General features: G+C 43.4%; 1 long non-coding RNA gene across 1 annotated transcript; it reads left to right on the forward strand.

The window, feature by feature from the left end:
- Positions 1-5,418: 5,418 nt before the first annotated feature.
- Positions 5,419-30,060, forward strand: LOC122460627. The gene is made up of 5 exons (XR_006282060.1): positions 5,419-5,681; positions 24,385-24,526; positions 24,843-25,036; positions 29,537-29,610; positions 29,872-30,060. It is a non-coding gene; the product is annotated as an uncharacterized LOC122460627 (long non-coding RNA).
- Positions 30,061-72,089: the final 42,029 nt, after the last annotated feature.

Genomic DNA, 72,089 nt, shown 5'->3' on the forward strand with positions numbered 1-72,089 from the left:
GTCAGCAGTGTGCCCTTGTTGCCAAGAAGGCCAATGGCATTTTGGGATGTATAAGTAGGGGCATAGCGAGCAGATCGAGGGACGTGATCGTTCCCCTCTATTCGACACTGGTGAGGCCTCATCTGGAGTACTGTGTCCAGTTTTGGGCCCCACACTACAGGAAGGATGTGGATAAATTGGAAAGAGTACAACGAAGGGCAACGAAAATGATTAGGGGTCTAGAGCACATGACTTATGAGGAGAGGCTGAGGGAGCTGGGATTGTTTAGTCTGCAGAAGAGAAGAATGAGGGGGGATTTGATAGCTGCTTTCAACTACCTGAAAGGGGGTTTCAAAGAGGATGGCTCTAGACTGTTCTCAATGGTAGCAGATGACAGAACGAGGAGTAATGGTCTCAAGTTGCAATGGGGGAGGTTTAGATTGGATATTAGGAAAAACTTTTTCACTAAGAGGGTGGTGAAACACTGGAATGCGTTACCTAGGGAGGTGGTAGAATCTCCTTCCTTAGAGGTTTTTAAGGTCAGGCTTGACAAAGCCCTGGCTGGGATGATTTAACTGGGACTTGGTCCTGCTTTGAGCAGGGGGTTGGACTAGATGACCTTCTGGGGTCCCTTCCAACCCTGATATTCTATGATTCTATGATTCTAATGCCCCCGAGTACCATGCGTGGAACAAGTTCTCTCGTTCACTATGGCTGAAGTTCACCAGTCGTTTAAGGGTCTATCGTAAGACTGCCCCCATGTAGAAGCTGCATGGGGGGACTGCAGGCTTGCTGGACTTGCAGGAGCTCCACCCTTCAGTGGATGATTGTGCCAGCCCCACCCTGGCTGGGACAGAAATCTGTGATAGGGTTGTGCTAATGGAGGAGAATGTTAGAGAATAAGAACGGCCAGACTGGGTCAGGCCAAAGGTCCAACCAGCCCAGTCTCCTGTCAGCCGCCAGTGCCCAGTGCCAGGTGCCCCAGCGGGCATGAGCCAAACGGACAATCACAGAGTGATCCATCTCCTGTCGCCCATTCCCAGCTTCTGGCAAGCAGGGTAGGGACACCATCCCTGCCCATCCTGGCTAATTAATGGACTTATCCTCCATGAATTGATCTAGTTCTTTTTTTGAACCCTGTTATAGTCTTGGCCTTCACAACATCCTCTCGCAAAGAGTTGCACTGGGAGTTGTGTGAAGAAATGGTTCCTTTTGTTTGTTTTTAACCTGTTGCCTATTAATTTCATTGGGTGACCCCAGTTCATGTGATATGAGAAGGAGTAAATAACACGTCCTTATTCACTTTCTCCACACCCATCATGATTTAATAGACCTTGATCAGATCCCCCCGTAGTCGTCTCTTTTCCAAGGTGAAAAGTCCCAATCTTATTAATCTCTCCTCACATGGAAGATGTTCCAGACCCCTCATCATTTTTGTTGCCCTTTTACAGGCTGCAACACCCTGCATAAATGGCCTGGAGAATATGCAGGAAGCCAAGGACCTGAGCTTGTTTTTTTAACTCATTCCCCTTAGTATCTGAAGTGCCAAATTTGCTGAACAATTGTATCCAGCCAAGTAGGAAAAGCTTGGCTCACATGTCTAATCAGTTCTCCATCTGTCCGTCTGTAACTTGCACTGTTATAGCAGCCTAAGAGCTTTCTAGCAGCATATGAACATTTTATGCATTTGGCTAAGTCTGCTTCCTTTTGGTCAATCCACACCAACTGGAGATCTGCCATCAGAAATTAGTAGTCCTGGCAGATATGTTGACATGCCCTTCGGGAGAAGGGCAGAAGATAGGCCCATAAGCAGTTTTGGGCTGGCATCCCTTCTGCTACATACTTATTCTGGTGTCTAGCGCTTCCAGAGCTCCTAAGGGGAGGATAAAGCCAGAGAACGTTTTGAAAAAGAAAGAATCTTTAAAACTAATCTGTTTAAGACTGAATATTGGACACAGTCCCCATTCTTCCCTCCAGTAGCCCAGATCTGACAAAAGTTGAAAAGGACAAGTTAACAATAGCCCCTTTTCCTGGGTTTTGCAGCTAATAGATATGAAAATCATCACAAGCTGACACTGAAATTCATATTCTTTTGTGTCAGACAAAATATAGAACTGTGCCTTCAAATGATGATATATTGGTACATAGCATCCAAATCAGTTCTTCCTTGTCTGAAGCATACCTTATCACACAGATTCAGTCCAATCTGCTGTTATGAATTTGACGTACGCTTTGATCCTGGCTATCTGTATTGTTTTTATGCATGATATTGTCCTGCGTATTTGTTTGCTATTTCAAAGCAATGGCGCGGCATAGATTCAGAACTTTTATAATGAAACAAACAAACAAACAAACAGAACCTGGGTAGCCATAAATATGAATCAAGGAAACAATCTGAGATGTAAAATTCTTTGCAATAGTCTTCAAGTTAAGACTTTAAGTTCATCAATTGCACCTTCATTTTTCTGCTTTTCTCTCCTGCGCAGATTTACTGTTCAGAATTCATCAACAACAGCATCACTTGAAAAAAAAAATTGCTTCAGCTATAGTTAGCACTTCCAGGATTTAGTTAAGTCATACCATGTGGTAAAACACAATGGAATTGGGATATGCTCAGTATTAAAGCAATCTTTTTTTATGCTTGTATATAATTAAATATTGAAACAAGGCTGCAAATGAGTATAAACAAACACTGCTACTGCCAGCAACAATGTTCAGTTCAGAGAGGACATTGAGCACAGACCCTCAGCTGATGGATTTCAAAACTGCTTCTGCAAAAACTCTACAAAAATCAACAGACCACTTGGAAGTATTCCACCCCACTACCTGCTGCAGGGGCATGTTGGCAAAGACTTGCTGGAGCCTTCAAATGGGTAGCTACTGAGAACAGGTCAGAGACTTAGCACTGCGCAAAAAAAAAGAAAAGAAAAGAAAAAGGCCAATTTGTTGAAACCCAAACTTTCCGCAGGAAAAGGTTGTTTTCAATGAATTTCTGAAACCAACTTTTTTGAAAATGTTTTTTTCTGGTTTCCCATTTCCCAGTTATGCTGCTGGTGTACGGACACCACTGCTGATCTTGCTGACCAATATTGGCTCATTCTTTTTGTTTGCTGTCCTGTGTTTACATTCTTCTGTTGTCTTCTTGTCTGTTGAGATTGGAAGCTCTTTGGGGCAGAGCTTTGCCTTGCTGGTCTGTTTGTACAGTGCCTAGCACAATGGGGCCCAGTCTATGACTGGAGTTCCTAAGCAGTACGGCAAGATATATAATAAAAATTTAAGCTAAATATAGTGAAAACAAAACAAAAATGGGTTAAAATTGAAATGAAATATTTTAAATTATGACAACAAAATGTTTCAATTGACCTGAACCATTTTAATTTTATTTTTGATTTGGGGGAAAAAATTGGTTTCTCTTCCTGATTCATGATGAGGAAAGATTTTTATGTCTCCAAATTTCCCCCTTGGACAGGAAAGCCATTCCCTCCCCCTTGGAGCGCCTCACTAGGTTCTGGGCTAGATTTTGAGCAACGGGAACAAGTTATACAAGTCAACCCTCGGACAACAGATGAATTCTAAAGAATTAATTGGTGGTGTGAAAAGAAGCAGAACTGTCATGCCTAGCAAAACAAGGAAGAAGAAATAACTTTGGTGAATGTGCTGTGTAATACATATTGAGAATTGTGTTGAAGCATTGTAGGATATTTAGCTCCTATTGATGGAAGGAGTGTGGCGACAACCTCTGCATTGCTGTGAAGATTACAACTCACATGGTTTTGACCAGTTTATTTTCAGGTGGAAACATTTTCAAGAGTAAAACTTTTATTTTCGTGTGAAAATGGCATATTCTGATTAAAGCAATTTACTTCTAGTCAGAATATTGCTGAAATGCAGAATTGTGATTTTTTTCTGTTAAAAAATAAAACAGGCTTTTTTGTGAGCTCAGTCCCACTTTTCCTCTCAATGGGCAGGCACACTGCTGCAGATACTGGACTCTCCCAACTATCCCCCTTTGCACATGAATGATAGCAGACCATCCATTGCTTGACACAGCTGGAGAGCGTATGCTGATCATGTAAATGGAAATGCACTAAGGATTTTCACTAACCCTCCATGGGCTTTAGGGTTCACAGGGACAGATCCCTTTCCAGGAACAGGATCATAGAGTACTTCCTGCTACTCTCGGCTGGGCATACAGACCATATTAACATAGTATATTTGCATGTTTGTGTTTAAAATCAGAGACATACACAGGTCAGTGATGCTGTGCCTTGGAAATGCACATAAATGAACATGTCAGCTCTTCCCTCTTGCACAGTTGTTTGGGGGCTAGAATTGGCTTCTTTCCTCTATCAGAAGAGAAATAAAAGGCAGTCATTTCCTCCAGAAAATCCTCACAGCTTCCCTCTTCTGCCTGGCCTTTGTGCTCGCAAAAAAAAAAAAAAAAAATGCTATCAGGTTGAGAAGCCTGGGTGCCAAGCCTGTAATTATGGTTCCTGCCTCTGGCTGAATCTCAATACCCAGGGAGATTGGGTGGCTTGGACAATCTGGCTGAAAGTCAATGTGACACTTTTCCCTTAAGATCCTACAGGTTTTAAACAACTTTTCCTCCTTTTTCTCTTAAGTTCACAGAATCTTTTAAGCCAACCCTTGCTGGTACAGTGACATTTTTGTAGTCTTGGTGGGCCGGTAAAGGTGAGAGGGGTATAGCGAAGCATAGGGCACCCCAAACTTTTCAAACTCCCAAGTCTGGCAGCTCAGCTGATGTAAAGCCCTCCTCAGAGCCCAGAAAAAACATACTGAAAGACTCCACAGCCAGGAAACCAGGGCTCAAAGGTAGCCAGCCTGCCCGCTGAATGCTTTTCACCAGGAAAGCCTGACTGTAAACCATCAAGGATTGAATCTCATACTAAAGCTAAAAGCAGCCTTTCCCTAATCCTTTCCACCTTCCTTGCAGAAAGTGACATACCCTAATAGCAACCAGCCCTGCAGTTTCCCAGCTTACCCCTTTTACTGTGGCTGGGCATTACCTAACCCACTGCAGCTGGGCCCCTGGGAACCATTCCTGCACTGACAGCCTGCAACTGGATTGGTCCTGTTAACTCGCTCTCTGGGCTGGAACCTGCTCCCAGTTAATCCAAGGGGACATTTGCATCAACTCCAACAGATGCAGCAACCAGTCCCTGGGGCTCACAGCCCATTTCAGTAAAACCAGGGAGGAAAGGGGCAAATGCAGAAGCCAGCTGCCAGCCTAGGGAGTGGGGCCAGGTGCTGTGCGTTTGAGAAACGATCTGTGGAGCTGCTCTGACAAGCTAAGGAAGCATAAGGCTGAAGTAGCTCCTGCAGGCTCTCCCACACTACTGTCTCTCTCAGCCTACCTCTGCTCTGCCCGCTCCCCTGTCTCCACCTGGCCACACAGGGAGCTCTGGGCTGCACAGGCCTGCAGCAGCAACCGGCCCCTTTGGCTGTGCAGTGGAGCCGCACCAGGATTGCTTCTTTCTGAATAGTTGGCAAATGGCTAGAGACTGGTTTGCTCTTTGCATTACAGCATCGAGGGCTTGTAGGTCACAATCACACTGGTTATTTCTTCAAGCTTTATCAAACCCAGTAACCAATTCCCTCTGGCGGCTGCAGCCCCCTGGTCTATCCCTGCATCTTGGAGTCCCACCTAGGGCTCTAGAGGTGATCCTGGCAATTACAGACAGGTAAGTCTAACGTCAGTATTGGGCAAATTAGATGAAACAATAGTAAAGAATAAAATTGTCAGACACATAGAAGAACATAAATTGTTGTGCAAAAGTGAACATGGTTTCTGTAAAGGGAGATTGTGTCTCAACAATCTACTAGAGTTCTTTGAGGGGATCAACAAACATGGGGACAAGGGGGATACAGTGGACATAGTGTACTTAGATTTCCAGAAAGCCTTTGACAGGTCCCTCACCAAAGGATTTTCTGTAAATTAAGTTGTCATGGGATAAAAGGGAAGATTCTTTCATGGATTGAGAACTGCTTAAAAGACAGGGAACAAAGGGTAGGAATAAATGGTAAATTCTCAGAATGGAGAGGGGGTAACTAGTAGTGTTCCCCAAGGGTCAGTCCTAGGACCGGACCTATTCAACTTATTCATAAGTGATCTGGAGAACGGGGTAAACAGTGAAGTAGCAAAGTTTGCAGATGATACTTGTCAAGGTTCCTTCCCCACTCTGAACCCTACGGTACAGATGTGGGGACCTGCATGAAAACCTCCTAAGCTTACTTTTACCAGCTTAGGTTAAAACTTCCCCAAGGTACAAACTATTTTACCCTTTGCCCTTGGACTTCCACTGCCACCACCAAACGTCCGGGTTTATTTTTTGAGAAAGAGTTGTTTGGAAACATCTTTTCCCCCCCAAAATCCTCACCAAAACCTTGCACCCCCCCGCCTGGGGAAGGCTTGATTAAAAATCCTCACCAATTTGCATAGGTGACCACAGACCCAAACCCTTGTATCTTAAGAACAATGAAAAAAGCATTCAAATTTATTACAAGAAGAATTTTAATAGAAGAAAAGGAAAAAAAGATTCACCTCTGTAAAATCAGGATGGTAAATACCTTACAGGGTAATTAGATTCAAAACATAGAGAATCCCTCTAGGCAAAACCTTAAGTGACAAGAATATTCATTCTATTCAGCACAGTCTAATTTCTCGGCCATTTAAAGAAATCATAATCTAACGCATCTCTAGCTAGATACTTACTGAGTTCTAAGACTCCATTCCTGTTCTGTCCCTGGCAAAAGCATCACCCAGACAGACAGACCCTTTGTTTCTCCCTCCCTCCAGCTTTGAAAGTATCCTGTCTCCTCATTGGTCATTGTGGTCAGGTGCCAGCGAGGTTATCCTAGCTTCTTAACCCATTACAGATGAAAGGATTTTTTCTCTGGCCAGGAGGGATTTTAAAGGTGTTTACCCTTCCCGTTATATTTATGTCAATACTAAACTGCTCAAGATAGTTAAGACCAAAGCAGACTGTGAAGAACTTCAAAAAGATCTCACAAAACTAAGCGATGGGGCAACAAAATGGCACATGAAATTTAATGTGGATAAATGTAAAGTAATGCACATTGGAAAGAAATAACCCCAACATGCAATACATACAATATGATGGGGGCTAATTTAGCTACAATTAATCAGGAGAAAGATCTTGGAGTCATCGTGGATAGTTCTCTGACGATGTCCACACAGTGTGTAGCAGCAGTTAAAAAAGCAAACGGGATGTTAGGAATCATTTAAAAAGGGATAGAGAATAAGATGGAGAATATCTTATTGCCCTTGTATAAATCCATGGTATGCCCACATCTTGAATACTGCATATGGATGTGGCCCCCTCATCTCAAAAAAGATATACTGGCATTAGAAAAGGTTCAGAGAAGGGCAACTATAATGATTAGGGGTTTGGAACAGGTCCCATATGAGGAGAGATTAAAGAGGCTAGGACTTTTCAGCTTGGAAAAGAGGCGATTAAGGGGGGATATAGAAGTATATAAAATCATGAGTGGTGTGGAGAAAGTGAATAAGGAAAAGTTATTTACGTGTTCCCATAATATAAGAACTAGGGCCACCAAATGAAATTAATGGGCAGCAGGTTTAAAACAAATAAAAGGAAGTTCTTCTTCACGCAGCACACAGTCAACCTGTGGAACTCCTTGCCTGAGGAGGTTGTGAAGGCTAGGATTATAACAGGTGTGGTAAACCCAGGACAAACAGCTACAAAATGGGGGTAATAATTAGTCCCAGGGGATTAAAAGGCCCTTCCCTATCCACTGAGGAGAGAGAACCACAGGGAAAAAAGGTTCAGCTGGAAAAGGGGTTGCTAGGGAACCAATTAGGTTCAGCTGACTCCAACTACTTGGGACCTTTTTAAACCCTCCCCTGGGTGGTAGGAGGGGGACAGCGAAGGAGCAGGAAAGCTGCCAGTAGGCTGTTTGCAGCTAGATGCCAGAGCTTCCCAGTAGGGAGGCTGCACTCACTCTCCAGAAGGGAAGGAAAACAAGCCCAAGGGACTGACTGAGGAGAGGAGTAGCAGGACCCTGGGCCACCTATAAGGATTCGCCTTGCCCCAAACCCGGGTCTCCAAGGCTAAAAAGAACTGAACCTACTGAGGTGAACAAGGTATTTTGCCACACATGGTTTAAAAGAGAACTGAATAAATTTGTGGAGGTTAAGTCCATTAATGGCTATTAGCCAGGATGGGTAAGGAATGGTGTCCCTAGCCTCTGTTTGCCAGAGGGTGGAGATGGATGGCAGGAGAGAGATCACTTGATTGTTCCCTGTTAAGTTCACTCCCTCTGGGGCACCTGGCATTGGCCGCTGTCAGTAGACAGGAGACTGGGCTGGATGGACCTTTGGTCTGACCCCATCTGGCCATTCTTATGTTCTTCTAGAAGAGAGAATGAGCTCTGGTCTCCGCAGCTGCACGTTTCCCCCTTACATAACAGTAGCACTCCCCTGCACACAGCGCTCTCTTCCCTTCCCTTCCCTTCCCTGCTTCCAACATGAGTCTCCTCTCCTCTGCTGCATTCTCTCTCAGACACATGGGAATCGATTCCAGGTTCTCCATTTTAAATTTATTCCTAAGGTTATTTTCTACTCCACTTTGTAGCAATTATTCCATAAGATGCACTCAGTAGCACAGGGTAAGAATTATACAAATGGTTATTTTAGGATACGCAGAGATATGATTATTCATCCACAAAACCAGAGACGTGTAGAAGAGAAAACAAAACAAAAAACAAAACAGTGAGAATAGAGAGAATGGGACAGAAGAAAAGGAAAACAGACAATTTTTTAATGCTTGTGGCGTTCCTTTCCTTGCACTTGTTCTTATCTGTGTGGAAGGGCTTAGCAAGAGATCATGTTTTAAGGGGATATATCAGAATTATATAACTTCATTAAGGAGACTGTAGATAGATTTCACATACAGAAGGAAACAAATGTCCTATACAGTTCTTTGTAGGGCTCTTTTGCTTTAAGGCTACCCATAATTAATTATGGGAGAACCTCAAGACAGTCACTTTGGAGAAGATTCCCAAACTCCCACTGCTTATTTGAAATTGAATTGAGCCTTTTTGGTCAAAAAATCCTGCTGGAAACTCTGAGAAGTGTCTTTGTGACCCATTGTTCCATTCATCCTGACTTTGGTCAAATTGGGAATGCGGAGACTGGTTTTTCCCTGGTGTTTAGTTGTGCCTGATCCAGCCACTGGCAGGCTTGTGTGAATGCACATAAAAGGATAATGTTGCATGTTGTTTCTATTATAATATTTTAAAACTACTTTTCATTATTCATATCTATTAAATCCTGTTCAGCTATGCAAGTATTCTATAGTGCTTTCACTACACCGCCAGAAAACTCCGTCCCAGGTTTCATGGCAATCAAAGATAACTTTGGATTAGACTCAGGGTATAAACTATTCAAGATTTGAATGCCAATTAATTGGGCTGGGTGCATTCTTTCTTCTTTTGAAAGGGAGAATCACAAGAGAAAATGAGGTACTTAGGAATATGGATTGCCAGGGAGTTAATGGATATGTGTAAATATAACTTGGTACCTATTTTGGCCAATGCTATGGAATATCTCATTGTATGGAAATCCCTCTCACTGTTGCTACTGGGAAATGAATCTCCTACCAAGGCTATCATGTGCCCTTTAATTTAAAGCATCACATTTTTCTCAGCCTACAAATTGTGCAATCTCATAGAGGGTGAAAAAAATCATGTATTGCTTGATGTTCGGTAGAGGAGAGAGGTATGGATTACTTGACTTAACAAAGGACATGGGGGTTACTTGGCTATAACACACTGTAGGCAGGACCAAGCAGCCAGTGTGCCTGGGAACCCAATATGATGTACCTGACCCTGGTTACTTAATAAATCCCATATCTGATTATTGAGTTGATCCATAAAAACATGCTTATACCAACCCAGATTTTTACAATATACAGGAAGATGCTGGATCATTTGACAGAATATGCAAAAAGACCACAGAATTTGCAATGTACATTTTTATGTAATATAGATTTGTAGATTTCAAGGTCAGAAGGGACCATTGTGATCATCTAGTCTGACCTCCTTTATAACACAGGTCAGAGGACTGCCCCAAAACAGTTGTGAAAGCAGATCTTTCAGAAAAAACATCCAATCTTGATTTTAAAATTGTCAGTGGTGGAGAATCTGCCATGATCCCTGGTAAATTGTTCAAGTGGTTAGTTACGCTCACTGTTAAAAATTAATGCTTTAATTACCTTCTGAATTTGCCTAGCTTCATCTTCCAGCCAGTGGATCATGTTTTACCTTTCTCTGCTAGACCGAAGAATCTTTTATTAAATATTTGTTCCCCAACTATGCATAGGCACTGCCTCTGAGGGTACTCTGGGGCTGGAGTATCCACGGGGGAAAAATCAGTGGGTGTTCTGCACCCACCGGCAGCCAAGCTCCCTGCCCTGCCCCACCTCACCTCCTCCTCCACCTACCTCCCAGTGCTTGCCACTGCCAGACAGCTGTAGCAAGCACTGGGAGGGAGGGGGGAGAAGCGGGATCGTGGCGTGCTCAGGGAGGAGGTGTGGAAGAGGCATGGCCTAGGTGGGAATTTGGGGAAGGAGTAGGAATAGGGGCATGGAGGGGGTGGAGTTTGGGCAGGGACTTTGGGGAAGTGGTTGGAATGGGGACAAGAGGAGGATGGGCAGGGATGGAGTCTGGCTGGGGCCAAGGGCATACAGCGGTTGTACACCCACCAGTGCCAGTAGAAGTCTGTGCCGATGCAACTACATTCTTAAAGACTGTAATCAAGTTATCCCTTAACCTTCTTCTTGTTAAAAAATATTGAGCTTTCAGTCTGTCACAATAATGCAGGTTTTCTAATCCTTTAGTCATTCTTGTGGCTCTTCTCTGAATCCTCTCCAATTTGTCAACATCCCTCTTGAATTATGGGCACCAGCACTGGTCACAGCCATGGTTGCACCAGTGCCAAATATTGAGTTGAAGTAACCTGTCTACTCCTACTTGAGATTCCCCTCTTTATACGTCTCATGATCTTATACAACCCTTTTTGGGCAGATACCATATACATGTGTCAGAGATTATTGTTCCTAAAATACCACTTATGTGCACCCTTGGCATTAATGACATGTTCAAACATCATGACATGGATATAAAGCACCGTGGCTATTGTTACCAGGTCAATCCTGATGAACAGCATGGATGGATCCAGCAGGAACACATCATCAGTTATGGCTCCATCTGTTCAGAGTAAACATCATCATGCCCCAAATCTCAGCAAGAGTAAGCCAGGATTCAGACTAATTCAAAAGGAAATGGGAAACAATACTCGGCTGTTTCAAAATAAATAATATGGACTAACCCCTGCAGCATGTCTGTGTGTCCATTTGGTGCAGGAATGATACTATCTTTGCATGAGGTACCTTGTTGGGGAAAATGCTATATTGCCATATTTTAAAGGCCTGAGTGGGGCGGCGGGGGAGGGGGAGATTCTTGTATTCATGGCAGCTGAAAGTTTTCAGAAACTGCTCTTTGCCTTCTCCTGGTGGTACACACAGGAAAAAAAAAACAAACAAAACAAAACAAAAAAAACCCAACAACACACACATAAAAACCCTCACTGAAAAAGAAAGAAATGGCTTGTTGGTTTTGGTGAGACATTAGCAGATGGGTTTTGCATCTGCAGAGCTGAATAATCCCATGTGTCTTTAAATCCTATCAATAAAATATAAGTAGAATTTCTTACAGTTCCTCTATACGTTGTTCCCTCTCAGTTTACACAGATGACATTGTAACAGCGAGGGGATTGTTCTGTCTTTGAGCTGATTGGATCCATAGCTTCCCATTATTTGCAGTCTAGGTAGATTAAGGGGGGGAAGCAAGCATATATAGATATCTACAGAAATATAAAACCATCCAATTGATTATTTGACTTGCCAATCGCTCTTTTAAACATTTCTGTGTAAATAGACTCCAGTCATTCACTTCAAAAAGGGCCAATTGGCATCTCAGTAACCCTGGGATAAGCTGCCCATGATGCTATCACCACCACCATCAATGGAGTTGTGCCACATTTATACAGATATAACTGAGATCAGGATCTGGCCCGCAGAAAGCAGAAGAGAGAGAGTGACATCCTTATGTCACTGTTTTCCTAATAAAATCCTAGTGTGAGACCCTATTTGTAGGGCGTAAGTAGTAAAAGTAATGTTCCCTCTGCTGTGTGCAGGCTTTCTGAGCAGAGGTGAATATCACCACAAAGAGAGATCCATCAGCCTCATTTTCACTGTTTGTTTTCTAATTCCTCCCCATGTCAGCTTGCCATGAGCCAGGGAAAAGCTCTGTTTTCATTTTGCGAAGAAACATAAATGCCATTTGGCAGTCCAGATATTATTTCTAAGACAATGAATCCAAAGAGGAACTAAAGTGCAAAATGTGTTTACATTATTCATGCTTTTTCAAAGCATTCATGAATACTTTTGTTAAGAAATGAGTCACCGGCTTTGCTCAGTCGTGTGGGGCAAATGCTAGAAAACCTTGTAATATCAAGTTTTAGCCGTTTGGGCTATGTCTACACTACCACGGTAAGTCAACCTACTCTACGCAACTCCAGCTACGTGAATAAACTCCAGATGTGTGAATAATGTAGCTGGAGTTGACGTACCTTAGTTCGAGTTACCACGGGGTCGACTTCCCTTACTCTTCTTGTTGGGGGTAGAGTACAGGGATCGACTGGCAAGCAACCTGCCATCGATTTGGTGGGTCTTTACTAGACCCCCTAAATTGACTCCTGATGGATCGATCTCAGAGCATCGATCCCAGCTGTAGCGTAGACCTGCCCTTGGATTCCAGTTTTAGAGAAAGTAAAGTTTCACATGCATGTCCTATATGTAGAATGGGGAATATTGCTAGAGTTCGTAACATTTCTAGAACTGGAATGAACCTAGTGTTTCCATACCAGTGAGAATCTCTGCGGAGCCCATCCCAGCTTGCTTTACACAAATAGTGCCATTAGGAAAGGCTGTGAGAAAGGGGACGTGCTATAAATCATTTCAATGTGGCTGTCACACACTAAGTAAAATTCTGTCCTGTGCTATCTAGGTTCTTTCGTTGCCCTCCTCACGCTAGTGTTTGAGCACCTTCCATTTGTGCCTAAGTGATTTAACTAGCACCTGTCACATGCAGTGCATTCTCTCTCTCCTCCTCTCCCCAGGGTGAGCTGTGCTAATCACTCATGGACACATACATGTGCCCTTTGTTTGTTATTTGGCTGAATGTGTAATAACAATCATCCAGGCTGAAAGTACATGCTTTATAGTGAATGGAAAAGCAGTGGAGGAGCAGAACCAAGAGCTGCATTAAAGAAGGGATCTCTACAGTTCTCGCTATGTGAAAATTAACATGCAAGGCAGTGTAGTGTTCTTCATGATGTTCACTAAGGAAAAGCAACATTTAAGAGCATGAAGAAGCTGAGCATCAGAAGCCTGTGGGCCATGATACAACAGACAACTAGGATGATAATTATCATTTCACTTAATTCATTCCTTTTAATGGTAACATTAAAAGCTCAATGTCTTTATGACTGAGGAAATATTCAACAAAGGAAACTGAGCAACTGGAGGCCTGAACAAGAGTAGTAAAGTGGGTAAAAATCAAAATCCTTGTCCCTTGGAAAAATATGGTATTTGAAAATTTATTTTGTCAACATATGCAAACTTTTTGTGGAACAGAAAGAGCTGAAAAACGTCAGTTCCAAATGGCGCAACATTTCATTTCTCTTTGTCTAACTGAAGAGAAACATTTTGTTTTGATTTGGTTCGACATCAACCTATGTCCCCCCAGAGCTGGCACAGTGCCTACAGCTTCCATTCTCCTCTTTGAGCCAGAATCCATCCTCCATGATGGACTGTGGTCATGTGACCCACATGATGCACCACATTGGTTCAGCCTGAGGGGACGCTGCCGTGCATCACGGAAGATGTAATCCAGATGGCTGTCCAGCTCGTAGGGGAGAATGGGGGCATCAGGAAGCCAAATCACAACTCCCATAAGGTATTGCAGCAGCTAAAGTAGGCACAAAATTATGTCAAACTGACCTTGGACAAAACATTTCTATTTTCTTTGACACAACAAAACATTTAAATTCATGTCAACCTGAGACGTCATCACAATTTCACTTTTGTCAAAAATGAGTTGACCAGCTCTCAGGATTAGGATATCCAGATGTAATGGGGGGAGACAGTAAATTATGTACAAGTATTATTATACTATCTTCTGCTGCACCTCACACAGAGACAGGGAGAGTGAACATAATAACGGCCACATTGGGTGAGACCAAAGGTCCACCTAGCCCAGTATTCTCTTCCGACAGTGCCCCAGAGGGAACGAACAGAACAGGGAATCATCAAGTGACCCATCCCCTGTTGCCCATTCCCAACTTCTAGCAAACAAAGGCTCAGGACACCATCCCTGCCCTGTGGAGAAACAGAGCAGGTCATAGAGCAGAATATCTGTCACCCCCAAACCTGCAGTCACAGGCACAGTGAGTGATCCACTCTTCTTGGAGCTCTCTTTTGCTCTGACAACATGTCAAGCAGTAGATAGGGCATGGTCTGTTGTGAGTCAGGTGACTGTTGGGAATTGGTGACAGAATTGCAGAGAAGGCTTGGTGTGGCTGGACATCCATTGTCTCCAGTCGGAGAGTATTCCAAGCAAGCTCAGCTGGCTGTAGCTTGGGTCAACGGATAACCTTTGCTCTGTACTTTCCTCCATTTATTGCTCCAGATACACAAATATATGCCAGCTGAGGGGACTGCCAGTAGCCTTTCCATTTATTATTGGTAAGAACCTGTTTGACGCACATTGGCAGCAATAGCTTTGAAAATCACTTGGCAAAAACACTTGTAGCCCCAGGCGAACATTTCTTACCCTTGCAAATCCAGGTGGTGGCCCTGCTGACTAGCTATTGTACCATAAACTGGAGAGCTGGCAATTAGATTGACGTGGCTTTTTTTCTCTGCATGCAGCATGAATATAATAGAATAGACAGGAAGATTAAACATCTTCCAGCCACACGGAAAAGGGAATTGAGGCTTCTCAAGAAGAAAAAATGAACAGGATATTGAGAAGACATTTTTCAGAGTAGCAGCCATGTTAGTCTGTATTCGCAAAAAGAAAAGGAGGACTTGTGGCACCTTAGAGACTAACAAATTTATCTGAGCGTAAGCTTTCGTGAGCTACAGGTCACTTCATCGAATGCATTCAGTGGAAAATATACATCCGATAAAGTGAGCTGTAGCTCACGAAAGCTTATGCTCAAATAAATTTGTTAGTCTCTAAGGTGCCACAAGTACTCCTTTTCTTTTTGAGAAGACATTACAGCTCTTGGTTTACAAGACATATTTGAAAAAGATTTCTCTCCTATTGTGCTTGTCCTTTTATATTTGAAACATTGACAATCTTATTCTCCTATGTTTTAAAGAAAGCCAAAATGAGAGTGACTGTTTTACTTAACAGTCTAAGTTATATAGCACCTTGTCGTGCTGAAACATATTTGTTTGTCTCTCCTCATAACTGATTAATGTCAAAACAGCTCTGGGAATAAGCGTGCTCGTTGAATGCTGCCACGAGGCCAGCAGAGGAGCACAAACCAGTGTGTGTGTGTGTGTGTGTGTGAGGTATGTGCACGAGTATGCTTTGTATCTACCAAAGTAGCAATTGCTTTTCCTTTTATTCCCACAACACAACAATGTTTTTAAAAAAAAAAAACCACAAAACCAACACCACAAATTGTAATTACCTATCAGACTGTCCAAGTGACTGACCTAAATCTGATTTACTGACCTAAATCACATTTTGTATTTAAAAACCTTCCCAGCATCAACCCTTTGTATCTATCAGCGAGGGGTTGGCTGCTCTGGCTATGAGGCAGTCAGAATGGGACCAAGGGGTTCAGGACACTTCTTCACTCCCCAGGACTCGTGGCCTACCCAGGAGCTCATGTAAAGCCTGGTCAGCTCTACAGTTAGGTCAATGTAAGGCAGTTTACCTCAATCTCCTGATGCCAGTGTCTACACTGCAGCCTTGCTTCTGCCAATGTAAGTGTCCTGCTGCATCAACATCTTAATTCCACCTCTGTGAGAAGCGTGGGGCTTATGTCGGTGTCGTTAGGGTGATGCAGTGTCTGCTTAGGGTTACTTAAGTCAGCTGTTGGCCATCAGTCTGGTGCTGGAGCCATGCAATGGATAAGAAAGTGAGTTCACAGCTTGGCTGTCATGGGAGTAGAGGAAGGGCTGGGGGGACTCCAGCTAGAGCCTGGCTCCCCCCTGCTACTCCCAGGCTCTTGGCTCCTCCTTCCATGCCGGGCTGCTGTCAGATCTCCCTATCCCACCCTCTGAGACGGACTGCTGCCCAGCCTCTGGGCACGGAGCTCCTCGCTGAGAGCGGGGGGCAGCTGGGCTCCTGGCGGGGAGCTCAGAGCCAAAGCCCACAGAGGGGCAGCCATGCTCCTTTGAGCGAGCAGGGAGCCAAGAGCCCAGGGGGGTGACCAAGCTCCTGATATGGAGTGGGGAGCTGAGAGCCTTGGTGCAGCCGGGCTCCCTGAGGGGAGCTGGTGCCGAGCTGAGCGTCTGGTGCCGAGCTGAGCGTCAAAAAGCTGCAGATTCGTCAGTGGAAGTGCTCTTGGTGAGAACGTTCACCATTGACAGGAGGAGGATAGTGTGGCCATGAACCACTGCAGGAGTGGCTGTAAGTCAACCTAACACAGGTCGACTTAAGTTTGTAGTGTATATATGCCCTAAATTAGAGCAGCCCAAGGTTGCACTAAGATGCTGAAGTTGCCCATGGCCTCCCAGGGCAGTGAGCACCTGAGGCTATCCAAAGCAGTGTTTTCTCTGGTCCCCCCACTTCCCCAGTAACACCAGCAGTACAGATGCCGAGGATCGGCACAATTTGCTTTCTAAGCTTTGGCCTTGGAGCCTTTTCCTTCTGATCTCTGAAATATCACCCTCAGACATGGGCAACATTTTCCACCAAAACTTGTTTTCAGTTAAAAAATGCAGATTTGGGTTGACCAAAGCATTTTGTGTATTCCTGTTGATTCTGTCAAAAAAGGATTTCAGTTGGAAAAGAACCTTTAATATTTTTAAGTCAAAATGTTTCATTTTGAGATGTTTTGGCTTTTCTGTTCAAAATAATTTTGCAGTTTGAAATTAACCTTAATTTTATTTTTAAAACTTTTAAGAAAAACAACAACATTGAAACAAAATGTTTAACTTTAAACTGAACTTTTTTACATTTTTAGGTTTTTCTGCTTATTTTTCAATTCACCAAAATATTGACCCCCCCCCCCCAAATTGTCAGCAACACCAAAAATCCATTATTAAAAGAGCTCAGATGGCAGCAGGTGCTGGCTTAAGAGAATAAACCCCCTGCACATTACAAAATGTCACTTCTTTATCATTCTTCATTCACATGTCTATCAATAAGGGGTGATAATTAAATAACAGAGGGAACATGCCTAAAGCACATGGCTGTGCAATTAATGTGGCTATGTAGAAAAGGGAGAGAGCAGAGCAGCACAGAGGGAAAGTACAGTTGTTGTTGCCAGGGATTTGGGGCCAAATTCTGCTCTGAGTGACAGAGATGTAAACTCAAGGGAATCCAGATTTACAGTCTTAGCAGACACTGAACTTTTATTTCTAATGAAATTGTCCTCCCATTGCAGCATTAGAGAGTGGGAGATGAGGGAGAGAGAACAATTGAGCTGAACTTCAATAATTATTGCTCTTTCTGCTCTTCTCTGTTCCATTCATAATTTGCCTTATATTTGTAGCCCTGCAGTCTTTATTCATGACTCGCTCAATCATATAAATCTCTCATTAAACCAGTGGGAGTTTTGGCTGCGTAGGGAGGGGGTCTGATGAGGAATTGCTCTTAGCTCTCTGTTATATTAATGTTTATCCTTTCCTTGTATCACTTTACAAGACAATTCTGAACTAATATGGCAGAAAACATTGTTTGCTTTCCATGGGATTAAACAATAATGAGATTCAAAAATGCTCCTTCCTATTGAATACACCTTTTCTAGCTTCCCGGCTGTGAAAAGCCTAGATTGCATTTTCAATACAGTGTTAGTGTACAGCCCAAGAATGCCTCTTGGGTCCTAATAATGAAGGGTCTCTGCTGACATTCTGTTCTGAATGACTGTTTTTGAAGGTTAGCTATTCACATGGTCACTGGTGTAGGCGATAAAAAAGAAAAATGACTTCAGCTTTCATCTGTGAACCCAGATATGCAATTTCATACTTATTTTAAATCACTTATACACACAATTCAGATGAAAGGGCAGATCGGGATTATATATATACACACGCGCGTGCACACACACACACACACACACACACATAGTATAAATAAATGGGACTTTTTAAAAAGAAATCCTGGTATCAACTCTCTAACTCCTGTAAAAATCCTGTTTTTTCTGTAATTCAGTTTGTAGGAATTACCAGGCTGGCTCAGACCCCAGGTCTTTCTAGTCTAGTTTCATGTGGCAAGAACCAAATGCTTTAGATCAGCATTTCTCAACCTTGGGGTCATGACCCAAAGGGGAGTGAGGGTATTGCCAACCTTACTTCTGCACTGCTGCCTTCAGAGCTGGGTGGCCGGAGAGCAGCGACTGCAGGCCAGGTGCCCAGCTCTGAAGGTGACATAGAAGTAAGGTTGGCATGATGGGGGCAGATTGGCATTTTTTAGGGGGGGAAGTCATCACAGCCTGAAATATTTTCAAAGGGGGGCCCAGAAAACCAGTCTGAGAACCCCTGCTTTAGATGAGAGGAAGGTGCAAGAAGCCTCTTCATGCACAGTTATGGAATACCCTTCCCCAACGAGAAGTTTTTTCCATCAGTTAGTGGTTGGTTTATGCTGTGGCTTCATTTTTCTTCTAAAGAAACCTCAATTTCCTCTCTGTGTGTCTGTGGATGGTCTCATTATCCATGTAAAGGTTGTTTACCTTTTTGAATTCTTGCCTTTTGAGAATGTCTTATGGAAATGAGTTCCCCAGGTTAATTTTAATTATGTAAGAAGTATCTCTGTCTGTGAGTTTTAAGTTGCTGTTTTTCACTGGCATAGAATATGAAATTGATTTAACTGATTTCCCGACTGTATACCATTTGTCATTTTTATGTCCATGCCATCTTTTTAAATTACACCTTCCTAGTCTTTCATATCTCCTTATTTAGAGAAGTCATTCCATATCCATCACCCATCTCTAGGCCCCTTCTGTTTATATCCCTGCGTCTTTGAGATGGGATGACTGAACGCAGTATTAAGAACTGAACTGAACACAGTATTAATAGATAAAGAGATTAGAAAGCCAAAAGAGACCATTGTAATCATTGAGTCCGACCTCCTGTATAGCACGGGTCATAGAACTCCCCCCCAAATAATTCCTAAAGCAGATTTAAATAAAAACAAAATACATCCAAGCTTGATGTAAAAATTGTGAGTGATGGAGAACCCACCATGGCCTTTGGTAAATTGTTCCAATGGTTAATTGCTCTCACTATTAAAAATGCACGCCTTTATTTCCTGTCTGAATTTGTCTAGCTTCAGCTCCTAGCCATTGGATGATGTTAGACCTGTCTTACGTTATTAAATATGTGTTCCTGATGCAGGCATTTGTGACTATAATCAAGTCACCCCCTTAGCCTTCTCTGTGTTAAGCTAAATAGATTGAGCTCTTTGAGTCCATCACTAGATGAGGCATGTTTTTGAATCCTTTACTCCTTCTCATAGCTCTTCTCTGAGCCCTCTGCACTTTATCAATATCCTTCTGGAATTGTGGGCACCGGATCTGGACACAGGATTCCAGCAGTGGTAAGCGCCCCCCCCCCCCCCCCCCGAATTCCTGAATAACATTGTTAGAGTGAGAAGTGAATAGCATGATAATATTTTCAGGAGTATTCTTCTTTATATTCTTTCTACATCCCAACATTTTGTTTTGTTTTTGATCACTGCTGCACTTTGAGCAGAGAGCTCCATTGAACTGTGCACATGCGGATCTTTTTATCTGAGGTATTATGTTAAGTTAGAACCCAGCAATGTGTCAGAAACAGTCAAGTGATTCCTTGCAGTGTGCTTTACTTTGCATTTTTCAGCACTGATTTTTGCCTGCCATCCTGCTGCCCACTTTGTTCAATTCCTTTGAACTTCCTCAGTCTGCTCTGATTTTCGCTGACCTAAATAACTTTGTGTCATCTGCAAATGTTCACATCACGCTGCTCAGCCCCTTTTCCAGCTCGTTGTTAAATATCACACTGGATAATAATCCTGTTTCAGAGGAGCTGACCACTCAGTTCCAGAAATGCTCTTTTGCTGATGCTGAAAGGTCACACAGATGTGGCAGTACCAGAAGGTGCAGGTAGACTGTTTCATCCCCTGCACGTCTCTGCAGTAGATATGAATATATTCCTAAAACCCTGTGATATTTATATACAGCCCTCAGCAGGGAGTGGCTCTGATCTTGAAGGGACTCCTGCCAAGCTTTGAATTTCTTGCTATGAAATTTGCTTAATTCATTATTATTTCCATCATTAAATATTCAGCTTCTAACAGAACACAGTTTGCCTCAAAACTTCCTCTTTGGCAGTTAGTACTAATAAAACGGGGAGAGAGAGAGACACAGCGAGAGTCCATTGAGAGGGAGAGAGAATGCTGGAAAGGGTACAGCACATCACTTTCCTCAGCAAAGGCAGATAACCTGCAGCACAAATGAATCAGTTTTGTCTCAGGTGTTGGTGTCCCTGGGCATTTTGTTTCCAAAAAAGACGTCATAGTTTACTGCTCCTCCAGACACACCATTTCTGCTGATGTTAGGGAAATTACATTCCCTGAAAAGTTGAACTGTCAGGCATGGAACATTCTAGCCCATTAGTCTAATCAGTGCAAAACATGGTTCTTCCAGAATACTAGCCTTGCTGACTAATGAAGCTGCACTCCCCTAGACAGGCACCCCCACAGGATCCAGAGACTTGCAAGAGGCAGAGACGCAGGATAACCTTCCTGCACAAGAGCTGAAGATATGAAAATGCATCTGGCTCTTTTCTTTCAGCATCCATCACCCCTGGATTGTCCGCATTTCACATACCATAAACCAGCTCCAGCCCCCTCATGGGGGATTAATAGTGGTTTTAAACATGGGATTGCTGTCACTGAAATAACCCTCTGCTCTCTGGATACAGTTTTGAAAGGTGGGGACAGGGAACTTTCATTTAAACATGAAAGCAATGAGGAATATTCATTCAGGAACCACCTGCCCTCTTAGAAAAGTGGTGTCGGGATATCCTGTATGCAATGGAACCTTGTCCATTAAGGTAAGCTTATGATGAAACCCATGTAAGTAACTTTTCTCTATTAAGGTGAAATTTTCCAGAGATACTCTGTTTGACTTACAGCCCAGCTTCAGAATACAAAGGTCACTGTTCATTGTCTTGTACGAGAGAAGAATGACAACATTTCTCATGAAATGTCCAAATTAATTTTTAATGTTGCTGATGAGTGAATGTTGAAGGGCTGGTACTTGCTAGGATCAGTTATTTGTAGAAGGTTTGGGATTGAACATTCCTTAAACTGGTGACTCTGGGTAAATCTACACCATGGCTGGCCTGGGTCAGATGACTCAGGCTGCAGGGCTAAATATTGCAGTGTACTCATTCAGGTTTGGGCTGGAGGCTGGGCTGTGAGACCCCGAGGCTTCAGTCCAAGACCAGAAGTGTACACTACAATTTTTAACCTTGCAGCTGGAACCCTGCGAGCTGAGGTCAAGTGGCCGGTGCTCTCAGACTTGGTGCTGTGGGATTTATTGCAGTGTAGACATACCTAGCATGTCAACTCAAGATCTCTTCACAAGCCTAAGGCCATGTCAACTTCCACAGAAGTGGTCTTCTGTTTTGCATATTTTTTATATTTGGGTGTGTGGGGAAAATTGCAGTCTGACAGTCTCTGGACAGTGTAAATCATCAAATATTCTTACAATTATTGGCTTAACCCTAACTTTTCCCCACACTGATGTTAGCGAAGGATGGCCTAATTCAAAGTGGATTAGAACACGCTGCATTACACCCAAGGAGGCCTCAGACCTGATTTGTCTGAAGGTCTTGAAGGGCGGTGCTGGAAGGTGAGTAAGCAAAAATTGTGAAGCGTCAAAGTTAAAGCTGAGCAGGCTCACCTTTCATGTCAGCAGGCCACCGGAGGGGAGACTGACCAGCAACCGACCAATAACTGGGCCACTCCAGCCCTTGGCCAGTCTTTCCCTGCACCCGAAGGAGGCCTGCTAGTGACAAGCCCTCTGCCGATAGCATCGCTGTCTGGCTCGTTGACTGCAGACTCAACTCCTACTTCACAAGAGGAAACAGGACTACAAGAGCTGAAGCTTTCAAGGACCCTGTTATCTCAACTGTCTTATTTTTCCTCTTTTCTCTCTTTGTTTTGGATGTCTTCCAGCTCATTAAAACAAGCCCTTTTATATCCTTTCATTTTAGCACTTGAAAGTGTAGCTGTGTTCAAGTGGTTCGGGTGTGTTCTCGGCCCTGTGTTTGAAGTGTCATGTGTACATGTTGGAACCTAAGGCTTGTCAAACACCTGCTTATCAGGGCTCTCTTGAGGAGGAAAGGGTTAGCCACCATGCAAGACCAGAAATAGAGAAAGGAAGCTCTATTATTGTTCTGTAGGTGGTGTTCAGCCTTTAGACAATTTTATTTGATTATGAAAATATTTAACCAGCTCCAAGTTAGGAATATGATTTTCCTCTGCTACAATTCTTTAGTTGGTGTTTGTAACCAAATGGACAGCCAACGCCTACCATTCCTTTTTAGGGTTTATAGGGATTGATATTTTTGTTGTTTATATGAGTGATTTAACTAGTCTGATGATCGGATTCCAATCCAATACTGAGACTAACTTAAGAACATAAGAATGGCCACACTGGGTCAGACCAAAGGTCCATCAAGCCCAGTATCCTGTCCTCTGACAGTGGACAATGGCAGGTGCCCCAAAGGGAATGAACAGTCAGGTTATCATCAAGTGATGCATGCCCTGTCACCCAATCCCAGCTTCTGGCAAACAGAGGCTAGGGACACCATCCCTGCCCATCCTGGCTAATAGCCATTGACGGTCCTATCTTCCGTGAATCTATCTAGCTCCCTTTTGAACCCCGTTATAGTACTGGTCTTCACAACACCCTCTGGTAAGAAGTTCCAGAGGTTGACAGTGCATTGCATGAAAAAATATTTTCTTGTGTTTGTTTTAAACCCACTGCCTATTAATTTCATTTAGTGGCCCCTTGTTCTTGTATTATGAGAAGGAGTAAATAACACTCCTTATTTACTTTCTCTCTACCATTCATGATTTTATAGACCTCTATCATATCCACCCTTAGTCGCCTCTTTTCCAAGCTGAAAAGTCCCAGTCTTATTAATCTCTCCTCATAGGGAAGCTGTTCTATACCCCTCATCATTTTTGTTGCCTTTTTCTGAACCTTTTACAATCCCAATATATCATTTTTGAGATGGGGCGACCATATCTTCATGCAGTATTCAAGATGTGGGTGTAACATAGATTGATATAGAAGCAACATGATATTTTCTGTCTTATTATCTATCTCTTTCTTGATGATTCCCAACATTCAGTTTGCTTTTTTGACTGCCACTCACATTGAGTGGATGTTTTCACAGAAAAATCCACAATGACTCCAAGATCTCTTTCTTGAATGGTAACAGCTAATATAAATGCATCCGATGAAGTGAGCTGTAGCTCACGAAAGCTTATGCTCAAATAAATTTGTTAGTCTCTAAGGTGCCACAAGTACTCCTTTTCTTTTAGCTAATATAGACCCATCACTGAATATGTATAGTTAGGATTATGTTTTCCAATATGCATTACTTTGCATTGATCAACGTTAAATTTAATCTGCCATTTTGTTGCTCAGTCACCCAGTTTTGGGAGATCCTTTTGTAGCTCTTCACAAACTGCCAGATACTTAACTATCATCAGCAGTTTGTATCATCTGCAAATTTTGCCACCTCACTGTTTACCCCTTTTTCCAGATCATTTATGAATGTGTTGAATAGGACTTGGCCCAGAACAAACCCCTGGGGGACACCACTATTTACCTCTCTGCAGTCTGAAAACTGACCATTTATTCCTACCCTTTGTTTCCGATCTTTTAACCAGTTATCAACTCATCAGAGAACCTTCCCTCTTATCCCAAACTTGTTGATTTGATCTTGATTTGATAATTATATTACTTTATTTTTAGTTTATTAATAATAGCTTAACTTTAGTGATGTGTTCTTGACTTTATTTTTGTTCCGTTACCAGCATTAATAATATTTACAGAACTGATGCTGAGTCACACTTCCTTCAATTGGCAATTTGGGTTCAGAACTTTTGGGGTCCTGGGTAGATACCAGCCCATCAATCTGACCAGCTGTGGCCAATTATCCTTTGGGTGTCACAAGAGGTTAGTAAGATCTTGCAGAATGTATTGCTTATATCTGTTGTATCACATAGCTCCTAAAATAAGAATCTTTTGGTAATATGCCATTTCTATTTAACAGGATTCTGTAGATTCTATGCACCTTTACATGTTTTCAGTATCATTTTAAGTATATATCATGATTAATACAGTGTAGTCAAGTGGTCAAATGTGCATGATGAGTTATGGAACAGCAGTCTATCACACGACTCTCTAATTTATGACAGGGGATCACAATGACCGATATAGTACGTGTCTATAGTGTTTTATCATTTTGTTTTCTTCTTCTTTTTTGTTTCAGAATTCTCTATGGCATCAGGAGTTCAAGGTCACAGATTCATAGATTCCCAGGCCAAAAGGGACCATTGTGATCTTCTTGTCTGACGTCCTGTATAATACAATGCATAGAATTTCACCCAGGGATTTCTACCTTGATCCTAATAGCTGTGGTTGAACTAGATTATAGTGATGAGAACTAGATAAGTTGTTCCAATGGTTAGTTACCCTCACTGTTAAAAATTTGTGCCTTAATTTCCCATCTGAATTTGTCAAGTTTCTGCTTCCAGCCATTGGAACTTGTTCCATTCATTGCTGGATTTAAGAGCCTTTTATTAACAGAAATCTTCTCCGCATTTACGTATTATAAATCACAGTTGTGTCTCCTCTTACCCTCCTCTTGGATGACCTACAGAGACTGCTGTGTCCTTGCTCTCCACACAGCATTAAGAATATGGGGAAACCATACGGATGCAACTGGAGTCCAAGAGTATGTCTACAGAGCAGCAAAAAAAAAAAAAAAAAAAAGTTCCATGGCCACAAGTCTCAGAGCTCCAGCCAATTAGCTCAGGCTGTGGTGCTAAAAAAATAGCAGTGTTGCCATTCACGCTCAGGCTGGAGCCCTTGCTCTGAGACCCTCCTCTCTTGCTGGGTTTCAGAGCCTAGGCCCTAGCCTGAGCCCGCATGTCTACACTGCTATTTTTAGCCCCACAGCCTGCACCTCATGAGTCTTAGTCAATTGATGTGGCTCTGAGACGAGCTGCCAGGGGTCTTTTTTTTTGTTTGTTTGTTTTGCTGTGTAGCCATCCTTTCAATATCCGTGTTTATTAACTATGTACAAATCTACAAGGCTCAGCTACCTGTGAGCACTGCTGCTCTGGCTTCTACAACGGAAGACAGGGGAACAATTACAGGGCTTCCAAACGATTTAAAGCAATGCTACCCAATACACTATCCACTCCTCTCCCATTGTGTGGATGGGCATGGAAAACCTTACAAATGTACTATCAAAGCATTTCAACAGTGTACAACATAGACTGAGCTCCTTAAGCTTCGCACTGTTCTTTTCTCGAGTCACAGCACGTGCACTGAAAAGAAACCGCCTGGCCTCACAACTGTTCTGTAAAAAGAAAAGGAGTACTTGTGGCACCTTAGAGACTAACAAATTTATTAGAGCATAAGCTTTCGTGAGCTACAGCTCACTTCATCGGATGCATTTGGTGGAAAAAACAGAGGAGAGATTTATATACACACACACAGAGAACATGAAACAATGGGTTTATCATACACACTGTAAGGAGAGTGATCACTTAAGATAAGCCATCACCAACAGCGGGGGGGGGGGGGGGGGGAGGAGGAAAACCTTTCATGGTGACAAGCAGGTAGGCTAATTCCAGCAGTTAACAAGAATATCAGAGGAACAGTGGGGGGTGGGGTGGGAGGGAGAAATACCATGGGGAAATAGTTTTACTTTGTGTAATGACTCATCCATTCCCAGTCTCTATTCAAGCCTAAGTTAATTGTATCCAGTTTGCAAATTAATTCCAATTCAGCAGTCTCTCGTTGGAGTCTGTTTTTGAAGCTTTTTTGTTGAAGTATAGCCACTCTTAGGTCTGTGATCGAGTGACCAGAGAGATTGAAGTGTTCTCCAACTGGTTTTTGAATGTTATCATTCTTGACATCTGATTTGTGTCCATTCATTCTTTTACGTAAAGACTGTCCAGTTTGGCCAATGTACATGGCAGAGGGGCATTGCTGGCACATGATGGCATATATCACATTGGTAGATGCGCAGGTGAACGAGCCTCTGATAGTGTGGCTGATGTGATTAGGCCCTATGATGGTATCCCCTGAATAGATATGTGGACAGAGTTGGCAACGGGCTTTGTTGCAAGGATAGGTTCCTGGGTTAGTGGTTCTGTTGTGTGGTGTGTGGTTGCTGGTGAGTATTTGCTTCAGATTGGGGGGCTGTCTGTAAGCAAGGACTGGTCTGTCTCCCAAGATCTGAGAGAGCGATGGCTCGTCCTTCAGGATAGGTTGTAGATCCTTGATGATGCGTTGGAGAGGTTTTAGTTGGGGGCTGAAGGTGATGGCTAGTGGCGTTCTGTTGTTTTCTTTGTTGGGCCTGTCCTGTAGTAGGTGACTTCTGGGTACTCTTCTGGCTCTGTCAATCTGTTTCTTCACTTCAGCAGGTGGGTATTGTAGTTGTAGGAATGCATGATAGAGATCTTGTAGGTGTTTGTCTCTGTCTGAGGGGTTGGCTGTAAACAATGGATCGAGTGGTATGATCTGGATGAAAGCTAGAGGCATGTAGGTAGGAATAGCGGTCAGTAGATTTCCGATATAGGGTGGTGTTTATGTGACCATCGCTGAGGTTGATGGACCAGTCCAAACAAGAGATCCACTTCCTGGACACTACGGTGCTAATAAGCAATGGTCACATAAACACCACCCTATATCGGAAACCCACTGACCGCTATTCCTACCTACATGCCTCTAGCTTTCATCCAGATCATACCACTCGATCCATTGTCTACAGCCAAGCTCTACGATATAACCGCATTTGCTCCAACCCCTCAGACAGAGACAAACACCTACAAGATCTCTATCATGCATTCCTACAACTACAATACCCACCTGCTGAAGTGAAGAAACAGATTGACAGAGCCAGAAGAGTACCCAGAAGTCACCTACTACAGGACAGGCCCAACAAAGAAAACAACAGAACGCCACTAGCCATCACCTTCAGCCCCCAACTAAAACCTCTCCAACGCATCATCAAGGATCTACAACCTATCCTGAAGGACGAGCCATCGCTCTCACAGATCTTGGGAGACAGACCAGTCCTTGCTTACAGACAGCCCCCCAATCTGAAGCAAATACTCACCAGCAACCACACACCACACAACAGAACCACTAACCCAGGAACCTATCCTTGCAACAAAGCCCGTTGCCAACTCTGTCCACATATCTATTCAGGGGATACCATCATAGGGCCTAATCACATCAGCCACACTATCAGAGGCTCGTTCACCTGCGCATCTACCAATGTGATATATGCCATCATGTGCCAGCAATGCCCCTCTGCCATGTACATTGGCCAAACTGGACAGTCTCTACGTAAAAGAATGAATGGACACAAATCAGACGTCAAGAATTATAACATTCAAAAACCAGTTGGAGAACACTTCAATCTCTCTGGTCACTCGATCACAGACCTAAGAGTGGCTATCCTTCAACAAAAAAGCTTCAAAAACAGACTCCAACAAGAGACTGCTGAATTGGAATTAATTTGCAAACTGGATACAATTAATTTAGGCTTGAATAGAGACTGGGAATGGATGAGTCATTACACAAAGTAAAACTATTTCCCCATGGTATTTCTCCCCCCCACCCCACCCCCCACTGTTCCTCTGATATTCTTGTTAACTGCTGGAATTAGCCTACCTGCTTGTCACCATGAAAGGTTTTCCTCCTTTTCCCCCCCCTGCTGCTGGTGATGGCTTATCTTAAGTGATTACTCTCCTTACAGTGTGTATGATAAACCCATTGTTTCATGTTCTCTGTGTGTGTGTATATAAATCTCCCCTCTGTTTTTTCCACCAAATGCATCCGATGAAGTGAGCTGTAGCTCACGAAAGCTTATGCTCTAATAAATTTGTTAGTCTCTAAGGTGCCACAAGTACTCCTTTTCTTTTTGCGAATACAGACTAACACGGCTGCTACTCTGAAAACTGTTCTGTGTGTCTGGATTGGCTATTCAAGCTGTGACTTTCAAAGGCACCCAGGTCCCATTGACTTGGGTGCCCAACTCCCTTAGGCGCCTTTGAAAATCCCATTCTAAAGCTACCCAGTGGTGCCTCAAATTGTTCCCTGGGGATTTTGTGCCATGACCTGCATGGGTCTCCCAGTACAAAAGTTTTATGCTGTTCTTTGAGGTGAGTTGCACCCTGTGCTGAAGAAATATCCCATCTGTTGGCATCCTGTATGTGTTAAAGAGCAAACTCGACATCCCATATTACGTTTGTTCACTGTATACCAAAGCCTCAAACAATCCCTTGGCTCGAAGGCTCTGCACGACCCAAACACGCCTTAAACTTATTCTATGGAATAGCAAGTGTACTCCGTGATGAAACTCCCATCTGAATTACCCACACTCTCATGAGAAGCAAGGTCTTGCTTTCTATGTCAAACGTAAGAATCTTGGAAATGTTTGTTGACCAAAATGTTCCTGTCTGTCTTCAAGGCATCCCACTGATTCTGGACAGCGTAAAACAGTGTCAGCTTGAATCCACCACATGTCAGGTTCAGCCCTTCAGAGGACTGTGCTGAGTCTTACAATTGTGATTTTGCAACTTTAGAGACATAGGAAGGCGAGCTCACACTAAAAATTTGAATGCTGCGGTTTTATCAGTTGTAACTAATAAAATAATCCACTTCTTGTAATCCATATTAGATTGAAGCAACATTGTGGAAATATCCTTCAAGGAACCTAAGACAATAGACCTGAGTAGGTATAAGAGAAATTACTTTGCCAAGTTTAGAGTCCACTTGCTAGGGTGTCAGGAGTGCTAGACACCCCGTTATTCCCTGCCTCAGCAAGAGAGAGAGAAAGTTGTGCTTCTGCTCAACTGCTCATCAGCTCCTGGACACCATGAGTCTCTTAGCCACCCAAACCAATCTTCTCAGAGCTCTGCCATCCCTTACTTTGCCTTGAAGGTTAACAATCTTCTCTGAAAGTGTCCCCCTGTAATATCCAAGCCTTAACCGGGGGATGCTCACAGAAATTACAGGTAAATTGTCCCCAAAGAGACAGTGTACACACAGAACTTGACTTTTATAACTAAAAATCCTGTCCTTTATAACATTACAGCACAAATATTTTTATAGTGAATCAATCCTAAGGTTATTATCAAAGGTTACATTTAAAGAGATAGTAAGAAATAAAGCATTCTTTTGTGAGTGAAGACACACAAATGATTGCACATATAAAACAAAACATAAAATACAGTCTTGGTTTGCACTTTTTAATGGTTCTGTTTCTTATTTCCTAGATTTTTCTCCCACCGACAAAACTGATGGTTTTCAGTCAAAACCAGGATCCAATTTTTCATGAATAACCCAAGCCCTTCAAGGATTTTCCTCAATAAATAGAGACCAAAATGGCTTTCTGTCCCTTAGATCTACTTGAGTAAACAATAGGAATACCCTCCATTGTTTGTTCTGCAGTGTACTGACCCCATGTTGCCTTCACATCCTCATGTTGACTTGGAATGAAAATGTAGCTCCCATTGTGTTTGCCTGTCTCTGATGTAAATTAAACATTGTAAGTCAGAGATGAATAGACGTGCTTTGTCTGGCAGAAAAACTGAGTGTGAACTCTGCCTTGTTACATCGTTTAAAACACCTTTTTAGTAGTACAAATAATTATTTAAATATCATTAGTACATACATTTCACATTGATATTAATGGACCTGCATGGCCCGCTTTCATATGACATCTGACAAGACACAATGTATGGATAAATACCATGAAAGCAGTGTGTTTGTGTTTATCAGGTCTATTAGGAGTTGCTGACACCAGTGAAACGTTTGCCAGTTGGCACTGAGGGGTTGTTAGGATCATACCACTCAAGAAACTTGGGTTCTGAATTTACAATAATTTAATACCATCGATTCATCTAGTCTGACCTCATATATAACACAGGCCACAGCATTTCTCATGGAAAATTACTGCATTAAGACCAATCACTTGAAAAACCTGTAAGGTTCAAATTTGCAAAATATGAGTGATGAGTCATCATCCCCTCCCCAGATCTTTTATATTTTACTCTCTTCATAGCTGTAGAACCAGGTCAGGAATTACTTTCCTGGAACCTTTATTTCTTTGCACAGCACAGTCGCCCCCACCATTTCTGACCACCCCATTCAGAATGTTTGGTATTGAATTGCTCTTGAAAATAATGGCTCAACTTAAGAGAAAATTCATTGCATGGAATTCAGTATGGTTTACAAAGCTTTCCGTAGGCCTGAGTTACTGTGGCTCTTCCACCCCTAATCACGAATGATCTTTTAATGTAGGAACACTACTGTTCGCTCTGGCTAGGTAGAGCTCTCTCTCAAAGAATACCCAGCAGAATATTTAAAGAAAGAGATTAGAGTGTAGCTTGAACACAAGCCAGTATATTAAATGAGTCAGGGGAAAGGTTTCCCCATTCAGAAGAAAGGGGAAGATGCTAAATGGAAAACGGACATCTGAGACCGTCCCATGAAAAACCCTCTTGACAGAGGTGGGTGGGAGCAGCACTGAGCCAGCATCACTCCAGAGATCTTGCTCTTGGACGTTTGGATGTAGTGTAAGAAGGTGTGAGCCAGCCACACACACACCTGATGGTCATTGTCCTGCTTCCTCCAGCATCCCACCACAATTGCTGGGGGAAAAGATTCTAAAGTACAAGAGCCAACCCTTTATTTTTATTTGTTTAGGTTAAAAGTAGCTAGTTCTTCCTGACAGTGTCTCTTTGCTGTTAAGAGCATGGTGCCTCTTAATGAGCAAGTGATTTAGATGATTTGTTTGCAGGATCATACAGGGCTAGGAAGTTCACCATTCAGACTGGCCTAATTTGTTAGAAACATGTTCATTTTGTTTCTCAGAGATATGAGCCAGGCTCAGCTAGCCAGGAGAATGTAATATCAATGAGCAAGTTTTGTGTGTATGTCCACATGCAGAGCTATTCTCCTGCAATAGATTTCACCTCCCCTTTTTCGACACTACGGTATGTCACCTGCCTCGGAAAGGAATGCAGTAGCTCTAATATTCTTTCATAGGCTTCCATTTGGATAACTGTCAAGAATCTGATTTTCAGAGTGAGGTATCCCCTAAAAACATTCTGGGATCATAAATGTTCTGAGATACCATAAGTAGAAGAAATGACAGCTGCAAAACAGACTGCTGATTGTCTGGATAGTTATCCTCAAAGGCAGCACATTTCTATGATTGCACTGCCTCATTGCTCTGTGAATGGCCTTCCCTGCCATTGGTCATGCCCTGTGGATAACACATATCTGAGATCTGGAGGAGGCAAGTCCGAGAGAGTTGACATAGGAGCTTTCAGTCCTACTGGGTTCTGGGAAGTGGAGCTGCTAAAGGACCCTCCCCCAGCCTACGGGGAGGATATACTGATGCCGGGAACTCAAATAATTATGTGGGAGAATGAAACATATAACAAAGGCAGGTGTGAAGGTCAAAGGGTCAAAACAAGGGAACCTAAAAGGGGTTTCAGTGAGGAGCAGAAAGTGCCCACCAAGGGAAGGCACAAAAGGTTTAATACCCTCTCCTTTCTCTGACGCAAAGCTGCCAGCATGTGGCTGACACTCGGCTCTGTGTCCTGCTTGTAAATGGAACTTGCACCCTGACCAAGATGTCTGCATGCTTGGAAGAGGTAAGCAGGTGAATGAAAAGGACTTGGCTTTCACTCCACCCAGGAAAAACAACATATGGTGAGAGTGGGAAGGCCGGGGTAACCCCTCCGGGAACCCACCAATGCTCCAGCCTCTCCAGAGAGCCCAGGGTATTAGAGCACAGATTGCCAAGTGGTGTCAAGCCTCAGCATGATGTCAAGCTTCCTGTTAGGATATAGATATTCAGGCCTGTTTTTATCAAAGGTGTGTTCTTCTCACGTGGCTAGTTCCAGAGGAATAAAAGAGAGAATCAAAATCACCGTCTGCCGGTGTCAGGGCCTCGTCTCCCCGCGACAGTCGGAGGCCCTGTGCTTAGGCTCAGGCCTTTGGCTAACGGAGGCAGCCATAAGCTGGGAAGCGACCGGTCACCTCGTCCCATTGAAAGAAGGTGCTATGGGGCCGTTAGGATACAATCCTGTCCTGAGAACGCCCATCGCCTCCAGAGAAAGGGAAGTGCCTAGAAGACGGAAAAGGAAACTTAGTTTGGTAGCATCCTGCCTGGCAAGAACGCACTTCTCAATAGCTGGGACGTGAAATCCTCATTTCTGTGTTCTTCTATCACTGTCGTCCCCATTTCCCCGTTGTTTGTTTGTATAATCTCTGTCTGGTTCTGGGATTGTTTCTGTCTGCTGTATAATTAATTTTGCTGGGTGTAAACTAATTAAGGTGGTGGGATATAATTGGTTAAATAATCATGTTACAATACGTTAGGATTCGTTAGTTAAATCTCAGGAAAATGATTGGTTAAGGTATAGCTAAGCAGAACTCAAGTTTTACTATATAGTCTGCAGTCAATCAGAAAAAAGGGGGGAATGGGAACAGGGAATCAGGGTGGGGGACTTAGAATCATGTTTGGCTAAGGGGGAGAAATGGGAACAGGGACACAGGTAAGGCTCTGTGGTGTCAGAGCTGGGAAGGGGACACTAAGGAAGGAAACTGGAATCATGCTTGCTGGAAGTTCACCCCAATAAACATCGAATTGTTGCACCTTTGGACTTCGGGTATTGTTGCTCTCTGGTCATGCGAGAAGGACTAGGGAAGTAAGCACATGAAGGAATAAGCCCCCTAACGCTTCCTACCAGGCAGGCACACACTGTCTGTTTTCAGTAGAGTGAAATAGCTTCTTCCATCAAAGATTGGGCAGAGAGTGTCCCTCTGTGCCTCACGCCACGGGCCGAGATGCTCCAGTGCGCACACAGTCTCCTCCAGAGTAGACACTGCTGATCACTCTACTGACAGCTGAAAACTAGAGCGAGTTGAAATGTTTTTATCAAAGCCCTGGGAGGGACCTCCTGGGTCATCCAATCCAGTCTCCTGCTGGCCACATTATCATTATGGAATTGTTCTAACGAAACCTGTTTAGAAATGAAAATTGTCACAAAATAATGATTTTTTTAATGAAAAACTGGAAAAAGAAAACTGAACATTTTTACCAAAAGGAGAGAATTGTACTGAAAAGAATTTTCAAAAGCAGAACATTCTTCCGGTTTGGGTTTCAGTTTTTCCTTGAAAACATTTCGTTGTCTGGGTTTTTTGCATGGCATTGAGGGTAGGGTTGCAAACTTTCTATTGGCACAAAACCGAACACCCAGCCCCACCCCTGCCCTGAGGCCCCACCCCTGCCCTGCCTCTTTCCTGAGGCCCTGCCCCCCACTCATTACATTCCCCTCCCTCACTCACTTTCACTGGGCTGGGGCAGGGGGTTGGGGTGCAAGAGAGGGCTCCAAATGGGGGTGTGGGCTGTGGGGTGGGGTCAGAAATGAGGGGTTCAGGGTGCAGGAGGAGGCTCTGGGCTGGGGGAGGAAGTTGGGGTGTGGGAGGGTGAGAGCTCTGAGGTGGTGCTGGGGATGAGGGGTTTGGCATGCAGGAGGGGGCGCAGGCTAGCCTGTAGGGCTGAGGGATTTGGAATGTGGGAGGGGCTGCGGGTTAAGGCAGGGGGTTGGGGTTCAGGAGGGAGTGAGGGCTCTGGGGTTGGGCCAGGAATGAGGGGTTTAGGGTTCAGGAGGGGGCTCTGGGTTTGGGGGGGGCTCAGGGCTGGGGGTTGGGGTGCATAAGGGGATATGGGCTCTGGGGTGGGCCGGGGATGAGGGGTTTGGGGTTCAGGAGGGGGCTCCAGGTTTGGGGAGGGTCTCTGTGCTGGAGGTTGGGGGGGGTAGGAAGCTCCAGGTCTCACGCTACTCTCGCCCACAGGCATCACCCCCTAGCTCCCATTGGCAAGTTCCCAGACAATGACAGTGCAGAGCCTGTGCTTGGGGTGGGGGCAGTGCACAGAGCTCCATGGGCCCCCTGCTGAGGAGCCGGACCTGCTGGTCACTTCCAGGGCTCAACACAGTGCCAGCCAGGACAGGAACCCTTAGCTTGCAATAAGTTAATGCTCAGGCTGACATGGGGTCAGGCCAATGCAATGCAGTGAAATGTCTTGCTGTCACGCCACTGCTGTCTGTGTCCAGGGAAAGCCAGGAGAAGGGGTTTGGCTCAGAGGGTTTCATTCTAAAGGGCATTATTGTATTTAAAGTCTGTTTGGGCCATTCTGGACCAGGGCGGTTTTAGTGGCCAGAGAAGTGACCATGTGCACCTCTAAACCTGGATGATGAGGGAGTGGGACATGGCTATCAGAGCAGCCAGCAGTGTCAGACAGAGCTCTCCCAGAGAAGCTTGCTTACAAAACGCAGCTCAGGCTAAATGAATACACTCTTGCACCTACAATTCTGCTGTGAATAGCAATATGTAATTTCTAGAGAAGGAGTCTGTATTTTTACCCTCACTTAATGTTTGCATTCAGGATGTCAGCAGTGAGGAAGAAATAACAGCAAGTGCAGGTGCTGAATTGGCACAGCTGGATCAGGCCGATAAGAGCCTCTGAGAGGATAATTGCTTCACTTCAGGGGAGCGGCACATGTCGAGTGGCTTGGCACCTGGACATAGAGCCAAAGCTCCTATTGGTTATTGCCATCTCGCATTGACCCTGGCAGCTAAACTGGCAGTGCTTTCAAAATCACTAATATCAATGCACCAATTGCAGTGAGCAACATCTCCTGTCAGGAGCCATTCTGGGAGGGCAGGTAGTTATACAACGTGGACAGTAGCACATTTTGCAATTTGTGTGTTATTTTCCACAGGGCACTTAGAATTCATTTTAACATGCATTTTGGGAAAAAAAATTCTAGATGTGAACCTTGCATAAACCACTCTTTCTGTCCTCCTAATGGACAGCTTTCTGTCCTTCTAATGGACAGACACGGGCAGGGGGTGTTTGTAAAAGCCTAGAAGCTAATGCCTTCCTTTTCAGATTGTTTTTGTGATAATCTTACAGAATTTTTAGGAGGGAGGTTCTCAAAGTCCCAGATAGCCGATTAGGGGGTGTAGAGAGGGTTTGGCAGGGTTCATTTCTCTCCGGGGCAACAGGGAACCACACCGCCTCCCTTAGTCCTTGCACGGCCCCTTGGGGAATCAGTCGGGCCACAGAAGTCCTGGTTCCAGCGATCCATCAGGGGGCTGAGCACACATGGGTAACAATTAACAGATAACTAGCCCAAGCTGGGTCAGGGCAGGGCAGTAAAGAGTCCAAGGCTCAGGCCCTCAGGCAGTGGCTGAGAAAACACAGGGGAATCACACTGCCTCCCTACAAGGGGTAAAAAATTGGGTAATTGAGTCACAAGTCCACCCAAGTTTTGCCTTTATTTCAGACGTATTGCCTCTTATAGTATCTGGAGGTACATTTATGCCAGACACATAATAAAAGTGAAGACTGAATTGGTAAATAGGAGCAAGTTCCCATGTTCTGGGGCACTGGGAAGCTCTTCCACCTTCCGTGGTAGTCATCCCTTTCTCTGATCTCTTGGTCTGGTTCTTCAGTTTCTGCTCTGATCTTTCTCCAGTTTGGGCCTATGTTTACTAAAGTCTTTTAGACATTTCTACATTATAGATTACTGAATCTTTATCCCATCGCCTCTTAGCACATCGACCCTTTGGATTATAGGTAACCAGTGCATTATGTAATCTTCAGTTACCCAACTAGTGTATTTTTCCTGCTTGGTTTGCAGTTTCTGGATCATCCTGCCCTGGGTGTTCCCAGAGAACGGGAGGCAGGTTCATATATCATTACATGTTTGTATATATTTTAAGTACATCTTCCAACACAATGTTGTCTTTGTTCTGGCAGCAAGAACATTTTAAACAGATTAACAATTCTATCTAAACGAAGCATTACCAAAACCACACCAATGCCAGCAAGGAGTTGGCCTAAGTGTTACCTCATCTGCACTCATGCCCTATCCATAAATTACAAATCATTAAAAACATAGCTCTCAAAGCTTTTAAACTTGCCAGTAGCAATCCTCCATTTTATGTTTCAATTTAATAAGTCAGTCTATGTTATTCTGTGCTACCCTGAACCTATTAGAAAGAAGAGGGGGAGTTATGGAAAACATCATGTTTCTTTGAATGAAAAAAAATGTTTAAAGAAGATAAGAAATGTTGACATTAAAGTCCAATGGTGTTTTTATGAATCATACTAAGAAATGGCATTAGAAATGTCCATGTGAATGCATTTGAGAGGTGCCTTAATTTTAGGACCTTCATATTTAGCTGCCTATAATGGTACCTCACCACTCCTGTTGCCTTCCAGTGGAAGGGAGGCTCCTGACTTCCATCTGTGTCTTTTGAATATCTCCATTTAAATGCCTTGTGTCATTCGGGGGTGTGCAGGAAGGGAGGACAAACTTGAGGTTAAAAGGCTGAACTGGAGAGATTTGGGTTCTGAGAGAATGCCATAGACAATGGCTATCTGAGCTAAAAGAGCCGTGGTCAACATTCGTACAGTTAAATCCATAGGACTTGTGGCTACTCTGTGCCTTTGGGAATCAAGCCTTGCCCTAGATGTTCAACTTTAGTGCACAGAAACGACCCTCCCTGAGCGATTCTGTCCTGTCACTGCTGGAGCTCCACTTTCTGCACTCACAGCTCGAGGCTGGTGGTTTGTCCTGCCTTAGGAACTGCACAGCACAGGCTGTGGCTCCTTGTTTCACCAAGCCGTGTCAATTCCAAGTAACAGGCTGACACTGGACTTTATGAGGGTTCATGTACGTCCATACTTTCAGCTAAATTCTGCCCTAACTTGCACTCGTCTGTGGGATTCCATGGGATATAAATCAGAACAAACTTTGTCTCTTCCAGAGTAAGAATCTTAGTGACAAGGCAGCGCTGTGCTCAAACGGGAAAACACCAAGATCTAGTTTACTGTGTGAAATTCTCTTCTGCGAGCTCTATCCAAGAGCTGCAGCCCTGCATGTCTTATGGGTCTCTCCTGGGCCGTCGGCAGCTCCAAGGCTGCTGAGTGTACAGAGGAACCCATTCATGAAAAGGCTGTGATCATTACAACAAGCTCTGTAAAAGTTTAAGGAACCAGAAAAAATTGTTGTTCTGCCTTGTGGGGATGTCTATAAATAATACACCAGTGATTGCAGAGCAACACACTGTACAGCTTATTCTGTGACTAGAGTGAATGACAAACTGGAGTTTCTTTCTGCACTGGTGATTTCACTCTAATGGCTACTGGAGGAGATAGTAGTGGTTGTATTGATTGTGTTACAGCAGCACCTCAGGTCTCATCTGCGACCCAGGCCCCTTTCTGCTACACACTGCAGAGACTCGGAGGGTGTCCTGAAGACCTTACAGCCTAAAAATGACAGACAAAGAGAGGGAGGGGAAAACAGATTCACAGGCGGGTGAAGTGCCTTGAACAAGGTCATAGAACAGATCAGTGGCAGACCTGGGAGTAGAGCCGAGTGCCAGGCCTGAACCACAAGATCATCCTTCCTTTCTAAAGAAAGAAGAGAAACTCAAGTGAGCTGGATTTGGTCCTATGGCCTCACATATATATAATCTGGCATCTCAATCCAGCTTCTTAGTGACTGACCCATGCTGCCTCTACTAGACAGTATAATGAAATCATCATCATATTTAGGGTTATAAAGACCTCTTGGGGCACCCATCTCAGAGTGATCTACACCTGAAATAAGATTTTACAGAAAAGGTCACAAAAATGTTAATCACGCATACCCAATGCAAGCACTTAATAGTGAATAACTGCCGAATTGACAGGTCAGAGAAAACGACCGTGAATTTGGGTTCTGAAATAAAAGTGAACTTTGCTTGGAGAAGTCACTTGAAACATTACATTACTGTTGGAGAGTGAAAATCTCTTGTTCCAAGGGGAAAATGTGGATTTTGGAGACTTCAACAGTTCAGCCATTAATGAATGCCAAAATACCAGGTAATGTGTGTGTGATGGGGCAGCTGCCCCTTCCTGCCTGAAAAGGGGTTAAAAGCAACCTAGGGAGGCTGCGCCGAAGACAGCCAATTAGAAAGGGGCTGAGAGGAGTAGCCAATCATGGCCCAGCAGCCTCATACAAGAAGGGCTGCAGAGCAGAGGGCAGTAACTGACTGAAGCTTGAGAAGAGAGGCCCAGGCCCCTAGCAGGAGGAAGGAGTGCCAGCACTTGGGACAGAACAGTACTGCAAGCAGGGACCGGGGGAGCTGGAGAGAGCTCCTTCCTGGTTGCTAGGGCCTGAAAGCTGAGGCCTGAGGTAAGGACAGAAGAGGGTGTTGGAGCCGCATGAGAAGCGCCCTTGGGACAATGGACTGCAATTGCCACTGAGGGAGTGGCTGGACAGAGATTGCCGGTCCCCTGGAAGGAGGGAACATGGAGTGTGGCACAGCCGGAGGGCAGTGTCACTGAAGAGGATGCTGAAATCCTGGGAGTGGCATGGGTTCTGGAACAAAGGTGAAGGTGGCGAGGCATGACCAGGAGGACAGAGCTAATTCCCGTGACAACCAATAGGAGGTGCCAGAATAGTGAGTACCACCAATTACTGTGTGACATAAGGAATTTGCATAGCAGTGAATATAAAAGATCAAGAACATGTAGATTGTCAAAACTTTTCAAATAATTTTTTTCCAGAGGCCCATGCAATTAGTTAAGATTAAGAAAAAAGAATGAGGAGTACTTGTGGCACCTTAGATACTAAATTTATTTGAGCATAAGCTTTCATGAGCTAAACCCCACTTCATCGGATGCATGCAGTGGAAAATACAGTAGGAAGATATATATATACACACGGAGAACATGAAAAATGGGTGTTGCCATATACACTATAATGAGAGTGATCAATTAAGGTGAGCTATTATCAGCAGGAGGAAAAAAACCTTTTGTAGTGATAATCAGGATGGCGTATTTCTAACTGTTGACAAGAAGGTGAGAGTAACAGTAGTGGGGGGAAATAAGCATGGGGGAAATAGTTTGAACTCTGGGGTACAGATGTGGGGACCCGCATGAAAGACCCCCTAAGCTTATTTCTACCAGCTTAGGTTAAAAACTCTGCAGGCACAAATTCTCCCTTGTACCTTGGGTTTAAGTAATGCTGCCACAACCAAGTGATTTAACAACGATCCAGGGAAAAGGACCACTTAGAGTTCCTCTTCCCACAGCAATCCCCCCAAGCCCTTATACCCCCTTTCCTGGGGAGGCTTGAGAATAATATCTTAACCAATTGGTTACAAAATGATCAAAGACCCAAACTCCTGGGTCTTGGAACAATGGAAAAATCAGTCAGGTTCTTAAAAGAAGGATTTTATTTTAAAAAAAGAAAGGTAAAAATCATCTTTGTAAAATCAGGATGGAAAATACTTCACAGGGTATTCAGATTCAAAACACAGAGGATTCCAAAGTAAAAAAAATTGTCACATATGAGAAGAAGATTGTACTAAATAGTGCTAGAGGATACAAGGGCTTTTTTCTTTAATCATTTTACTGTCCCTTGGATTGTATAAGGTATAGTACAATAATTTCATTTGTTCAATTTAAGAAATAAAAAATACTCCCAGAGACAGAATCTGCACAGTCTGTGATTTCAGTATTACACTAGCAAAAATTCATCTGAAACCAGTGAAGTTTCCACTGGTATGTAGTGATATAATGAAGCTGAGCTTCAAAACACAAACATTCTGAACAGAGCTAGAAGGGAGAGAATTTACCCTCTGGAATCTGAACTTTCTCATCAAGAGTCTGAAAGGTGTGGAGGAAAGTAAAACTGCACAGACCTAACAAATGAAGGAAGTCCCTTTCTTTCTGAAAGACTGTATTGTGTAAGATACTACAGCATAAATCAATTCATCCATCAGTAATGGTAGAAATTATTTTTGAGGAACCAGAAGAAACACACAGACATGTGCATGTTATCTGCATAACAATGATATCAGATATTGGAGTGATTAAAAACAGAGCTGATGGAAAGCCTAGACATTGGCAAGAGCAACGGGACCTGGGGCTAGGCCCAAGTAAAGTGATTGTGTCTCTTAGGCCAGTTCACGGTGCAATAGTTATGGTAGCACACTGAAAATGGTGAGTCAGCAATCGGCTGATTAGAGTCTATGGGATTATGTATAAGGGCCTCAACATTTCTCGTCCCATGGTTGACTGTGTCAAAAAGAACTGACAAATCCAGACCAATTAGTTCAGAGTTCATGCTCCTATCGTCCAGGAAGCTGAGAACTGCTGATGCCTGTGACTGGATCCAAAAGCTGACTGGATTTTCCATAGAGTAGCGTTTTGAAAGTATATTTGAAGCTGTGCAGAAGTTTCCTTTTCCACAAAACCTAAGCAAGAAATGCGATGAAACCCCTGGCCAATACACTCACACGCAGAAAAGGCAACTGAACAATGGCTGAATAGCAGATGATATACAAGGAAAACACCATTCTTGTGCTAACTCCTACCTGAAGTTCCCATTGAAGTCAATGGGGCTTGTTTGCATGTGTCCATGTGGACAAAATCTAGCACCAAGTGTGCCTGAGTACAATATTATTGTACCTTATTCAGTCAATCACTGCTGCTGAACATACAGCATAAAGCTGCAATATATCTGGCAAACACTGTCGAGAGTCCAACATGTACACATATTAGGCTAAATATATTTTAACCATTTGTTGTTGTTTTCCTTTTGTTTTTCTTTTTTTTTTCTGAACTTGGTGGGTCCAAGAGGTTAAGGTCAAGTTTTCCACGCTGTGACAAAGCAATTGCCAGGTTTTCACAAAAGCACAGTTGGGAGTTCTGTTAGAATTTTTAACATTCTTTTCCATTTATTTTCCTAAATCTTCTTGTGAAAAAAAGATTCTTAGACCCGGATGAACCATTTTCGTTGCTGAAACTTTCCAAAAATAATTCCGTTTGAGTCAGACACCCAATAAGGAAAACCACAGTCCAAATAGCTCAAGCTTGGCAAAGATATCAGCAACTGGAAATGGGGTCCGATTATGGGACACATCTGGGGATCCTAACTATAGGGACTACTTTCAGCACCCCTTCTATGCCACGATTTTCTTCAGAAAGCAGATGAACTCTAAATACCAGACGAATCTGGCTCACCCATCCATTCCACATACTCACTGCGTCTTTGTCCCTGCCCAAGTACCCACTGGTCATTTGCGGGAAGGGTGACACATCTCCATTTTCTCAGCAAGAGCAATCTTTGATCGTAGCCTTGACACTGAAAATCTTTTCATTGCAACACAGTTGTTTCAGAGAGCAGTTCTTGATAATCCCAGCTCTTATTAAATATATCAGAGTGATGTTAAATGTAACCCATAACTAAAAAATACACCTGGCATAGCCCTAACTGACCTTGCCATCTCTGAACCCTCATTTAAACAGGTGTGCTGGAATCCAGTAAATCGTCCACACTTGCGTTCGCTTCAGTTCTGCCTTCCTTGCAATCCCATCTGTGAAGTCTTCAGTATGGCTTGCCACGCAAATGTGCATTCAGTTCACTCTCCCGTCTTGCCCTCTGGGACTGGCAGACTGACTTCTGAGATGATAATTCTGGGAAGAGCTAATACAATTTCAGAGAGCAGAATTCAGACCCTCAACATGTGTAAATGGTCCTGGCTCAGTTTCAGCCAATGGGGCTATGAACAGTGACACTAGCTGAGGACCTGGCCCTGGGAGGGATACAACTGAGGCCTTGGCAAGAGCTGCATGCTTCGGAAAAACTCAATTGCCTTTCCCAATATTGGACGCAGGCTCTTCCATCTGTGCTTGTGCATGAGGTGGGTCTTTCCCACAAACAAATATGCTAGGAAGGAGGGATATGGCCTTTGGCAAGCCCAGGCACCAGGGCAGCTGAGTTCTGCTCCTGGCTCTGCCTTTCATAGAATCATAGAATATCAGGGTTGGAAGGGACCTCAGGAGGTCATCTAGTCCAACCCCCTGCTCAAAGCAGGACCAACCCCCAACTAGCCCACAGTACTGCCCTGCTAATACCGTTTCTGGGAGAGTGCTGCTCTAGCTGTGGGCCAGGGCCTGCAGCTGCCTTTGTGTGGCTCAGGAACATTTGGTCATGGCAGATTAAGCTCATCTTGAGTGGCAGGACACCATTGTACCAACATTCAGGTGTGGCCATGTTCAGAGGGGAACTCCTTTGATGAGGTGTTTGATAGCAGAGGTCCTGAGGGCCCTCCCACAGCTGTTGTCACACTGCAGACTCTTCATTTTCATCCTCGGACACTTAGGGTGAAGTCCTGACCCTATTGAAGTCAATAGTAAAAAAGCCGATTTGCCTCCTATGTGACCCAGCTTTGCTTTTGGACCCCTGGATTTTGCCCATTGTAAATCCCAGAGTTTCCTCATCTGCAGGTCACCTGATGCAGGACACTTGCTGTACAGAACCTCTGAAGTCATGCTTCCCAAAGGGAGAGATCAGTGTGCACTTGTGCATTGCCCTGATACATAATTATGTTTCTCTCATGTTTCCTTCCACTCCCAATGTCGATAAACAGTGTCTAGTGTTAAGCTTGATCCATTTGTCCCACTTTCATCCACCTGCGGAGCGGTGCTGCAGGGCTCCTTTGTTTTGGCTGGAATACCTTTAGATTGAAGCCATCTCTAAACACACCAGGAATCTAAACACATAAGCATTGATAAAATATGCAAAGACAGGGTAACAGGAGGCATACAGAATAGATGTATAGACTGAACTTCGTGCTGAAGAGCTTTTAATTGCCCTGGGTCTGAATGTAGCTCACAGTCTGATGTTCAATTCACAACTTTTGTGGACATGGCATTTTGCATGTCATTTGCACTTGTGCTGGACAACAGAACTGGGAAGTGTAAATTTGGTCACAAATGTATTTCCTGAAATCAAACGTAGGTCTGTGATTTCGGAAGCAATCCTGTTGCCTCTCATTCATAGCTTAACAGATGCACAGAGCTCAGGGCCAGAAGGGAGCATGAGTTCATTTTGTCTGGCCTCCAGCATCATACAGGCCAAAATCTGGGCCCACAAATTAGTGTTTGGTTACAGATCTCTTCCAGAAAGGAACCCCATTGAGTTTTGAAGACAACAAGAGACGGAGAATGCACTGCTTCCCTTGGTAGTTTGTTCCAATGGCTAATCACCCTCACTGTTACTAAATAGAATTTACAAAAAGAAAAGGAGTACTTGTGGCACCTTAGAGACTAACAAATTTATTAGAGCATAAGCTTTCGTGAGCTACAGCTCACTTCATCGGATGAGCTGTAGCTCACGAAAGCTTATGCTCTAATAAATTTGTTAGTCTCTAAGGTGCCACAAGTACTCCTTTTCTTTTTGCGAATACAGACTAACACGGCTGCTACTCTGAAACCTGTAAATAGAATTTATCTGTTTTCAGCTTCCAACCATTGATTCTTGTTCTGCTTTTCTCCTGTGAAGAGCCCTTTAGTATCAGTATCTTCTCCCCATGAAGGTATTTGCATACCGGGATCAAGACACCTTTACACCTTCCTTTTTGATAAACTAAACATACTGAGCTCTTTAAGTCTGTCACTGTGAGGTGTTTTCTCTGCCCTCAAATTATGTTTGAGGCTCTTCTCTGCACCCTCTCCAATTTTTAAAAATGTGGGTGCCAAAAGTGGACACAGTATGAGTCTCCGGTATCAGTCTCAACAGTGCTATATATAGAGGCAAAATCACCTCTCTGTGTCACAACCTCAGGGGTTCCCCTGGGGAAGGCAGATCAGCACTGAATGTTGCTAATGCTGTTGCAAGCATCGCAAAGCATTTTGGGGAGGATCAAAGCATTTTGGGAAGACTGAAGAGTGAAAGATTCTTTTGCAGGCTGCAAGAGGCCAAATGGGGAAGGAGAAAGAGAGCAGAGAATGGGTTAATTCAACACTGCAGCTAGCAAGCTCAGTTCAATGATAAGATGCTGGCCCCAGTCCAAGGTCACGGTGCTAGACGAGAAGTTTATCTCTCACCCAGCCATAGCCAGCCATGGAAAAAACCAGGGCTGCAGAGATGAAAAACACAGGTGAGATGACAAGGTCGGGGGGAGCAGAGGTTCGCATCTCTGGAGCCGTTGTGTTTTGGAAAAGGAAGGACCACCACAGAAAGCTAGTTTGGACTGGCACAAAGAGCACCAGGAACAAAGGTCATGGAATGGAACAGCCCCAAAGGAATCCAGGAATTAAAACCCTTCTGAGAGCTAGAGTAATTCAGAGATCACAGCAGACCCCGGATGACCTGGGCCCAGGACAGAACTCCTGTCCACCCTTCCCCCTCTTCTGTTTATGTTACACCCAGGCTTGGCCAGCCTCGGGTAGAGCGTGTGTGAGTATGAAAGTGGATTAGGGCTTGATGCACTAACACTTTCTTCCTTCCTCTAAGTGATGTGGGGAGCACCCATCACTCTCCTCTGTTATTTTATTATTTTATCAATAAAGCTTTAAAACTCAGTTACGTGGTATGTTCCGTCATCTCCTCCCTAAAGATCCTGCAGCCTCAGCCTGATCACCTGACGCCCCAGACAGATTGGTAACAAAAATCTGTCACACCTGCTCCTACTCACTGCTTCCTTGCTTATATTCATCCAAGAATCCTATTTGCCTTCTTTGCCACATTTTGTCCTTGAAGTTCGTGTTCCGTTGTTTGTCCACTGTGACCCCTGAATCCTTTCCAGTGTCCCTGATTCCCAGGATACAGTCCCCGTCTGTTGGCACAGCCTGCATTCCTTGTTCCGAGATATATAACTTTGTATTGGTTTTGTTAAAATGCACTTTGTGTGAATGGGCCCAGCTTATGAAGAGATCCAGATGGCTTTGTCTGAATGCTCTGCACTTATCATTAATTACCAGTCCACCAATCTTTGTGTCATCTGCAAATGTTGTCGCCAGTGATATTATACTTCTGTGATATTTATTTTTATACCATCATGAAGTTAATGCCACACACAATTGCTTCAGTGAAGTAAAAGCACCAACAAGGGGAAATAGCAAATGCCCTTTGGTGTCATGGGCTTAGCACTGCCCAGGATTCCACTTGCAGTGTTTTCAGCACACTGAAAACCGAGCTGTGCAGCAGAGTTCTGCTTAATTCGCCCTGGAAACAGGTTTCCTTTCTGCGTGTTGGTTTCTGATCAGAGTGTGGGCCTGCTCCTGATGGAGATCCCAGGAGATCGACCTTTCAAAGCCTGTCCTGTGCCAGTTCTCAGAAGGAAGAGCTATTAATATCTGGGAGATGGATTAAGATAGACTTTGTTCTGACTGAATGCTTGAGGAACAAAGAAAAGATGAAGAAACTTAGCATTTAGGTCTTTTTATTTTTAATTAAAAATAATCACACTGATGTCTGATAATCTTCTGCATTTGATTAAGCATCTTAGCTGCAATAATCTAAACTAAGAAAACAGTATCTCTTGGGGGTAATTATGGTGAAGAAATAATTGTCATTGATGCCTATACTGTGTATTCAGTTACAGTTCCTTCCGGCCCTTTATCATGGTGCCTCCTTACAGCACTGAACACTCTAGGTCTTAGGTGAATTCATTTTCCTATTAGAAATGATTTCTGGTTACATTTAGAACTCTCTAGCCACTGGCAGTCTGCAATTTTCAGCACTAGCATCCTAAAATAAAAACTCTGTTTAGGGTCCTGTAACTCTGGGGAATAACAGCTGCTTCATTCTAATAGCATCTGTGTAGTTCCAGTTTCAAACAGACTATTTACAATAGTTGTAAAAGTGCTAAAAATTGTATCGTAACAATCCCGCAGGATGGACTATGGACCTTGATCTGATCTCATGAAACATTCTGTAAATCTGCTTTTGTGTACCCATTAGAATCACAAGAGGACACATATCTGGGCACTTTATTATACTGTCTCCTAGGATTTGATGTGGAGTCTGGAGGAGTTGTCAGATGAACTGGGAAAAGGGAGAATATATCAGTAAAGGTTAGTGGGGAAAATAAGACAAATTTTACCCAATGCATAACTAACTAGCAGAGCTCATTGTCACAAGATGTTGCTGAGGTAAAGAGTTCGAAGGGGTTCGAGAAAGGAATAGACATTTATACTCATGAGGATAATATCCACAGTTACACTGATACTAATAATGAATAGGGGAATGTCATCCACCATTCTTCAGGACATCAACCAACCACTAACGTTCTGGGACAAGGAGGAGACTTCCCCCAAAGAGGTTGCATCTGATACCTGACCATTCAGTACTGGGTATCATGCAGGTCTATCAGCGTTCCCTCCCCACTCTGAACTCTGGGGTACAGTTGTGGGGACCCGCATGAAAGACTCGCTAAGTTTATATTCCACCAGTTTAGGTTAAAAACTTCCCCAAGGCACAAATTCCTTTTCTTGTCCTTGGATTGTATCGCTGCCACCACCAAGTGATTTAAACAAACATTCAGGGAGGGGCCACTTGGAGCCCTATCCCCCCCCCAAAATATCCCCCCAAACCCCTTTACCCACTTTTCTGGGGAGCCTTGAGAATAATATACCCACCAAATAGGTTAACAAGATGAGGACAGACCAGACCCTTGGGTTTTTAGCAGGTTTCAGAGTAGCAGCCGTGTTAGTCTGTATTCGCAAAAAAGAAAAGGAAGACTTGTGGCACCTTAGAGACTAACAAATTTATTTGAGCGTAAGCTTTTGTGAACTACATTTCACTTCATCGGATGCATTTAGGACACTAAAAACCAATCAGGCTCTTAAAAGAAGAACTTTATTATAAAAAAAAGTAAAAGAAGCACCTCTGTAAAATCAGGATGGAAGGTAATTTTACAGAGTAATAAAAAGATTTACAACACAGAGGATTTCCCCTCTAGGCTCAACTTCAAAGTTACAAAAAGGAATAAACCTCCCTCCTAGCATAGAAAAAATTCACAAGCTAAAACAAAAGATAATCTAACAATTTCCTTGCTATTACTTCAATTTCTGTAATTGTATATGTATCATTTCAGTAGGAGCTGTATTATTTGATTGGTCTCTCTCTTTGCCTTAAGATAGAACACACACAAAAGAGCACAAACAACCCCCCCACACCAGATTTGAAAGTATCTTCTTTCCCCCATTGGTTCTTCTGGTCAGGTGCCAACTAGATTAATGGAACTGATTAACCCCTTATAGGTAAATGATTCTGTACCTCTGGCCAAGAGGGATTTTATATTACTGCATTCATAAAGGTTGTTACCCTTCCCTTTATATTTATGACAGTCAAAATCTGGCCAATATATTTTCTCAGACTTGTAGAAATCTTGAAAGTTCTGATAGCCAAAGGCTCTACTCCAGTGAGTATTGGTTGTTATTTATCATAACGTGAGCTGCCATGCCACACTCTAGGACAAAACTTGGCTCCGAGTATTTAATTTAAAGGAGCACTTCCAGGTCCCAGTGCTAGAGAATGGTGGAGTAGGACACTCTCTGTTCCTCAGAAGGTGCCTCACTTCGGATATCAATTCTGTTATGGCAACTGGGCCTAACTTCCAGGTCCTGCAAAGGAGCAAATAGGGAAGTGGAAGAGCTGGCTTCCTTCTGAAATGCCAGGAGCAAAGAAGCAGCTCATTTAGCCCCCCGTGCAGATGGTGAATGTGACGGTTATTGACAAGAACTGGGACCGTATAGATCATTGTTGCAACCAGGGTCCTGTGGCTCCAAATTTTGTATAAAGGGGGTCAAATAAGGTGTCTAAGACAAGGTTATGGTTTGCTGGTTATGATTATGCTGCCTATATGTGTGTATCATTGTAGTTGAATTTATGAATATTGGCTCTATACTGACTGTATTTCAAACTTGTGCTATGCTTCTGGGTGACACCCCAGACAAGTTGGTGTCAGCTCTGCCTAGCCTGCTTGATGGCCCATTAAGGATGATCAGCCATACAATTGACCCATTGAGAGAAGGCAGACATGCCTTGTGACTCAGCAATGTGTGCAGGGACCTGCCTATGGACCGAACGCTGAGGTGTTTCCAGGCCATGTGATGGATAGAGTGTCCTTGGGACAAAGAAAGCAGGGGCCACATGGCAAGAAACTATAAAAAGCTGCTGCAGTTCCTCCATCTTGTCTTCAGTCCTGCTTCATACCTCTGGAGGGACTTTGCTACACTGAAGCTTTGAACCAAGGACTGAAAGACCCATCCCAGCTGGGGATGTTCTCCAGAGACTTAATTTGAACCTGCAGTTTATTCCATCACTGCTACAAGTCTGAACCAAGAACTTTGCCATTACTGGTTGTAATTGATTCCATTTAGCCAGTTCTAGCTCTCCTCTATAACTTTTCCTTTTATGAATAAACCTTTAGATTTTAGATTCTAAAGGATTGGCAACAGCGTGATTTGTGGGTAAGATCTGATTTATATATTGACCTGGGTCTGGGGCTTAGTCCTTTGGGATCGGGAGAACCTTTTTGCTTTTACTGGGGTATTTGGTTTTCATAACCATTCATCTCCATAACGAGTGGCATGTGGTGATACTGGGAAACTGGGGTGTCTAAGGGAATTGCTTGTATAAGTTGTGGTTAGCCAGTGGGGTAAAACTGAAGTCTTGTCTGTTTGGCCGGTTTGGTTTGCCTTGGTGTGCATTGAAACCCCAGCCTTGGGCTGCAACTGCCCTGTTTTAAGCAATGTATCCTGAATTGGCACTCTCAGTTGGGTCCCGCCAGAACCAGCATCATTACAATGAGATTGTAGAGAAAAGCACTGGACTACACCTCAGAGGACAGCTAGATGTTAGGGGTGCGTCTGGCCTGAGGGGCATGGGGATCTGGTAAATGGGTAGGAAGTGGCAAAATGCATGGCTGAACTAACATCTTTCATCAGCTGACCTTGGGCTGTGCTTTCAGTTTGGGGATTTGATTGAATATGACTCTCAAAGCAAACCACCCAGAGTTCAAAACCTTGTGGATCAACCCAACCAGCAAAGTTCACCGAAACACACACAGATGGACACTTGTAGATTTCTCACAACCGTAACAAAAGCCTCCTAATAATGCACCTAGACAATTGTGAAAGGCTTTCAAATGTAAGGAAACTCTTTCCTACCCTTGATATGGATCAGCTCATGCCCCAAGCACTCCAAGCAGAAAGTGTCTGCAGAACATCTCTAAGATATGGCCTTTCCGATCCATCCACCAAGCTAAAACTCTCATCCAGACTCTCATCATCTCACAGCTCGGTTACTGCAGCCTTGACAACTGCAGCCTTGCACTGCTCAGATCCTTTCAGCGTTCTTTGATTTTATGACACAGGTTTATACAACCAGCCCTCAGCCAACGTCTCACTGGTCAGCAGTTAAATCATTTAGACGGTCCATAGTCCAAAACTATTTTAGGTCGCATGATCCTGTCACAGCCAATTCTATTGTGTTTCGCAGTCCAAAAGTACCATGCAGATACTGTTTTGATTCATATAGATGTTCTTAACCTTCTTGTTACAGGGCTTTCCCTTTGCCCCCTCCCCTGGTTCTTGTCATGCCGACAGAAAGCAGAAGACCAGAAGTGCGAAGTGCAGGCAATGCAATGTTTATTGAGGTTAGTTTCCAGCAAGTGTGTCCGGTGTGTCTGACACCGCAAAGCCTTGTTTCCCAGTTCTCATTCTTTCCCCTCCTTAGCAGGCATAATTATACCTGAAATGCATGCCTGTGGTCCCACTCCTTCAATTTACGGTCATGTTCTGTTTTGGGGCATCATAAGTCTGGGGTCTTCGTCCCACTTCTTTTGTGCCGCAAGAGAGGGGTAAGGAGTAAGGTTGTGCTGCAGTCTGGGGAAGGCCTTTCTCTGGCCTTTTAGTGTTTAATACCTTCCCCCAATCCCCCCTTATCCCTCCCGACTGGTTGCTTGACCTTGAGATAGGAGCTAAGGCAGTCTTCGAGGGTGCGCTCATGTTATATTCCCCCATACACAGTAACACTTTAACTAATCTTATCTGTTCCCACTATACTAACAAACCCTCTGGCTAGGCAGAGGAAACACACACAGTGTCTTTGTCCTTTGTCCACACACATTAGTAAAAATGTAAGTGTATCAAAAATCAAACAGGCAAACAAGACCTAAATTTCTATCTTGGGCGAAAAGACAGGTCTGGATCCTTCATCATTACTAGCACTCCTACCACTTCCTTTTGTCACTGAGCAGTCTGTTCTTTTCTTTGGCATTCCAGTTTTAAACTACTTCTGTGACCTTTTCAAACATAATTATTCTCATTTCCCAATGAAAGTTCTGAAACTTTTGGACAGTTGAATAGATTTGCCCTTATCCGTTCTCTATACAATAAATATGATCAATAAGAACATTCTTCCCAGTTTTCATTTTTTCTGGTATATCTTCATGATCATGAATACCCAATTCAGGATACTGAACTGTCAGATGCCATACTTCAAACACCAGTCTGCATACTGAAAGGTTTTCAGCATTACTTGGCTTTACCTTTAGGGCTATGGACCTATTCCAAGCTAGTAAAATACAGCAAGTAATGGTACAGTCGCATGCCAATAAGGTCACACACAACCAGGATTTAGCTGTTGCAGTGTAATCTACCTGTTGTCTAAACTACCCTATTTATCCTTTTCAATAGGGTAGTTCATTGACGATTATTCAGGGCTTGTGCTAGTGCCCTTATTCTTATTCAGGAGTAACTCACTCAGCAGTATCCCCATGTTGTTTGTAACCATTCTGACCAGTGGGGATTGGGCTCAATCGAACATCTAGGAGACTATTTCTAAAATAAATATGTTTGGCTCGAACAGCAACTAAAATCTGATCCTCTCCCAGGTTGGTTTTCTGAGCCTTTTCGTGTATCTCTCTTCCCACTCACAATCACCCACAAATACCATTTACCTGAGAAAAACATAGACTCGGAAGTGGCTCCTGCTACCTGGCTGCTTCAGTCTAGCAGAGCCCACACTGCTAATCCACCTCCATCTGCTCAGCTGCTACCTGGTCCCGCTGCAAAGCCATCAGTTCCTCTGCCACGGCTGGTCTGGTCCCACCTGCTCTGGCAGAGTCAGCGTTAAATGGTGTTCGGAATCCCTGGTGGGAAACCCACAGTCCTCGCTCTTTCGGACAAGCTCTCACATACTCTGCGCAAGTTTGGGTTTCCCAGAAACCCAGTGCTGGCAGTGTTGCTAACTCTTACAGTGTTGTCACAAGTCTCACAATACTGGCTGTTTTACTTAAAGCTCCTGATGTTGTTGTCTGTACCTGTCAGCTCAGCATGACCCCTTTGCTCTGGCCCAATTCAGGCATCATCTCCTGGATACAGCTATATATGCCCATTATCGTCGTCCCTAAAATCAGACCACGGACGCATTCCTAATCATGCAACCGCTCCCCAGCAATGCAAAAGCAAAAGTACAATTAATGCAAATGAAACCTGCCAACAGCTGGGCTTGAGATAAGGGGAGAGTGCTGTCCCCCAAAGACTTGTAGCTCTGGGGCGTACAGTTTTGACAGGGAGGAGCAAGATGCCGTTCATCATGCTCCAAGGCAGCAGGTCTGGCCCTCAGGTAATGGCTGCTATTGACTGCTAGAAGGTGTCTGAGGTTCAGCAAAGCACTGTAATGGGGCCTACGAACCCCATGCTGAGCCTAGACAGAGGGTTTTACCAGCAAGCAGCTTGATCCCACTCCATGCAGCTATTAGTGTTGCCAGTCATGGAGACAGGCCCCCGCAAAGCTGCGACCAATGCGGGAACAAGGCCTGGTGTGTAAAGGAGGGAGTAGGAGAGCTGGGGTTGGTGGCAGAAAGGCCTGGCACAGCAAAGGGGAGACAGTCTCTGGCATTTCTCCCTTTCAGGGTAAAAACTCTGCTTGCAAAAGGTTGTTTTTGTGTGTTTGTTTGTTTTTGGTTTTAGATGCTGTTGGTGATCTTCTCCCCTTGTTTCTGGGTGATAGTGGTTCATAGGTAAATGGGGAGTCAGTGTTGGGATTTGGGATCAGACGATGTATCCATGTTGGGGTTCAGGGGTTGAACGGTTCTTGTAGTAGAATGGCTTTATACTGCAAGGAAAGCTATTCTCATGGTCTTTCTGTCCTAAATAAAAGCAGGAGGTGCCAGATAGCACACAAGCCCAGGGAATTCCAGGCTTCAACCTCTGAACTTTTTCAACACCCTCTCACCTGCTCATTTTAAGGTTCACTAATCATGGCTCATTATACTTCACAACGTGGAACACAATTGCTCAGCGAGACAAACTACAATTTCTCCAGTGGTAACGCAAAGTAATGTGTTGAAGGGGCAGTAGTCCAGCTGTTTGCACGCTGAGGCTTATTTCTCATGCACGTCTCAATGGCTGTTGAGAAATCACGAATACTGTATTCACAGAGTGTGCAATTTCCCTGACAGTTAACATGGCTGTGCAGTTTTCAGCTTACCACTGGTGGGAAGGATTGCACGGGAACGTCTCTGAGACAAACTAAACTATGTGCAGACCACTTGTTAAGTCCCTGTCCCTTAGGGTTATGCTGTTGTGTTAGTGGTTTTTAGAAGGAAAGAAAACGTTTATGCTGTCAGATTAAATAAGAGAAAACCTCTGAATAGTCTATTACACCGTACTTGGCTAAAATCAGGAATATTTCATTAAGGACCCTAGCTAGGGATAAGAGCAAAATCATGTTCCTTACTTGGATTGGAAGCTCTTTGGGGCAGGTACTGTCTTTACACAGCACCTAATTCACTGCGGTCCTGGTCTCAGGCTAAGGCTTCTAGGCACAATGGTAAAATAATTATTGAATCAATAACATGTTTCACAGCTGCTCATCCACACCAGCCAAATTACCAGTCTGCATGCAGAGGACAATCACCCTGCCCCCACCACCGGCATGAAGGATCTGTGGCTTCAGCATACTGTTTCCCCCAGGAGTCATTCTTGATGGATCAACCAGATGTCTCTGGGGCTCCTGCCAGAGCATAGACACCTCTGCGATGCCCACCAGCATGGACCGTGGCTGTGAGGCATGGTCTGGCACACCCTTCCCATGCTCTACAGGGCTGGAATTGGTTACCAGGGGAGTGCTGTTGACAAGTGCGGTTACCTGATACTGTAAATCCCACAGCCACAACCCAAAGAAAGAGTTCTGGGGTCTGCAGCTGGGCAAAGACAAAGCATTCACACGTATATTATTCCCAGAATGAGCTGTGAATCCTAGCTTGAGTCCTTGGTAATTTGCATTGATAGTTCCCATATAAAGTATGTCAAGAAAGACAAATAAAGGGTCAGACATGTGGCACCTGCCTCAGCAGCCAGGTGAGCTGAGTGAGTGGTCAAGGGGACCAGTCACACCGATGGCTAATGTGGTCCCTCTCTGCACTCTCAGATCCGCACACGGAAGTTCTGAAGTGCACTAGCAAAACTAAATCCTCCCTCACTGTAGCTTGCCCATTTGAGTAAAACAGGTGACTTGGGGAGCCTCAAACAGCGCATTTTTCGTCCCCAAAACATTATGGAAAGCTAAATGTTACGAACACTTATGTAAATATGTAAGTGACCAAGCATTTGTGCCAGAAGCAGCGATGCAGCCACCCTGAATGATCTGATGGGTTCGGGCATTGTTTAGGTGAGGAGCAGAGGCCAAGGGAAAGGGCTTCCCAATGGCATTAGCCTCCTTTGAATATCCCAGCCTGCGTGTCTAAAGGCAATAGTGCAAACTGGGATTTGTGTTTAGCCAATACTCAGGGCATGAGCGGGAAGATGATAGTCAAGCTCTTTACAGGCTGAAAGCTGAATATAGAACCAACATCTGAATGATTTCAAACAATCACATTAATACAAATCTTGGGGGAGAATTTGTCACCAGAAAAAGGCCTAATTTCATTGAACATATTATTCAATGGAAACATATCCCTCCATTGCTACTCATGTGCATGCAGCTGGTATGAGAATGTTGGGCATTTGGAATCAATTTCTGATGGGAAAATTGATTTATTCAAATCTTAATGTTCATCTAACCGTTTTAAAGACAAGTCTAAAAATTGCACAGATACTGGAACCATATTCTGAATTCGAAAAAGAGACTCACTTCTAGCAAAGGAGAGTAAACGCAATGTGAACTCTTGGTTTACTGAAATGGGCTTCTGCTAATAAACAGAGATTAGACTTTCTGAGTAGATTATCCAAATTTGAAACCAGAGTACTGTAAACATCAAAGTACTTATACTTCTGGCCTTTTGCATATTCTGTTTCTGGATTACTTTGGAACATCAGTTAATCTTGTCACATTGCAATTGTGTTTTGTAACTAATTCTCTGCTGAGTACAAGGGAATTGATCTAGAAAGGTACCCGCTTCACATGTTCATGAATTGAAAACTTGACCACTTCATGTAGATCCATCTGGACTGCAGAGCCCCAAATCACCCACAAATTGGATTCCAGAGCAGGCTGACGCAGCCACAAATTATTCTGAATCAGCGGCAGACCCCTGTCCAGAACTTAAAGTTAGAAAGTTAGAAAGTTCCCCATTTGGATATTATTTGTCAGCCCTTAGCAGAGGGTGGTGGCTTCTCGAGTGAATCCCTGCTCAGGCACAGCTGCCATTGCAGGGTGGTGATGCAAACGGCACACTGCCACTCATGGGCTGGATCCAGCCTACATCTCTTCACTCAAGTGACTGATGCAATTCATCCAGATTGATGAGTGGCTGGTTCTGGCTAAGATTTGAAAACGTTTATTCCAGCACAAACTGGGAGTGCCCAAGCTGCACGTTCGTTTTGGGTGGTGCAGCCTGTTTCCATCCACAGGTCTGGCCAGCTCTTGGGGCTGCTACAGAGAGCAGCCTATCACTGTGATTTGTGCCCCATAGGGGCTCAGAGTAGGGACAGAGTTGTAGGGTCTGGTATTGCACTAGCTGTGCATGGAGGAGGGGAAACAATCTGTGCCTTGGTCATTGTTTGACTAACTGCAGAACTAATTGCAAGAGTGCACAATTTCCACCCTCTGAAATCACATCAAAGCCTAGCAAAACAATCATAATCATAATAATCTCCATGAATCACAAAGAACATTTCCAAATCTTTTTCTGAGAGAGTCACAATGGGAAAACCTTATCAACAGAATAAAGCTAAGGCTGTAATTCGAAATGTTGTGTGTGCATTTACCATGGGTGCACATGATAATCAGGTATTTTCAAATAACTGATCTCTCTTTAATGGGCTTTTTATACATTCTGCTGTCAGATATGTACATCAGTGTAAATGCTCGCACAAATTGGCCTTGCAGTTGCACACATGTGGTTTTTAAAGCCCAGGCCCAAACCAAAGGAACAGTGAAATATCTTTCTGTATTATAAATTATGGGGCTATTTAAAGAATCTGGAAGATCTGGATTTCTAAATAAATGTGAGGCTCTGGTATAATTCAAAACTGTAGATAAACCTGTTAACATTTCTGTATCTACATGGGATAGAAATACAGATTTGTAATCTATATATGCCTGCAGGTTCTCTATGAGGCTAATACCTATCTCATTACTATAATGGAAAAATACAGGCTTGTGTAACCTTACATAAACCATATGGAGAATGTGTGGCTTACACCAGGGAATGCTGAGTACGGTACTGGAGCAATGTTTTCCTTCAACATCTCTTAGATACAATGATTTGCTACGTATTATATTTTGCTCATTTTAATGGGCAAAAAATTAGCTACGCTATAAAACAAAGGGATAAATATTTTACAAGGCAAGCGAAAACTCTGCCAGAATGTGATGCACGTAGTTTGTTGATTGAAGCATGAAGCATATTAGCTCCAATTATAGGAATTCTTTAAGATAAACATAGACTAGGAAAGGGAGGTAAAAAGAAAGACTATATTTTTAGTTGATGTATTATTTGATATTTAAATGAAGTATATCAAAGCGAACTTGAAATTGCTCATATTGCCTCTGCACATTTTGTTTTTGTCTGATATTCTTCTGGTGAGATTTCACAGTGATGGGGATGCACCCATCTTAAAAAGGCCTTACAATGCCCAGGACTCTGTATAGTTAACATTAAACCTCTGTTGTGTGCAGATGAACCATTGGCACAGGAGTAGCTACATGTTTCTTCTACAGTAGCCACAGCTGTAACACAGCGCAAAAGGATCTCAGTTTGCATTGCCAGCATTCTAAGTTTTTCCCCTTCCCCACCCCTAATTTATTAACTTCAATCGTGTATCTTCAGTCCCAGAGAGCTTAACTCAAGGCACTTGATTGAGCCCTTGTAGGATCAGTGGCAAACTAGCAAGGTCAGGTCCATCTTCCTGTTTCCATGGTGACAACTCTGGTAATATATAACGTGGCAACACCACTTTTCCCCTATTCCTGTAGCTCAGCCCTTGATTCTGTTTGAGCTCCTTTGGATGGAGGTGAGATAAAAAAAGAGCTAACAGCAGTGAGCAAAAGACAGCATAAAACCTGTGAATCCATGACAAGCACTTTGTGCCAGTTTCATGCATAAGTCAAGTTTTCAACGTGGATTTTCTTTTAAAGGCATAATGTGTGTCTCACAGGCACATGATTACCCCGCACTTAGCGAGCCTGGTCCTGCCAGAGCTAATGATGCATTATTTGGATGAGCAGATATACTTTTCTCATCTGCAAATATTTAAGAATGCTTTTCCCAACAGGGTCATTAAGAACCAGTCCTGCTGCAATTGAAGTCAAGGCGATGGTAAACAGCATTGCCAACCCCAAATGTTCAAATATCACGAGCCAGGCATGGTAAGATGAAGCCCTGAGGCCCTGTATGAGACATGAGACCTGAACTAAAAGTAATGGTCAAGACTTTGCTAACATAAAAAGCAAAGTTAAGCTGTGAGCCGGAGGCAGGCCCTACTCAGAGAAGTTGGCAAGAAAAAGGCTGCTAAAAGCACATATACACATATAAGCACTAATAAGATGAATGGTTTCAGAGTAGCAGCCATGTTAGTCTGTATTCGCAAAAAGAAAAGGAGTACTTCTTGTGGCACTTTAGAGACTAACAAATTTATTTGAGCATAAGTTTTTGTGAGCTACAGCTCACTTCACATTTTCCACTGAATGCATCCAATGAAGTGAGCTGTAGCTCACGAAAGCTTATGCTCAAATAAATTTGTTAGTCTCTAAGGTGCCACAAGTCCTCCTTTTCTTTTTAATAAGATGAATGTGTGCCAGGTTGGCACCAGAACATCTCTGTACGAACACATTCCACAGAGATAACAAGGAACAGGCAGACCCATCCTAAAGACAGGGTAAGAAGGACAATATGATGGATGAAGTGCATCCGATGAAGTGAGCTGTAGCTCACGAAAGCTTATGCTCTAATAAATTTGTTAGTCTCTAAGGTGCCACAAGTCCTCCTTTTCTTTTTGCAAATACAGACTAACACGGCTGCTACTCTGAAACCTATGATAGATAGTCTTGTTTGATCAAATTAACCTGTACCAGGGGAGATGCAGCACCCTAATGCGTAGAGGGGTTGTACCATGCTACGTAGAGGGGTTGCACCTCAATACGTCAGGAGTGAGGTATAACCTGTTTGTACCTGTGTATAAGAATACATCCCTGGGGTGGTGTCTTTGTCTGGCCTAGAGGCAGAGGAGATTCCCACCACTGACTGAGCTGGTCCATTGTCGGGGATTGAGCTCAATCAAACATCTAGGAGCCTATTTCTATGTTCTCTCGGGGTCTTCTGTGTCAGCGAATTGCAGAGCCGGGGCAGTACACAGAGGGAACACACAGACACAGCCGACTGTTATCAGCATTGAACAGAGCAGAGCACCACCCCGGTGGCATCTGACACCAGGCTCACAAAAAATCATCAGACTGGCTTTAAAATCATGAGATTATGTGAAAATAATAGATTTGGGATTCTTTTTATTTTCCTTCTGCTTTTTGAACCTTTCAGGTGCACTGGGGTCAAATGTTGAAACTGTCTACACAGCTCTGAGGCCTAAAAATGTACTTTTTTTTTAGGAATGAAGGCTGAAATCATCACGTATCCACTTGACTGCAGGAGCTGGGGCTTTAAGGAAAATGGTAATTATCAGGAGAGTCATGATAAAATCATGGGAGTTGGCAACACTGGTAAAGCTTACTTTGAGTTCAGAGGGAGAAGAACTGGGTCCTAAGACTGAGTTCTTTAAAGTTCATGGGGAGGTACTATTTCATTTTGACATGAGGTGCCTGTGACTAGCAAAGTGTAGAGTCAGTAGGTTAAGGTGACCTGGGCTTGGAAAATACACTTCCAAAAAGGGGCTAACTTACACCTCGCCCTGTGTGGATGCACGGGGTGTAGGGGGAGCAGAACCCAAGGAATCCAGGCAGCGGACAGCAACCGGGAGCTGGGGAATTCCTGGCACGGGGGCCATTAGTGTTGCCTGTGTTGCTAATCTCACAGGAAGGTCAGAGGTGGAGCCCTGCTCTCACAGCCATTTGCACAGGCCCATCTGTTTTATGTGCTAGCTCATAGCGTGAGTATGGGTACTCAACATGGGACATCCACCCCCAGCTCCAAGTGTCAACGCAGCCTAGATGTCTGGTCAGTGCCTTCCCCCCAGTGCCAGGGGGGTGGTGTGCCATGCAAAGCCCACTGAAACTCTGGAGGCACAGCTGCTACTCCTCCCCTCGCTCAGACCCTAGAGAGCTCTCAGCTTGTGGGGAACATTCACTCTTCTTTCCACGGGGGCCACAAACAGGAAGGCACATTGAGATGCCCTGTGATGGACCCTCCCACCCACTCCGCCCCAATGATGGCAGTGCTAAGGATGCGCCAGGTGGTGCCAGCCAGACACAAGAGGGCTACACAGGTGCCAGCATATGTCCACACTTGGCATATCATAAAATGAAGCCCCCGTGCTCCCCCCCCCCAAAAAAAATAAAGTACATTACTAAATTGGTGATGTCCTCTGCAACTTCTCTGACTGCTGAGATAGGAAACCCCTCATAGAACCTCAACAGGTTACCTTCCACAGGACTACCAGAGCCACTGGTGTTCTTTACCATAGGACTGTGTTAGCTACTAGTGTCCTTAACCAGGCTTGTCTGTGCATTCTTCATGCCAGTCTCCTAAGAGAAATTATTAAACCAGTCTATACTTATTTCCATCAGGGTGTGATAGTAAAATCATCTATAAGTTTGCAAAACTATTCCACAATAAGCAAATTACTTCAATCCCCAATATCTTTCTTGACTGAAAGGAATGTCTGTCTGTGCATACACACACACATACAAAGGACACGTAGGAGAACATTCACTGTTAGTTTCTACATAATCCTGAGATTTTCACAAAAATGTTATGTTTCGCTGAAAATGTCATGTGAAATTAGCATTTTTCTACCATACTAATTGTACAGATTTGCAATTGAATTTTATTATTTTTTCAGTAATGACTTTTAACTATTTCTGACCTCTTTTTGGAATCAAATCACAGATTATAATGTGCAGTAGATAGTACTGTAACAATTTATGTGAATCAGCAGCATTATTAAAGAGTGATTCCTAGTGAAATGACTATATCTAGTATTAGCTGTAAAAGTTAAGGTATATAGATAGAATCACAGAATCATAGAATATCAGGGTTGGAAGGGACCTCAGGAGGTCATCTAGTCCAACCCCCTGCTCAAAGCAGGACCAATCCCCAACTAATCATCCCAGCCAGGGCTTTGTCAAACCTGACTTTAAAAACCTGTAAGGAAGGAGATTCCACCACCTCCCTAGGTAACCCATTCCAGTGCTTCACCACCCTCCTAGTGAAATTTTTTTCCTAATATCCAACCTAAACCTCCCCCACTGCAACTTGAGACCATCACTCCTTGTTCTGTCATCTGCCACCACTGAGAACAGCCGAGCTCCATCCTCTTTGGAACCCCCTTTCACATAATTGAAAGCACCTATCAAATCGCCCCTCATTCTTCTCTTCTGCCGACTAAATAAGCCCACTTCCCTCAGCCTCTCCTCATAAGTCATGTGTTCCAGTCCCCAATCATTTTTTCCCCTCCGCTGGACTCTTTCCAATTTTTCCACATCCCTTCTGTAGTTGGGGCCCCAAAACTGGACACCATTGTTGCACCATTCCCCAGCCACCATGCTGCTGTGGCAGAAGGTGAAAAGCTGACTCTCAGTGTAAAGATAAGTTTTACATGAGATACGGAGAAAATGTAGAAAGTAGAGTCACTTCAGAGACAGAGAACGATTCAGGTTCAGCTTACATTACATTGGTAAGTGCCAAAGGTGCGAGCCCTCAAACATGAAATGGGAAGTTAAGAACAAAATAGTTGACCTATTGTGTAATAGCTCTAGTGAGACAATTTGAGGCTCAGAGACACTGGGGCCAGATTGGTCACCTGAGACGGCCACCCACCTTCATAGTTCCTAAAGCTCATGGCTAGCACCGCAGACTCTCTGTGTAGTCTTGAGCAGGTCACTTAACGTCTCAGTCTCCATCTATAAAATGGCAACAGTAGCCCAGCCCTGCCTCATGGGGGCCACATAACTACTGTAGATAGACAAGTAGCGGAGAGCAAAGATGAGTACCTGGGTGCTGGGGCCTGTGGCTTATACACACAGAGCTTTGTGGAGGAGGAAAGGGTCTGGTGAGGGTGAAACCAAAGGGATTGTTCTGAAGCCCCATCCTGGGCACTTGACTGCGCTTTGTGGGTGAACAGTCCTAGACTCTGTTGGTTTCTCTATGGGATATCAATCTCTGCCTTACTAGCAGGAGCTGTCCAGTTGTAAATAAATGCATAGTGTGGTGATTTATTCATCCTCTGTTTGCACCCATGTAGTTTCTCCCCACCCCCAAAACAAAACAAAACAAAACAAAACAAAACAAAACAAAAGCCACTTGTTGGAGCCAAAGCTGCCCCAAATGGTTACAGTGCTAGTGGTTTGCTCCCTTCCCTGCCCCTGCAGCTCATACCAAAAAGCATTGCTGATTTCAGCTTTGCAAAGCAGCTGTCACACTATAAATGGAGCAACGTTTTTGGATACACTTTCCAGTGGGAAGGGAGTTTCTGTTTCCCCTTTTCCTTTCCATGACATTAATCTTCCCCACCAAGTACTCTGCCTCCATTTATTTCCAGGCATTTGTATGAGGCTCATCACCATTGTGCCTCTGTGTGTCATGCATTGTCTCTTTGACCCTTATAGTGAAAATCTGGCTTTGTTGTTATCCTGGAGACTGGCTTCCTCCCGGAGGAGAAACACAGTCTGGTCTGTTTAAAGAGGAGTAACACAATGGAGTAGTAAAGAGGCAATCTCATAATCCTTACTGGAAATTACTTTAGTGAGTTGAACATGCAGAGGCAGGCACAGTTTCAATCTGCACCTGCAGGAAACAAGTTGGTTTCTGTTGAAGGCATCTGAAATGGAATGATCTTGCTGTGCCTGGAATCACTTGGGCTCACAACTCCCTCCAAGGGTCTTAGCTTTACCCAAGATTTCCCTTGTGCAGCCAAAGATGGAGATTCTCACCTTTCTGCAGCAATTAGCTAATTGCTTTCGAATCAGCCCAAAAACAGTTGGAACACTTGCACAGCTGATTTTGATGCTTAGTTCAGTGGATTTGGGAGCAGGCAGTTCAGCTACCACAAGAGACAAACAGGAGGTAAATAATTGGGTAAAGTGAGGAGCATGTGCGTGCAATCCTCTTTGCTTCTGACATTATGGACAATCACAGCAGAGGCACACGACGTGAGAGCCCCTGGGGAAATCCACTGGCTCCAACAGCACACATCTATGTTTTCCTCATCTGTGATCTGCTGAGCCTCCCGTGCCCTTGGACATCACCCAGTAAGCCTCGCTCCTTGGCATCAGTGAGAGAGCTGTGTGAGTAAGGAATGCAGCACCACCAGAGCCTCCGCCATCCGTCTCTTGTGAGTGGCACCGTCACTGCAATGCAGGATCATTACTGCTTGCGGGAGGGCATTGGTCAGTGGTTAACCATTCTGCAGCCTGAAAGGGAGAAGCTACTCTATGAACAACGAATATCTTGAGGAGCTTTCCTCTCAGAGAGAGTTTCCAATTCACCCTGTAGCCTAATTACAAATAAATAAAAGCTATTCCACCTTCCTCGGTAGTAAGGTGCACCAACTAGGAGGACCCCTTCTCTGACCGGTAAGTCTAACGTCAGTACTGGGCAAATTAGTTGAAACAATAGTAAAGAATAAAATTGTTAGACATATAGAAGAACATAAATTGTTGTGCAAAAGTCAACATGGTTTCTGTAAAGGGAGATCGTGTCACTAATCTATTAGAGTTCTTTGAGGGAGTCAACAAACATGTAGACAAGGGGGATCCAGTGGAAATAGTGTATTTAGATTTCCAGAAAGCCTTTGACAAGGTCCCTCACCAAAGGCTCTTACCTAAATTAAGTTGTCATGGGATAAGAGGGAAGATCCTTTCATGGATTGAGAACTGATTAAAAGACAGGGAAAAAAGGGTGGGAATAAATGTTAAATTTTCAGAATGGAGAGGGGTAACTAGTGGTGTTCCCCAAGGGTCAGTCCTAGGACCATACTATTCAACTTATTCGTAAATGATCTGGAGAACAGGGTAAACAGTGAGATGGCAAAGTTTGCAGACGATACTAAACTGCTCAAGATAGTCAAGATCAAAGCAGACTGTGAAGAACTTCAAAAAGATCTCACAAAACTAAGTATTGGGGCCACAAAATGGCAAATGAAATTTAATGTGTACAAATGTAAAGTAATGCACATTGGAAAAAATAACCCCAACTATACATACAATATGATGGGGGCTAAATTTAGCTACAACCAATCACAAGTGGCAAAGAGTCCTGTAGCACCTTATAGACGAATAGATGTATTGGAGCATGAGCTTTCGTGGGTGAATACCCACTTCGTCAGATGCATGTCAGGAGAAAGATCAGGAGAAAGAGCTTGGCGTCATCATGGATAGTTCTCTGAAGACATCCACGCAGTGTGCAGCGGCAGTCAAAAAAGCAAATGGGATGTTAAGAATCATTAAAAAAGGGATAGAGAATAAGATGGAGAATATCTTATTGCCCTTATATAAATCCATGGTACGCCCACATCTTGAATACTGTATACGGATGTGGTCCCCTCATCTCAAAAAAGATAGACTGGCATTAGAAAAGGTTAAGAAAAGTGCAACTAAAATGATTATGGGTTTGGAATGGGTTCCATATGAGGCGAGATTAAAGAAGCTAGGACTTTTCAGCTTGGAAAACACGAGACTAAGCGGGGAGATGATAGAGGTCTATAAAATCGTGAGTGGTGTGGAGAAAGTGAATAAGGAAAAGTTATTTACTTGTTCCCATAATATAAGAACTAGGGGCCACCAAATGAAATTAATAGGTAGCAGGTTTAAAACAAATAAAAGGAAGTTCTTCACACAGCACACAGTCAACCTGTGGAACTCCTTGACTGAGGAGGTTGTGAAGGCTAGGACTATAACAGGGTTTAAAAGAGAACTAGATAAATTCATGGAGGTTAAGTCCATTAATGGCTATTAGCTAGGATGGGTAAGGAATGGTGTCCCTAGCCTCGGTTTGTCAGAGGGTGGAGATGGATGGCAGGAGAGAGATCACTTGATCATTACCTGTTATGTTTCACTCCCTCTGGGGCACCTGCATTGGTCACTGACAGCAGACAGGATACTGGGCTGGATGGACCTTTGGTCTGACCCTGTATGGCCATTCTTATGTTCTTATGAAGCCTGCAAGGGGACATGTAAAATGGATAAGCCTTTATGGTGCATTACGTTATTGTATTTAAGAGCCCTCTTCATCTGTTACAAGCAGTTTTCTGGAGTGATAAAGTATTTAATAGAAGTAAGACAAAAAGTCATTGGAGACCTCAGCTATTCATGTGCCCTTTACAATACATGACTGGTCCAACAGCTATTAGCTTAATGCACCCTTCTAGTAAAAACAGCAATTCATTCTCTAAAACCAGAGTGATTTCAATTAATCTGTAAAACTTCCTTTTATCTTCATTCAGCAGTCTAGACAAAATCTGCTGTATAATTCTCTCTCTCTCCATGGAGAAGGGGAGCTTGTGAAGGATATAGTATTCTGATGATGCCATCTTATCATACACGAAAACCATGTTAAACAACTCACATGCTGCTAGACTTCCCAGTTCCTGCTACATTGGAACCAAATACCTTTTCCATATGTGAGCTATAAACCACTGTCCTAATGGGGCCTCCTCCCTGTAAATTGTAACGCCATTAAACTTTAAGGAGGGAAACATTCTAAGCGAAAGCCTGCTCTCCATTGCAAACCTTGAGCAATTCCATGGGCTTCCCGAGTCTCTGCCATGTCCTCCCGGGTAGGTGAGCGCACACTCTCTACCCATGCTTTCTAGCTAAGTGGCACAGGGACTCTCTACTAAACTGCAATGTGTTGTTCTCTTCCCCGTGACTTTAATATTATATTTCAGCTTCTCTCTGGCCAGCCTGCACCATAGTATCTGAGTGCCTCACAGAAAAGAGTTTATCTTTGTGCCCTGCTGAGGTCAGGAGATGTATCTGCATTTTACAGGTGGAGAACAGAGAGGCATAGAAAGCCTTATTCAAAGCCCACAATCTCAGTAGAAAGGCTCCCATTGACTTCAGTGGGACCATGGGTCAGATCCAGAGAGCTCTCCCTTCCACTCTCTCAGTTCACTATGGCTAGAATCACTTTGAATGGCCAGAGACACTTCATTCACTCATGCAGGAATTCCTTTCACTACAACTCCCTTGGGTCATCCCAAACCCTATATGAATCAGGCTAAGAAACTGCTTCCTTAGTCTCCACTTTTCTTAACATGTCTAGCAATAGCCATATGTTTGAAAGTGAAACCCTGGCACCGATTTGTTGCTATACCACCGAAAATGCACTTCTACATGCAATTCAAGTGAATAATATTTCTTATCTCAGTGTGTTCTGCAGGAGGTCAAGATGTTAATCAAATTTGGGTTCCTTGGAAAGAGTCTGCATTTCCTCATTGTTTCTAAACTCTTCATTCCTCTGTAGAAGGCAGAATGTATTTGAATAGCCCTGCTGTTTAATACACTTTAAAACCATTTGATTTAGAGAATATTGTCAGCTCAGGAAATTAGAGGCCTGTAGTTCAAAGTACTTTGCCATATTTTTGGCCTTACACCTAAGCTTTGGTTTCTTTTATTTGTCAAACAGACATATCTTCTCTGAATGTACAAAAGTCCTGTAGTAAAATAAATTGGTCTTATGATATCAAGATTAGCCAACTGGCAACCTGAGACTGGAACTTGATATTTTAATATGGGCAAGATGCATCAGAAACACTTCTCACTCTCAGGCATCTTCACACAGAAGCTAGTTTCCTGTGTCCTTCAGATCCCCATCAGCAATTCTTGTCTATCCCAGAGCAGTGGCCTTCTGTTCCCTAGAAAGTCCAGCAGTTTGTTCTGACACAAAAAATTCTCTGCATGACAAAGTCAAAACGCTCTGGATGCATCCTACAGGATTTTACCCATGAATGTTCCACACTTAGAACACTACTCTGCAGACCCACTGTACAGTGGTAGCATACCTGTTCACATTTTAGCGCTTATTCCTCACGTGGTTAGTACAATTTGAATCTTAAAAGAAGTTTCATTCAGCAAAAGATCTGGATGTACACTGAATGAATTTTATCTCAACTTCTTTGATCTACAGATCTGGCTAAAAATGTCACAGGAACAGGCTGCTTGCAGAATTCCTTGTAATTTCTACTTCTGGCAGGGTCAACATTAAAATACTATGAGAATCATCTCTTTATAGTGTTTTCATGATTCTGCAGCTAATCAATCCAGCCATCTATGCAGTTATACCATGCAAAACCAGACATCGAAAGGGACTGAAAAAATGGAAAATAAGCAAAAAATAAGAACATAAGAACAGTTGCCCTGAGTCAGACCAATGGTCTGTCTAGCCCAGTGTCCTGTACTCTGACAGCATCCGGTACCACAGGGAATGACCAGAACAGGCCAATTAGCAAGTGATCCATCTCCGCCATACACTCCCACCTTCTGGTAGTCAGAGACTAAGGATACCCACAGCAAATGGTTGAATTCGTGACTATCTTGGCTAATAGCCATTGAGGGACCTATCCTGCAGGAACTTATCTAATTCATCTTTAGAGTAGTTATACTTTTGACTTCCACAACATCCTCTGGCAAAGAGTTCCACAGGTAGACTATGAGTTGTGTGAATAAATACTTCCTTGTTTGTTTTAAACCTGCTGCCCATTAATTTCATTGGGTGACTCCTGAGTCTTGTGTTATGAGAAGGAGTAAATAACACTTCCTTATTCACTTTCTCCATGTCCCAGTATTGATTTTTTAGACCTCTGTCATATCCCCACTTAGTTGTCTCTTTTCTAAACTGACTAGCCCATATTTTTTTTTCTCTCCCTATATGGAAAGTTTTCTATACTCCTCATCGTTTTTGTGGCCCTTTCCTGTACTTTTTCCAATTCTAAGATACCTTTTTTGAGATGGATCAAACTGAACTATACACAGTATTCAAGGTGTGGATGTACCATGGATTTATATAATAGCATTATTGTATATCCCTTTCCTAATAGTTCCTAACATTGTTAGCTTTATTGCATGTTTAGCGGATGTCTTCAGAGAACTATCTCAATGACTCCAAGATCTCTTTCTTAAGTGCTAAGAACTAATTTAGACCCCATCATTTTATATGTATAGTGCGGTTATGTTTTCCAATGTGCATTACTTTGTGTTTATCAGCATTGAATTTCATTTGTCATTTTGTTTTCCAGTTACCCAGTTTTGTGAGATCCCTTCATGACACTTCACAGTCTGCTTTGAACTTAACTATCTTGAGTAATTTTCCATTGTCTGCAAACTTTACCACCCCACTGCTTGTCTCTTTTTTCAGATAATTTGTAAATATGTTGAACAACACTGGTCCCAGTACAGATTCTTGGGGTACCCCACTATTTACCTCTCTTCACTATGAAAACTGACCATTTATTCTTACCCATTGTTTCCTGTCTTTTCACCAGTTAGTGGTCCCCCTCTTAACCCATAACTACTTACTTTGCTTAAGAGCCTTTGGTAAGGAACCTTGTCCAGGCTTTCTGAACGTCCAAATACACAATATCTGCTATATCACATTTGTCTACATGTTTGTCAACACCCAAAGAATTCTAATGGATTGGTGAGGCATGATTTCCCTTTATGAAAGCTGTGTTGACTCTTCCATAACATATCATGTTCATCTATGTGTCTGATAATTCTCTTCATTAATATAGTTTTAATCAATTTGCCTAATGCTGAAGTTCAGCTTCCTGGCTTGTAATTGCCAGAATTGACACTGGAGCCTTTAAAAAAAATGGAGTTACATTAGCTATCCTCAAGTCATCTGGTACAGAGATTTAAATGACAGGTTACATACCACAGTTAGTAGTTTTGCAATTTCATATTTGAATTCCTTTAGGACTCTTGGGTGATACCATCTGGTCCTGGTGACTTATTGCTGTTGAATTTATCAATTTATTCCAAAACCTCCTCTAAATGACACCTCAGTCTCGGACAGTTTCTCCGATTTGTCACCTAAAATGAATGATTCAGGTTTGGGAATCTCCTTCACATCCTTTGCAGTAAAGATTGATGCAAAGAATTCATTTAGTTTCTCTGCAATGGCTGTATCTTCCTTGAAGTAGTCGTTTAGCACTTCAATCATGCAATGGTCCCACTGATTGCTTGGTAGGCTTCCTGCTTGTGATACATTTAAAAAAATTTTGCTGTTAGTTTTTGTGTCTTTTGCTAGTTGCTGTTCTAATTCTTTTAGTCTGCCTAATTGTAGTTTTACACTTGACTTGCCAGGGTTTATGCTCCTTTCTATTTCCCTCAATAGGACTTGACTTACAGGGTTTAAAGGGTGCCTTTTGTCCTTGACCGCCTCTTTCCCTCTTTTATGTAGCCATAGTGGCATTTTTGGTCCTCTTACTATTTTATTTGGGATATACATTTTGTTTGAGCCTCTATTATGGTGTTTTAAATATTTTCTACACAGTTTGCAGATATTTCACTCTTCTGATTGTTCCTTTTAATTTCTGTTTAATGAGCTTCCTCGGCTTTGCGTAGTTCCCCTTTTTAAAGTTAAATGCTACCATGGTTTGTTTCTTCGGTATTTCTCTTCCCACAAGGATGTTAAATTTAATTCCATTATGGTCACTATTACCAAGTGGTTCATCTATATTCCCCTCTTGGACCAGATCCTGTGCCTCACTTATCACTAAATCAAGAATTGCCTCTCCCCTTGTGGGTTCCAGGACTAGCTGCTCCGAGAAGCATCATTAGTGGTGTCTAGACATTTTATCTCTGCGTCCTGTCCTGAGGTGACATGTTCCAGTCAATATGGGGATAGTTGAAATCCCCCATTATTAGTGAGTTTTCTGTTTTTGTAGCATCTCTAATCTCCCTGAGCATTTCACAGTCACCATCACCATCCTGGTCAGGGGGCTGCTAGTATGTCCCTAGTGCTAGACGCTTATTGGTCAAGCATGGGATTTCTATCCATAGAGATTCTGTGGTGTTGTTTAATTCATTTAATTGTTTTACTACATTTCACTCTACACTGGTTTTGACACCTGGTGCCCCATCCTCACTAGTGCCACCTGCTCTGCCGTTCTGATATATTGTGTACCCTGCTATTACTCTGTCCCATGGGTCAGTCTCGTTCCACCACGTTTCTGTGATGTCCATTATGTCAATATCCTCATTTAATGCCAGGCACTCAAGTTTACCCATCTTACTATTTAGATTTCTAGCATTTGTATACAGGCACTTATAAAATTTGTTAGTTTTTCATTATCTGCCTTCATGTGGAATGTAATTGAATAAGACTCTTTTATATTTGAACAGGAGGACTTGTGGCACCTTAGAGACTAACACATTTATTAGAGCATAAGCTTTCATGGGCTACAGCCCACTTCATCGAATGAATAGAATGGAACATATAGTAAGAAGATATATATATATATATATATATATATATATATATATATATATATATATATATACAGATAAGTTGGAAATTGCCATACAAACTGTGAGACAGAGGCTAATTAGGCCACTCAGTAAAAGATTTAAGGGTGGCAATTTTGCAACAAAAACAGACTCCAAGGAGAAACTGCTGAGCTTGAATTAGTATGCAAACTAGATACCATTAACTTGGGTTTGAATAGAGACTGGGAGTGGCTGGGTCATTACACAAATTGAATCTATTTCCCTAAGTTAAGTATCCTCACACCTTGTCAACTGTCTAAATGGGCCATCTTGATTATCACTACAAAAGTTTTTTTCTCCTGCGGATAATAGCTCATCTTAATTCATTAGCCTCTCACAGTTTGTATGGCAACATCCACCTTATCTGTATGTATGTAGATATCTTCTTACTATATGTTCCATTCTATGCATCCGATGAAGTGGCTGTAGCCCAGGAAAGCTTATGCTCTAATAAATGTGTTAGTCTCTAAGGTGCCACAAGTCCTCCTTTTCTTTTTGCGGATACAGACTAACACGGCTGCTACTCTGAAACCTTTTATATTTGACTGTTTCTCTTCAGTTCCTACCTGCAGCTTATCAACTTCTATCCCCTCCTGTTTCCTAGGATACAGAGGATCCCCTTTAATAAATCCTCCGCTCCCCCTGTCTCTGTCTGAACGATGTGTTTCTCCACACCTGTAGGCTTTCCCCAGCCCTGAGTTAAAAAAAAACCTCCTCTACAACCTTTTTAATGTTAAATGCCAGATATCTGGTTCCATTTTGGTTCAGGTGGAGCCCAACCTTCCTGTACAGGGTCCCCCTTTCTCAAAAGGTTCCCCAGTTCCTAGTAAACCTAACCCCTCCCCCCTACACCATCATCTCATCCATGCATTGAGACCCTGCAGTTCTGCCTGTCTATCCAGTCCTGCATGTGGAACTGGAAGCATTTCATTGAATGCTGCCATGGAGGTCCTGGCCTTTAATAATCTTACCTAGCAGCCTGAATTTGCCCTCCAGGGCCCCCCTCTTACCTCTCCCAATGTCAGTGCTAATTACACATGACCCAAACATTTGGAACCTGAGGGAGGTTTCAGCCGTCGTTAGACCATATCTTGGTTAGTGGGTCAGGGCGTCTCCTCCCCCAGCATCGTACGCGGTGTAGGCAGACGTCTGTTCCGCCCTCCCTCCTTCAAATCAGCGGCACTGCGATGGGAACCCGCATGGCCCCACAGTATGCCAACATTTTTATGCCAACTTAGAACAACGCTTCCTCAGCTCTCGTCCCCTAATGCCCCTACTCTACTTGCGCTACATTGATGACATCTTCATCATCTGGACCCATGAAAAAGAAGCTCTTGAGGAATTCCACCATGATTTCAACAATTTCCATCCCACCATCAACCTCAGCCTGGACCAGTCCACACAAGAGATCCACTTCCTGGACACTACGGTGCTAATAAGCGATGGTCACATAAACACCACCCTATATCGGAAACCTACTGACCGCTATTCCTACCTACATGCCTCTAGCTTTCATCCAGATCATACCACACGATCCATTGTCTACAGCCAAGCGCTACGATATAACCGCATTTGCTCCAACCCCTCAGACAGAGACAAACACCTACAAGATCTCTATCATGCATTCCTACAACTACAATACCCACCTGCTGAAGTGAAGAAACAGATTGACAGAGCCAGAAGAGTACCCAGAAGTCACCTACTACAGGACAGGCCCAACAAAGAAAATAAAAGAACGCCACTAGCCATCACCTTCAGCCCCCAACTAAAACCTCTCCAACGCATCATCAAGGATCTACAACCTATCCTGAAGGACGACCCATCACTCTCACAGATCTTGGGAGACAGGCCAGTCCTTGCTTACAGACAGCCCCCCAATCTGAAGCAAATACTCACCAGCAACCACACACCACACAACAGAACCACTAACCCAGGAACCTATCCTTGCAACAAAGCCCGTTGCCAACTGTGTCCACATATCTATTCAGGGGACACCATCATAGGGCCTAATCACATCAGCCACACTATCAGAGGCTCGTTCACCTGCGCATCTACCAATGTGATATATGCCATCCTGTGCCAGCAATGCCCCTCTGCCACGTACATTGGCCAAATTGGACAGTCTCTACGTAAAAGAATGAATGGACACAAATCAGACGTCAAGAATTATAACATTCAAAAACCAGTTGGAGAACACTTCAATCTCTCTGGTCACTCGATCACAGACCTAAGAGTGGCTATACTTCAACAAAAAAGCTTCAAAAACAGACTCCAACGAGAGACTGCTGAATTGGAATTAATTTGCAAACTGGATACAATTAACTTAGGCTTGAATAGAGACTGGGAATGGATGAGTCATTACACAAAGTAAAACTATTTCCCCATGGTATTTCTCCCCTCCACCCCCACCCCCACTGTTCCTCTGATATTCTTGTTAACTGCTGGAATTAGCCTACCTGCTTGTCACCATGAAAGGTTTTCCTCCTTTCCCCCCCCTGCTGTTGGTGATG

The sequence above is a fragment of the Dermochelys coriacea genome, chromosome 6, assembly GCF_009764565.3.
Source record: "Dermochelys coriacea isolate rDerCor1 chromosome 6, rDerCor1.pri.v4, whole genome shotgun sequence".
Taxonomy (NCBI): domain Eukaryota; kingdom Metazoa; phylum Chordata; order Testudines; family Dermochelyidae; genus Dermochelys; species Dermochelys coriacea.